The sequence below is a fragment of the Seriola aureovittata genome, chromosome 9 (genome assembly GCF_021018895.1).
Source record: "Seriola aureovittata isolate HTS-2021-v1 ecotype China chromosome 9, ASM2101889v1, whole genome shotgun sequence".
NCBI classification, from domain to species: domain Eukaryota; kingdom Metazoa; phylum Chordata; class Actinopteri; order Carangiformes; family Carangidae; genus Seriola; species Seriola aureovittata.
In genome coordinates, this window is record NC_079372.1 from 6,144,437 (window position 1) to 6,210,000 (window position 65,564).

A 65,564-nucleotide genomic window follows, 5' to 3' on the forward strand; every position below is an offset into this window, starting at 1 on the left:
AGGTTTTCCAGGTTTTTCCAGGACATCTAAATAACACATAGGAGCTGAAGCCAGCAGTCACTATTGGGCAGTTCCTTGTGATGTGAAATCATTTAATACTTCTAATAAAAAAGTTAACACATTGTTGTGAAAGCTTTATGTCCTAGTGGTTGAAAGAGAAATACACTCTGGAGATTGCTCTAAATGTAACAGCAACACACATCCTTATCTTGTAAGCTATTGTTGCCACCACAGACGCTCCACGCTAGGTGCATTCACTGAGACCTCAGTAAAAAAAAGAAAAACAAGGCTCTTTAGTGTTGCTTGAAACTGTTCGCAGCTCATACAGCCCAGTTTAACTGCCCGACTTACATCCAATTAAACTTATCTAGGCCATGAGGGGACAGTAATATGATTACACAGGCTTCCCACATTTAGCCTTGACTTCAGCTAACTGTGCAGTAGTGTCCTGCTGAACTGATTCCATTGTATGAGTGTTTCTATGTTTGTGTGTGTGGTGAGTGCTGTATTATTTGGCTCAACATTTCTCGACACAGAGCCAAAACACTCTGTAATATTTAAGTGCACCATTTTTGAACTGAGAGTTCTTCTTAACAAGAGGGTGACTCCTAGGTTAACCATTGTAATTATGGGGCTAGGTAGCAATACGTAGCTTAAATTCCTCAGACACAGTTGTAAAGTTAGTGCTCCAACAGTGATATTTAAGCAGAAAATGGCACATGTTTACAACCCCTTCGCTTTGGATCACCCAACAGAACAGAATAGAACGGAACATTAGAACCTGCATTTAAAATATTGTTTATCATTGTATGAGTTCACATAATATAGAATTAGCATGGGCTGATAACTCAACTCAGACCCTTTTGCGTGCAAACCCTGCATATGCTTAGCCTGCTCATTTGGTGCAACCAAATCAAACTTTCCTGGGTCCTATTGCTAGAGGAATATCAGCTGCTGTGAGTCGTCCATCCAGGGAAATAAACACATGGTAAACCTTATTCTTTGACTGTTGGTCTGAGCGCACCAAGGCGAGAATATTCAGTGTTTAAACTCTCGGAAGGCGGATATTGTGAAGAGATGGACGCTGACTGGTCATATTTTGCCACATTATGACAAATGCTGCGACTTAAACGTAGCCAGGAGGAGATACTATTTCCCATTCCTTTAAACGCATCAGTTCCTCTTGTGTGCTGTGTAGTCTTTTAAACTCATCTTTTGCATTTTCACTTGTCTTGATAAGCAGCCCTAACTTTTGAATTTTATTAGTGCATCACTTATTTCTTCCCTCACATTACTTATTTATGCCGTGCTAATACGCATCATTGAAATGATGAGGAAATGATTTGACAGTATTGTTTTGGACTGTCTGCCCTGGTTCTCTTATTGTCTGCTGAAAGAGATGTGTGTAGTTTTTATTTATTGCCATTTTTCTTTATTCTGCGGATAACATTATGATCAGAATTATGTTGACATACGGATAAATTTTAAATGTCGTAATTCAGAACCCGTATAAGACAATTAGTGTGGCGGCTTTTCAGTTTTTAGAAAATTCAACTTCATATCCAAGTCCTGCGTTTCATCTTTTAATTAGAGTGCACTATGTATATTTCATACTGTTAAAACAGACAATGACATTTTGATGTGCGAATTATTATTATTGTTATGCAACTGCGCAACACTAATGCTGCAAGCATGTGTCGAGCATGTGTCCATACAGGCCACAGGCCAATATGTTTACACAAATATCTCCATAGCTTCGGTCATCCGTCTGCCAAGAATTACATCTTTAGCTGCGCTTCACGAGGCACAAATAAACTATTACATTCTTGTTTTTTCGGGCTGTTCATCAGTCTCTGTTATTCTGATTCATTTGACTGAAATGTTTGGACTTGTAAAAATCAAACAAAACAGAATTTTTTGGCTTTTATTCCAGTATTAGTGGTACATTTTATTACGTGGACAGCTAAACCCAAATTGCAGAAAATACGTTATGGTGTTCAGTGTGAAAATCCAGCTCAGTGTGTTTTTTGTTTTTGTTTTTATTTTTGTTTGTTTTTTTAAGTTTCAGAATATCTAATTGCTGAAATCCAAATTCCTCTCATTCTCAACGTTTATGGTTTTCTATTGAACAAAGGAATTTAGCGTTACTACTGCCATTCTGGGTTTTATGGTGGACGTAGAGAGGATTTTAGTGGTCAAATTCAAGTGCTGTGTCTGGACAGCTGTCTGCTTTCTTTGTACTTGGATGCAGGATGCATCATGTGAGACAACCTTTTGTCTGTAGCGGTAATAAACAAGCTAATGCCATTGCCACCTTTTTCACGAATACGCCTGCAATGGACTCTCATTTCCAATGCTGAGTTCTGATGATGTTGCTTGCTCGTCCCCTTGCTTGGGAGCAGCAAAAACACTAAATTTGTTTTCCTTTTTTTTTTTTTTTTAAACAACACAGGTGTCCCATAAGTGGTTGTAGTAGAACGATAGTGTTATTGGAATATTGGATAATAATTGAAGAGTCTATTGCAACATTTAGGAAGTAGCCTATAATCATAAACAATGGGCCATCATATTAATTTCACCTTGTGATAGTATCAGTTAGTCTATAAAGAGTCAAAGATGGCTCTCAACAGTACAATTAAAAGTTTACAATGACGCAGGAAAGAACACGCAGGCGCATCTTTTCTCCAAACCATTCATTTTATTACATTTTATTTTATTTTTTTTTTTTAAAGTCCGGGCGACATGTCTCTCTTTTTAACAGTCACCCACAGATAAATGTCGACATTCTGGTGGAAAATAAAATGATCACAGCAGCTTGCAACATCAGCTGGGACTTATTTAATTTTAGAGGGAAACGTCGGATACAGTCATACTGCTTGGTCAATAGGCTCAGTCTGAGTGGCCTGAAAGTAGCCGTTTACAAGAAGACAAATTGTTGCTCTGTTTTGAAGCTTATAGACAAAAGCTGCAAACCAAAACATTTAATTTGATCGACTAGTGAGTCCAAGGAGACATCATACCCCAGCATATCAGTTGAATATTTTATAGAGAGGGATATTCTGGGCGGTGTTGTCAATAACTGGAATAATGCTGACTCCATCAGTTTGAGGGGAATAATTACATATTTCTGAGTTTGTGTTTATGTAGTTAGGGCACATTTTCCCACTGGAGGAGATGCACGGTCCCAGGGCTTCACTGGTAGTACTCCTGCAGGAACTCCAGCAACCTTGGGTCTTGAATTGCGCATCTGTCCTCCATGGACTCTGTCATGATCCAAAGTCAAAGGGAATAATGAGAGAGGGCCGATGGCTATAGCTTGCTCAGTCAACATGTATGCTGTGTATTCTCCATTGCCTAAACGTTGGCTCAGTTTCACTTCACACATGATCATACACTGATCCAGTGTAGCGAGGTTTTTCATGTGGTGAAAGAGAGAAAAAACTAAATAAAATGGATGACGAATTAATATGTTGCATAATTCTAAATAGATGACCCCGGCTCATCTACACCTCTGTTTAATAATGTGTGCCGCAGATTTATGCAGCCACTATTAAATAATGAAAAGGGGATCAAAAGAACTAATATAACCCTTATGAAAAGATCTCCTGTATATTCAAAGACCACAGTGTAAAATGTCCTGGGGAGCCTCAGAGATTTGTAGAAGAACAGGAGTCATTCACTCTGAAACTTTTTGTAAATAGTGAAGCGATGATTTAGGTCGTGGGGTTGCTTCTGAAAAGATTTATACCTTACTGTGCGAATCCTAATGCAGACTTGTACTGTATGCAACAGTGTCAGTGATTCCTCATTCTGTGATTAAAATATTAACATTAACCAGTAGCCCAATAGTATTTGTGGTGCTAATAATAATAATAATAATACTACTAATAATAATAACAATAATAATTATAATAATAATTATTATAATTATAATAATAATAATCTTACCTGTAACACTCCATAACACTATGAAATACATGCTACTGGGTGCGCTCTGCAGTTTGTGCTATGCCTGTTTAAGGAGCTGGAGCTGTTTAGCTAGCCTACCACCAGCCCATAAACATAAACACACACAGCACATATCGCTCTAATTGTCATAAGCCAGCAAACAGGAATCTGTTACTGGTTTTCTTAGTGCGCCTTTGGTGTTTGAAAATTATTCGTTTGAACCTCCTCGATCTTACCTAAAGCCAACCACTCCTACACATCCAACTCTTCCAAATTGATATATGACAATATCTACTTTCGATCACGTGTCTGCGGGGCGACTTAGACGGATTGCGCGTCATCTCGCCTTCCCAAATTTTTCCCTTCTGCTGCAGCTCGTATCCAAAACATCTATCTATAGTACGGAGTACGAGAGAGAGAAAGATGTTTAACTCGGTGAATCTGGGCAACTTCTGCTCCCAGACGCGCAAAGACCGGACATCCGAGTTTGGGGACAGGACTGGCTGCGCGTCCAACATCTACCTCCCCAGCTGCACCTACTACGTCCCCGAGTTTTCTGCCGTCTCCTCGTTTCTTCCACAGGCCCCGTCCCGGCAAATCAGCTACCCTTATTCCACAAATCTGTCTCAAGTACAGCCGGTACGGGAAGTTTCATACGGCTTAGACCCTGCTAGTAAATGGCACCACAGAAGCAATTATGCATCGTGCTACTCGGGAGAGGATCTGGTGCATAGAGACTGTCTTCCACCATCCACCATGACAGAAATGCTTATGAAGAACGAGAGTGTGTACAGCCACCACCATCACCATCACACCCATCCGGTCTCCAGTCACCCCTCCACAGGTTTTTATTCCGGCGTGGGGAAAAACAACGTCCTCCCGCAAGGCTTCGACCGCTTTTTTGAGACCGCATACTGCAGCAGCACGGACAATCAGTCAGACAATTGTTTACAAAAGGGCGAGGGGGGAAAGCTGGAAAGCGACTCCCAGCAGCAGCAGCAGCAGCAGCAACAACAACAGCAGCCTACAGCCTCCGTACCCGGAGCCCCGGAGCAGGAAAAAGATCCAGAAGATGAGGAGGAACATACAAATTCAGGCTCATGTACTTCTTCCTCCGCAACAACCAAGGACGGCAACGCCAGCAAGAGCAGCCACTCGAGTAGGTATACCGAAGCAGTAAAATGGGGGAAGGTTAAGGGGACTAGCCCGGTGTTTTGTCGGTCAGATTTTATGTGGAGTTTTATAAGCATTCAAAGGATTTTATTATAACCCTACAAAGCTCTTTCTTGCAACGAGAAGAATTTTTACGATGGGAAAGCGCTTTGAAAAAAGGGGGATGTTATACACAGACGCCTCTATGGTGAGAGTCTGTGAAATTTTTAAGAGAGAGCTATTGTGACAAATGTTAACTTTGATCATGAACTTGCGTTCGGCATTTTAAGGGATTTTCTCGTTGGGCTGTTGAGAGTAAAAACCAATTGAGCAGAACATTGCTTTTGGCGTCTTGTGAATTTTCTTTTAGCACTGGGTTTGCCCGCAAAAGACATGCTGCACATAGTATTACACACTTTACGGTTAAATGCATTCATATCTATCTATCTATCTATCTATCTATCTATCTATCTATCTATCTATCTATCTATCTATCTATCTATCTATCTATCTATCTATCTAGAAGCGTATCCTCCATTTACAAGCACACAGTAAACGAGTCAGTGGTAGAGAATCGAGTGTTTTGCTTCCTCCATATATGAGCAGAATGCATGGGTCTGCAAATTATGCTATTTCCTCAGTAGCCGCTGCAAAAAGCTCCAATCCTAATCCATAGCCAGCACGTTTCCTTTTACATTTCACCTGTCGACTGGTGGTTTGCATGCAAGCTGATATAATGCTAACTTGATTGACCAGCATGGAGTAAAAATAATGCTTTAAGTGCTGCTGTGATTGTTGCAGCAAACAGGTCCTATTAGTGTTTAGCCTCATGCACATTGTATTAGCCCAGCCTGGCTGTAGATACAAGCTAACTGAGTCTGATGTTTGTCCCTCTTCCACACAAAAAACAATAAAAAAAAAAAAATCTATTTCCCCAGTCACCTGTTTGATAGTAAGTTATAGGGCCACAGAGGTCTGCATAGGCCATTGCAAACATGGGCAATGCATTTCAACTCACTGCCAAAAGATTGTGTAAATTGTTAGTTTAGCTCCAGAGGAATGTGACGCACATAATGCGGTGAAATACTTTTGTTGTTGTATATTTATAACAGATAAACACGTACTTAGAAGCCGTAAGTTGATATTATTTGCTCCAAGCGAATCGGATATTTAACACTCTTTATGGCTGGTTTATCTGATAGCCTCAGTTACTCTGCTTGATGAATGTTGACTGAAATGTTATCATTACTAATGCCACTGAAACTGAATTCTTAGCATCTGGCAAGTCAATCGCCACCTCAGCTGTAAAGCCTTGTTTTGTCCATTTTTGTCTGAATTATTGTTGTTAATTCACCTGATGTCATTTCTGTTCCCCGTGAAACTCTGATTTTGATGATTTTATTTTACTTTGTCTTCAGGCACTCCTCGCACAAGGAAGAAGAGGTGTCCATATTCCAAGTTTCAGATTCGAGAGCTGGAGCGGGAATTCTTCTTTAACGTTTACATCAACAAAGAGAAAAGGCTTCAGCTATCCCGAATGTTAAACCTCACCGACCGCCAGGTTAAAATTTGGTTTCAGAATAGAAGAATGAAAGAGAAGAAGCTGAGCAGAGATCGCCTGCAGTACTTCTCTGGAAACCCCCTATTGTGAGCAGGAGCAGAATGTGTCACAGTCTTGGTCAGTGACATTAAGGCCTACTCTTATCTCATTGAATTGTAATCGTGGGCATAAGCATTTTCTAAAGGAGCCCAAATCACCAACAGTGCAATGTTAAAGTGGACAGTGGGAGTTACAGGCCTGCATGGGATAAAGTCGCCATTTTCTTATTGCCCTATACGGGCGGCGGTGAATTTCTAGCTGGTCACCAGAAAGGCCTACATGGTTAGAATAATCATTTATATGCTGTTCTTGAATATGTCCCTCTATTTATCACGATTCTCCATTGTGTTTATTCTATTGTTCATATAGACATATTTGTTAATAATATCAAATGTAACAAACAGTTTGAATCCTTATTGCGCAGACAACTTTTAGCTCTTCCCCTTCCCTCTGGTCTCTGTATATAGCATATCATTATCTAATTATTTCTCGACCAGAGTATGAACAAGTTATAGCAAATCTCCAGGCTGCATTGTTTTCGCCAGTGAGAACTGTGACGTCCAATCTGTGAAAGTATACCCCCCCTGTACAGAGTAGCCTATGCAATGTGCATTCGTGACTGTAAATAGGCGTATGTTGAATTTCCTTTCCCCCATCCCTGCTGCTATTTTTCAGTACAGTGCCCCTACAACTTCAACAGCTTTAACGCCAACACTCGTTAAATTATTTGCTTCAAACATTGGTGCTTTGGATTCCAGAGACGAGGAACAGATTGTCGGCCTGTGTATCATTAATATAATACCTATGAAATAAACAGAAACATATAGGCAAAACTCACCGACTTTGTGCTTTTTGTGCTGTCGTTGTCACAATTACCTTTACTGGTGACTATGTATTTAGTCTTGAACAAGCGCAATATTTACTGCTTGCGCTTTGTCATGACTCAGAGCCTTTTGGAAATAGCAACCTCTCATGAATGTGTGTATGACCTAAAACTGCTGGCCTACATACATAACGTGTGCACACTTCTAAATTGTGTTGATGGCGAGTTCATGATCATACACACATTTGCTGTGGTAGATTTGGTGGCGGTTGTGAAAGTGAGGAGTAGGCCAGTGTCGACGGGCCTACACTTGTTAGATTTTAGGGTAATTTGAGGTTACACCACTCCGAAAGATCATGTTTGAATTGTAGCAAGCCTGTTAACGAAGATAAAGCCCAGATCTTAGAAATGTAGAGAAGGAGAGTGGAATGATAACCTCTTTTAGTGCCCACTAAATGGAATCGCCACTCTTGTAGTCTAGACACTACCATAAAGACAGGGGCACTAAATGGCTATTTTTTTCTCTTAATTGCACCGTCTGTTCTTGGGAATGGCGTTCACTTCCGCAGTAAATAGTAAACAAGCAAGACTGGATGTCCGAAGGGGGGGAAAAAACCTGCCAAGAGGTTTCGACATGAACTCGGTCTATGTAGTCTGCAACGTCAAACCAAACCCCAACCCCTCCGCAAACAAATGTCATGTCCGCCATCTGAAAATTGGAAAATCCAGTCTTTTCCAGAGAAGTTATTTTTTTGCCTCATTTAAATGTAATTATCTATCTATATATATATTTATTTCTCTTTATTTATATATGTTTTTTTCCAAAAAAATTGGCCTATAAAAAATGTCGTGAAATTGTAATGTTTTCCCTCTCAGATAAAGCCAAGCTTTTAAAATAATATTCTATTTGTGTGTGCTGACCCCAAACTTGAGCCTATTTCAACACATCAGTTACGAATAAATAATTGTTGACTAATTGGTCCATATGTTAGAGATATATAGGGGAAAGGAGATCATTATTGGCATGCTTCTTTTTTTTCAAGTGTGTGTGTGTGTGTGTGTGTGTGTGTGTGTGTGTGTGTGTGTGTGTGTGTGTATGTGTATACCTTATGTGAGCGCATGTGTATTTCCTATGTGGTGCACTCAGCATATGTGCATGATGATTGCACGTGTGCATTAACTACAATTTATAATTAAATGTAGTCTTTGAACTTCAATAATGTCAAGGCCTTCACCTTTAACCCGCTGCAATAAAGTGGAATCAAGGAGCCCCTTTAGCCCGGAAATGTGTGCAGCGGCGGAATGGGCCAATGAGAGTGAGTGGGAACAGAAAATGGAATGTGTACAGAGACCAACTTTGACCCCTCGCATTAAACTACAGCAGGTAACTTTGCCAGCTTTAGCACGCCCAGTAAATACACTTTATTGTCCTTGTAAAATGTATACGTTTTCACGCATGAGGCGTTTTAAAACATGTTGGTATAAACTGTAGGCCTGTATTTGTATTCTCTAAAAAAAAAAAAAAATCATGTTGGTGTGTGGCTGTCGCAGTGTGCCTGTCGTTATGGGTGGTTCTTTAACTGCAAACTTGACGGTTTTGTGCGTGGGTGTGTGAGTCCGTGTGAGTCAGTCCATCCTTTGATTCCTGACTTTAGATGTGACTCCTGCTCAGCTTGCTCCGTGTGGATCAAAGAGGTTTTACAATGCAGTTTTGCATGGTTGTGTTTTTACTTCTGAGTGTTTAGTTAAGGTTAGGGTCATTTTGGCCGAGGTTGGGATAAAGGTTAAAGTTTTGTTTGAGGTTTGAATTATTTCAGTGCAACGAAAGAAAATGGAAAAAAGCAGATGGGACGCTACTCGATGCAGTTGTATCCACGTGAGGAACACTATACATTAACAGGAACCTGGCGTGTATTTTCTCTACAGGGACTGGGATCTCAAGATCTCCAAGGCTCAATTTGCATATGTCAGTGTATTATCAGGAAGGACAGGGGGCCGTTTTGACAAAAGAAAGACGATGCACATTGGCGGAGATCAAGGCTATAGGAGCCCCCCTCTTGCCACACCCACCAACCTTGGCCCTGGGACGGTGACGTGGGTAATTTGTAGGTTTCTCCGACACAGAACGTCACTAACGGAGAGCGCTGCAGAGGCTCTTGCAAATGTTGTCTATCAACCACACGGGGGCCAGGGGTCTCCCGGCCTCTGCACTGTTTTGTTTCCTCAACGAGATCTTGAAAACGCTTCCTGAGAGACGAAAGCTCCGGGGATTTCAGAGTAGTAGCCGCGTATTAGGCGCAGAGACATCCTCCTTCGTGATGTGTTGTGTGACAGAGGGACAGTCCACTCTGCTGGAATGCAGCTCCTGTCATGGCTCAGTCTGGGTTGTGCACTTGGGTGTTGTGGTGAGGGAAAATGGCGGTGTGTTTGATGTAGATGAGACGAATGAGGGAGCAGAAGATGCCATTGTGTCATTTAATTGTAATGGAAAATTCAATCATTTAGCTACATAAAAAAAATCAGAGGAATTACCTAGAGGTTTTCAGTTTTTTGAGCTGATGCTGTAAAATGATCTCTAATATTTGATTTTCTTTTATTTTGGAAATACCTAGGCTATAAACAATTAGCATTTTCTTTTTGGGTCCGAGGTAGAGTGTGTATTTATACTGAAAATTTTAAGATTATTCCCGTAGGCCTAAACCTTATTATTAAAATAGTGTGATAACATAAGCACTGACAGCTTACTTAGCCCTGCAGTTACCGAATAATATAGAACACAATATATTTTTTCTTTTTTATTGAAGTTAACATATTAGACAAATATGTAAAAGCTTTGAAAAATACAAAACTTAGTGTATATAGGCCTATGGAAAAATATTCCCACAGGTTAAGTGCTCTAGTCAATTAGGATTTTTTTCGACTGTTTTCATTTCCCAATATTTTGCTGCGCAATTCATCTCTTGGGAATTTATTAATTTTTAGTGTGTTTTGCCTTTAATTGCGAAGTAAACGTAGGAGTTTTCAATTTTTTGTCTACAAATACTAATCAAGGGGTTATGGGCTATTGAATGGTTTTTATACTACAGTGTACTACGCTCATCTCAGCACCTATCCTGTTCTACAGGGCAATAAAACAGCTCCACGCTGTAAAACGAGCTCCTGCCATCGCTGCAACCAAATAACTCTCAAAACGCTTCAATTTACATGAGTGCATGTGTGGACTGCTATTTATTTATTATTGCCACCAAGCCTAAGCCTTTCTGTCATTTAAAGAAGGTTTTCAGTCGGATAATGCGGCGGATGTGTGTATTTTGTGTTTGGTGTGGTCGTCAATGGTAATAATGTAATAGCCTAATACTGCTGTGCTTTGATGGCTGTTGCCACTTTGGGTTTTAATTAAGAACTTACATGATTCTGGCACCATAAATTCGCAGTTGCTCATGGAGTGGACAGCAGCATGAAAGAGGACACAAAGCAGAACCTCCTCACATCCAACTGGAAAGATATTTCAAAGTAGCTGCCAGGAGCAAATTAGTTGTGTCGCCCCAGTGGCTCCACATTAGTGCAATGAGGAAACCCGCTATCACGCCGCATTCAACACCTATACCTGTTTGCAATATAATAACGGCTTCCAGGTTTGGAATCAATTGGACGACAATTTAGAGGCGAAAGTGTGGGCTGTAGTTTAGACAAGTGTAAAGACTGGTAAAATACAGTCACATTCAACTCTGTGTGTGTGTGTGTGTGTGTGTGTGTGTGTGTGTGTGTGTTGTGTGTGTGTGTGTGTGTGTGTGTGTGTGTGTGTGTGTGTGTAGGCCAGGGTCAGTTACACATTAGCTAGGAGTGTACGTGTGTGAGAAAATGCTTTTAAGGTTTAATGCACACAGAAATATCCTACGGCGTGTATAAGCTACACATAGACTATAAATAAAATAATCAAACTTTCTTTTTTTATTCATTTGTAAAACTATGCTCACCTCAAGTGTGTTTCCGTGAAATTGTTTGACTTGACAACAAAGTAGGCTGTACGCATCTGCAGAGAGTAAATCACCAGATTTGTAGGAATGTTTTTTTATCGGGAAACAACGTTGCCTTCCACGTGTTTCCATGAGAGAAATAGACCTGGAGACCTGGACAGTAAACAGCAACAGAGAGTGCATTTGTTATGGAAGCAGAAAGGTATGCGTGCTCAGTGAAAGCTTCCCTTCTATGAATACGTATTACATACACGTGTAGGGACAATAAGCACAATATTCTCTATTATATCGAAAGCTTAAAGTTGATGCACTCGTTTGCTTCTTTCTACTGGCTCAGATCTACTGTCAACATGCGCAATGATAATGTCGATTCCACACTGACAGATGTGTCATATCACAGAAACTAATGCTACTAAGTCAAATCTGTGGCATCATTAAAAAAAAAAAAAAAATACACTTACACATTGTTCAGTCTGTGATGTCACCTGACCAACTTGTAATATTGTTACATTCCAATACACATTCTACTGTGATGTCACAACATTCTGTTATTCTGTAAAAGATGTGACGTTCCAACACCCCCCCCCCCCCACCCCCCACCCATCCACCCCCCCTAACCCCCTTCCAGGTCTATGACATCAGAATACATATTGTCCCGCACTGTCAGATCTATGAGACCACAATGTCAGGTCTGAGGCATCAGTGTTTCGGCATGTCTTGTAAAGTAGAAGCGTTATTTAGAGCTCGCTGCTGCTTGCGAAGTTGTACTTGTGTAATTTCTTTTTATGTGCATGACTTTTTGTGCTAGGCTGAGTTGGAGGTAGCCCGCAGGCTAAGTTTGAATGTGTCATAAAGCAGATTTTTTTCGTGTGTGTCAGTGGTGCGAGCTGGGCTATACATTAGGTGCGGTTATTAATATGTCCTTAGGCTGCATGAGACAGACTGTGCGTGTGGATTAAAGAGAGATGGAGTGTGAAAATAATACCCTTAATAATTCTTTATTTCAGCATTTTCATTGGGTGAAAAAAAAAAATCATTCTTCAAACTATATATTTTTCAGGAACTCCACATGACTTGTAAGTCGTTGGCCCATGCCAGTTTGTAGTTTATATTATGAGCTTTCTCAGGCTTTCATCAACCCAAAATGTTCTCCACACCAATGACCACGTTATCATTCAGTGCATCGTCAATAAATGCAAAAATCATCACAAAAACTGAATAGGCACGTTTTTCATTCCGCATCAAAGATCTGCAGCTATGTTCTGTTACGCATCCACGTTAGGCCACATTTTCTTCAAAATTGTGGGGAATGTTGGGGATGGAGAATGACCACAAAGACACTGATTGTCAATTATTTTGAATATTTATTTCACTTGCATTGAGTGTAAAACAGACGAGCGGAGGTTTAGATTTGTCTGGAAACATCGTTGGTCATATGCAAATGCGGACAGATATTCAAAGATATACACACACTGATGAAACATGTTGCCCTTGCCTTTGAAAATGATTCTGAACTAAACACACAGACAGACTGTCGCGCGTGCACGACATGCACAAACCAAACTACAGAACACGGATACGCCCGCATAACTGTGGGTAACGATTATAACAAACATGCTCAACTGGTTCAGTCTGCATTAGTATATTAAAGTTTGCTAGATCTTTTGGTTATGCGCTGAGCTGATAACAGGCCCAATTTATTTGCTACTAAAGACACTACCATTATTTAAAGACTAAAATGCTGATGCGACATTAAGACATTATTAAGCATGTTGCGTTACTGTAGCGTCAATGAAGATTTTGTGGCAATTTTAAAAAGGAAAATCATATAAATGACACATCTTAAACATATTAAATTACTCCTGCAAGCTGCATATTTTTTTTACTGGAAAAATTCAACCCACCAGTGTTTGACTTTATGCGATTTATTTAGCATCAAATCTCCTGCTGTTGATTCTGGACAAAGTAATTGTTTTTAAAACTGTAGCCTCAGCCAGACTCAGGATTTCATGAAGTTTCAGCAGCGGTGTTAGTATTTGTATTCTTTAGTGTAACTGTGGGACTACAGTAGCTTACAGATAGTACAGGCATAACACACAGCACACGAAAGGAAGACATCAGGGTTATTTTTTAAGTGAGAAAATAAATGCATCATGTGGATAGGAAGCTAACTTCATTGTATTAGCGTAATAAAATCACAAAAATCACAAAAAAACAGATTAACATCTGTTCAATTTTAATATTTGTCCATGTCCAGTAGTGTGGGATATTACAATAACGTTTGTGATGTAATGGTTTTTGATCGAGATATTTTAAAATGAACTGTATTTGTTAGTAACTATAACGGATGTAGCCTGCTCATTTGACCACATGCACTGTATTCATGGTTTACATTAAATACCACTGGCTGGTTTCGGCAGCAGCACAGTTTGTTTACGTTGTTGCTATGAACTGATATTTAAGAAACATAAGTTTTCAAGCTTTCCCCTGAGCTGCACAAATTTAAACCATTACGCAAATGTTTAGAACATCTGAATCGTTTTGATAAGAGGAAAAGAACTGGGACAAATCAACCGTTTCTGTAAAAAAAAATATATAATGAAATAATAAGGATAATAAAAAAATTGCATGAATATGTGCAAACCCGCACCCACACTGAGAATGATGGCATTAGGGAAAACAAACACGCCAGCAAGTTAATTTCACATATTGAATATAACATTGAAATCACATGTGAAGGAACAATAAATATCCTGAAAATAACTGCGTGTAACAATAGCTCAGGTATGCAGTGAATTATTTATACGACTGTAAAATGTTTTGTGTCAACAGTAAAACAAGAGAAAAAAAAAGAAAAACAGGAAAAAAACATTATGCTTGACGTAATCCTGTATGGGATTAGTTTCCTGTTACACCACAATAATAAATATCTTTGTGGGCCTGGCGAGCAGATTCCACCGGCTACTTAACATTTTGTAACAGTTCAAGGAAAGAATTAAACAGCCCAGAGCGACTTCATGAGTTAACCCAACGTAGTTAAAGTTAATGAATACGTCTAATGGGATCAGATATGTTTGATTTTTAACGAATTCCTGTGCAATTCAGTTGGCGTAAAGTAACATGAAGAGATATGCAAATAAATAATCTGCGGGTCAAAATAAAAGAATAGGCCGAGGGACATGGTTTTCGTAATTGTTCCATGAAATGCGTTACTGGAATTCTACATAGGGATGTCAGTGAGACGCATTTCACGACATCTCACAATGTTACATTCAGCAGGTCAAATGCAATAGCGAACATTTGAGTTTTAGACTACTTCACAGCGACAGAGCCTAAAGGTCGTCTGCACATGGACTCATTTTTTCAGTTTAAAATTCTCAATGAAATTGTCTTCTGTTGTGGTTTTCTTCTGAATAACACACCTGCGGACAGCTTACCTTGCTAGATTTGTGCCAACAACAAAGCATATCGATGAAAAGAAACAAAAAGAAGAATGCACCCTGGGTTTATGACAAATCCTCGATCACCATATCTCCACTGCTCTGGCTTCACGTCCAAAAGGGAAACCAGGCGTTGAAACAACTTATTTCCAAATCTAAAGTTTTCAACTTAAACAGAATTAAATTTCTCAAAAGCCACGTAGTGAGTGCCTTAAAAAAATCCCTCCTGCAGCAGTCGTCCTTTGTTCCTCCTGGTGTCGGCCTGCTGTCCTGACCAGCGGACGGTCGCTAGGTGGCGCTCTTGCTCCATCAAAAAACCCCAAGGTTTCCCAACTTGACCGCGCTGACGTCACGTCAGTCTGGAGCATCAAGGCCACTTCCACGCCGCTATTGGTCTGAAAATCACATGACATGTCTCCCAGCATCCATAATTATGTTACTGATATTTTTGCACCCCCCTCCAAAAGATGTCAGCATCCTACTGTCCTTGTTCTCCTGGAGAAATCCCGTAGTTCAGACCAGTGGAACATACCAAACGATCACTGTGTTGTCAAATGCAAAAATGTCATGTCCGAATAACATAGCGCCCGGTAACTTCCTGATGGATTCCTTAATGGGAGGATCATCTTCCTTCAGGGGTGAGGGTTATTCCAGCAACCCCGGAATGTACATCCACACAGCTGCAGAGTACGGATATTCAGTGATGAGAAACATTGGGAAGGTTGGACCATCTTCACTCTCCAAAAGAGACGAGGTTCCTGCGGGCGGTCTGCCGCTCAGCGGCTTCCAGGATGCGCCCTACCTGTCAACACAGCTGGCCACATGGACCCCAGGCTCCAAAACCAGTAGGGACGAACAACCTGTTGCCCAGTGTTTACAACCATGCTCGTTTCCAGCGGGTAACGTCAAAGAGGAGGCGTTTTGTTGCCTCTATCAGGATGACAGCAATAGGGGGAAACAGACAACAGAGTCGGCCACTTACATCCGGCTTGGGGACAATAGCTGCCGGCCGGAGCAAACTGCCGCCTCGTCCAGCGGCTGTTTCCAGGTGTACAACGGAGAGAGGCCGCAGCAGGATGGCCAGCAGTTCCCCTCCGGCTTCCCTCTGACCCACTTGGCGACATCTGTTGAATCAGCAGCAGAATCGACAATAAATTGCAGCAAATCAGCGCAAGAGACCGCGAGAGAGCTTCCAAAGACAGATGAGAGTCAGAGCAGGAAGGAAGAGAAGGCCAAGAGTGACAGCTGTTCAGATAACTCGGACGCAGAATTAAAAGGTAGACTACTACAAAACCCCTACACCCCCCCCCTCCGTAATACACATTCACACATGTACACACATACACACACACACACACACACACACACACACACACAAGCAGACACACGTTCATGCATATACGTGCATATTCACATACACACAGATAAATTGTGGACAGTTTCTGTAAAACATTCCACGTGTGTTGTGTTGTGTCATGACCCAATAATGCAGACTTGTGTTTGATATCAGTCATATGGGCTGTATGGGCATTTGACAGCGTCGCCTAGCAGGGGTTATGGTGCCCGTGGCATTTAACACCTTTCCATTAATGTGAGAATGTGAGATGGGCAGTTATCATTGAAATAAACACGCTCACACACACACACACACACACACACACACACACACACACACACACACACACACACACACACATTACTCTCTCACTTTCTCTTTTTCTCTCCCTCTCTTACATGGGTCATTTACATCGTGGGACGTAGCCATTTTCAACAGCACCATTTTACGCATTAAAATTCTGGTACTGAGCCAATGTAAAATTGTACGGTTTTGCTCCACAGTTGAAAACCTCTTGTCACAATTCCCTGCCTTATTAAAAACCTCAGGGAACATTTAGCAGTATTACATTTGAGAAAGCATTAACATAAATACATTAACACTTCTGTGCGTTCGACGCAACGGTAATTCAGGATAATTACAGTCTAGTTTTTACAGCATAATTATTTAAGGTGTAGAGTTCACGTTTCAACACATTTGTTCTTTCTTTTACTTTAAGCTAAAAGGAGCAGGTTGTATTTTTCCCTACAAATGTGTATTATAAATAAATCAATAGTTTAATTGTTTATGTTATTAAACGTTAACGGTTGGTTGATTTTTAAACACACACACTAACACACACACACACACACACACACACACACAAACACACACACACACACACATTATTATTACTTTTATTTTTATTATTATTATTATTATTATTATTATTATTATTACTATTATTAGTTATAATGCCCCTAATATATTGATGCTAGCTCCAAGTATGTTATTGCACATCCCATTTTCTTTAGTTTAAAATAGCCTCCAGTTTGTTGTGTTATTTATGGGTTTAGCTAATAGCGTCATACATGATGACCAACAAGCTGCTTTTACTTTATTTTAATTTAATTGAAAGATATAAGGCAAGAGGACCGTCTTTTTGTGGATTCGTGTGTGTGTGTGTGTGTGTGTGTGTGTGTGTGTGTGCGCGCGCAGTGCTTGTGTGTCCTGTTAATCCCATATTACTAAATTAAATGTTTTGGTAATGATTAAATGTGGGCCACACACTTAGCGTTCACATTAAGGTAATTATTACTGTAACCTGTGTGTGTGTGTGTGTGTGTGTGTGTGTGTGTGTGTGTGTGTGTGTGTGTGTGTATGTGTGTGTGTGTGTGTGTGTGTGTGTGTGTATGTGTGTGTGTCTTTGTTTGTAACAGGCGTTACTCCCTAGAGTGCATAACCTAATCAAGGAATTAAGTGAATGAGCAGCAGTGCGATTTCCCTGCTATCACCGACATGCCTTGTTTATTTGTCTTTATGTGTTTTTTTCTAAATCTGCTATTACGCTACAGAGACTTGCTTTTGTTTTGGGATGAACCTTCAAAAAATTCATTAGGCTCCGGTGTGCAAAGGTAATAAATTTTTATGGGAGTCTGAGGTCCAACATAGACAAAAGAAGTGCTTACACACCCTAATTTGATTTGATCTAATTATAGCTGTACATCATACAAAAGCAATTTTTCAAGCAGTTGGAGTTGTAGCAAAAGGTGGGATGTTTGGCATTGTTCATTTGTTCAAGTGAGAGTCACGGAGAGTCCACACCCAGGTAAATCTGTTCTTAGAAGATGCTCATTGTGATCTAGTTGAACGGTATTCAATGTGCATTCGAGAAATGGGCGTGTACATAGCATCCAGTGCTTATGGAGGTTATAAAGCTGCATATGATCTCTGCACAAAATGACTGCTCGGATTTGGCTGCAGTTGACCATTGTTGTATTTCTTTTGCTCCGGTAGATGATCTATCCGCGGAAAAGACAACGGGAAGCTGGTTAAAAGCCAAAAGTGGAAGGAAGAAGCGGTGTCCCTACACAAAGCACCAGACGCTGGAGCTGGAGAAGGAGTTCTTGTTCAACATGTATCTGTCTCGGGAGCGCCGCCTGGAGATCAGCCGGAGTATCAACCTGACCGACAGACAGGTCAAGATCTGGTTCCAAAACAGACGCATGAAGCTCAAGAAGCTCAACAGGGAGAACCGCGAAAGGGAGCAGAGTGTAGTTTACAACTACTCCTGAGATTTCTTTACTCACACACACACACACACACACACACACACACACACAACACACACACACACACACACACACACACACACACACACACACACGCACACACACGTGCATTTGCATAGACATGACAGACACACATAAATACATGCATGTGTCATCTTATAATGCATTCATTAATCATTTATACATTTTCTCTTTGTGCACACACCACAGACACACCACACACACCACACACCTCACGCACCACACACAGACACATATACACGCACACACGGCGTGCCTTCCTAAATCAACTATAATACGCTGCAACCTGCAGCCTAGACTTCTAGGTGAACACTTGCTGCAGCATTTGAACAATGAGGTTCTATTACCTGGCAGTGATAATTATACAATATGAACCAAACGAAAGGAGGAGGCAATCTCATGCAGTGTATAAATAACTCGTGGCATGTAAGCAGTTTCACTTTGCTGAGCTTTAATGAATGTTTGGCCACTTGTCCAGCTTCTTCCCTGGTGTCTGTTGCTGTGGCATATCCGCGCTGTGTAATGTGCATGCACAAGATGATATTAAGCTATGTCATGGCAAACGATTCCAAAACAATAAAAGGGGGGAAACGGAAAGGTATCACCAACTTTGTCCTTTCCCTGGCATAGTGGTGAAAATGAGAGGGTGGGAGAGACACTGCGGATGAGAGAAGGAGATCATGGCAGTTTTAATAGAAGTGAGAGACCATAACGTTGATTTAAATATTATCCAGGTGACCACAGTAAGTCAAGGTCATAAAATTCTAATGTCAGGTTCGCCCTGGAAAGCGTTGGGGGTGGATTTTATGATCTGCAAATATAATGTGCTGCAGCAGTAAAGATGCGTTTAAAGGTGTGTGTGGAGGAGGGCTAATCCACATAGTAGAGACTGCAATGTGCAGGCTCCAGCCGAGCCGCTGGGCTGCAAGCTGGAGCAGCCGCCTCCACCCGGGATAATGGAGCTTCATGGGAGCAGGAGATAAGAAAGATGGTGGATAAAGGGACAGCGACCGCGACGGCTGCAGGAACAATAATAACAACAAGCATCGCTGCAAACACGTGGATAACTAAACATGCCGGGAAGACGTCTGCGGAAGCCAAGTGAAGGTAGGACTCAGATTTACGTAATATTTTCACGTCCAGTTTTGGAAAGTATGCCACATCTGTCAGGGAAGCTTGCTTGACAGCTCCTGTGGCACGCATGGTGCATGCCTGCTCACGTCGATAAGTCATATCAAGTTGTTAATCAGCGTGCTGCTGATTTTTGTTTTGTTTTTTTTTCTCACTGGAATCAAAATGCTGGTTGCTGGTTATTTTTGGCATTGTGTTTCTGTAGACGCACTGTGACTGTGAATTTTTAAGTTTGCTTATTTGGAACAGCTGAGTACAAGCTGTGCTGTGCTGTGCTGTGCTGTGCTGCCACACATGGAATTAGAACAATAGCATATTAAGGCTGACACGGTTTTTTATTAGGTAACTAGTCAAGACATGCGTTGCCATAAGTAGTCTACAAACAATGTTAAGCAAGTAGCTTGACTGCAGCCTAGAAGACCATGCAGTGTGTTTTATTGTGATGGTACTCGCCTTTTTTCTCTTTGTGCTGGATAGTGTTAATCCTCACTTGGCTTTTGCATGCATTGTCCTTTCCATGGATTTTAACCCCTTTTTGCGCGAAGCTGAAGCGTGGTTTAGGTAGTTTCATGTTGTTGGGGTTGGCTTCCTGGCTCGGCAACAAGAAACTGCCTTGATTACGTCAGTTCGTCTTCATCAAGGGCACAATTTCCGCTGAATTACCCCCTATAGTCACCCAGGTCCCCGCAAATGGCATTGTAAATGAACTGAGCTGCAATACCTTGGGCAGAGACGTTTTCTTTCTTGCTGTTATTTTGTGGTGGGCTGTAAAACCTTCTGAGGCTCTTAGAAGGAGAATAGGTTGTAAACAACATGGGGTAAAGTTTTAGACTGCGTTGTATTGCATCTGTCATCAGCTGTCTGCCTAAGTTCAGTGGTTTCAGCTGCTCCATGATGATCTGAATAGATATATAGATGTCTCATATTAAACTCTGATTCATTTATCTAAATGAAGCTATGTGTGCAACAGAAAATTGATTTCCATGATCTTATGTGAGCAGTCTTCCTTCTTGTGACTGCTGATCACGACTGTCTGTAAATGTTTTATTTTCCAATATGTTGGAAAGTATTATACCGAAAAGAAACCTAACATTAAAATATATGACAGTATATGATCTAAAATAATGCTTTCTTTGGAAGTAAATGTTTCCCACCAGCCTCGTCACAGTTACGAACACTTACACTTTGTCTTTTATACCCGCAATCATTCACTTATAAATCACATTTTGCAAATTGAGGCCAATTTATTTTTTTGCAGTGAAATATCTGTAAATAGCCCATCGTTATGTGTGTTAAATAGCTTAACTCGTTTATGTCATACTTTAAGTCTTCTTTATCTTATTTTACCGCAACATTTGAAGTGAAACTTTAATTCAGTTTATTTCTCGGCCCGTTAACCAGGAAGATACGTCTATGTACACACACCCCTCTATTTTCAATCTTCTTTAAATTTAGCCTCCACTAGCTTCAGTTTTAAATTGTATTATCGTCCAATAACGCTGAAATGTTTGACTCATTTATTGCACATATGGGTACATTTATTTTTATTGGACAATTATAGCAGACACACTGACAGTCACATGTATAGGCCTAAATGTATTTATGTTTTGCCTTGAACAGTAATTCATTTGATTATTAATAATATTGATGAATAGGCTTATAATGTTTCAGCAATAGTAAAATGAGAGGAAAGGAATAAGGGAAAACAGAAACCTTCAGCAAAGCGTATCTAAAAGAAACATAACTTATTTATGGAATAGTCTGCTGTTGTGGCGCAGCCAGCATCTTTCCTAAGGGGAGTCCAGTGTTTGTACTGGTCACTATTTCCCCTTGTTTTCTCAGCCCCCCTCCCTTTGGCGGTAGTGCAACTGGAAGAGACAGTCTGGAATCCAAAGTCACTTTCATTCAGCTCAGTGAATGAGTGTCTCCCTTGGAATGCATCACTGACAAAGACTTTACAGCGCTGGAAACAGCCCCGAGAGCTGCACAGATTCACCCTAAAACCATATACACATAAAGCAATTTATTTCACTTTGTAGTGGCGCACAGGAACTGAAGCCTTTAGACAGCCACTTCCTTTGGACAGCTCAAGATGTTACTGCCACTGGCATGATCAGACATGAACAAACTATGCTAACGACTTTTCTTCTTCCTTTTTTTCTTCTTTTTTTTGACATAAATTGGGTTTTTCTTGTAAGATATAGGGAAAATGAGCATCACTGACTTTATTTGTAAATCTATTTTTTAAAAGCAGTTACCACACATCTAAATTCAGAAGACAAGGAGCATTTTCTTTCTTTCATTGGAAAATGTTCACATTTTTTATTATTATTTTGAGCATCGTTGGCGAAATGGAACTCCAAACGTGGCTTTTTAGAAAAATTATTTGAATGACAACTCGCCCGATAATTGGGAATAATTTCTATCCACACTGAATGATGTGGAATTCGCAGTCAAAGCTTGATAACGCAGTGACAAGATTCAGGCTAAAACAGTGAGACACAGACTCAGAATTTGTTTTATTTATTTTAAAGATCGTGATCATTGTCCCACGGAAATGACTCCGCCATTTTAATCACGAAGAACTGTATAGGAAGGGAGTGCCAAATATATAGGCTATATTATTGCGACAGGCCTTCTCGCCATGATGATATCGATACTGATCAGCAGTATGTCCTATTTGCTTTGCTGAAAAACAGAGGGATTTGATCAAGTAAAAAAAAGAAGTTGCCTTTGGAACAGTCTGGTATGGGGCTGTATGTAATGAAGATGGGTGTTTGGGTTTTGGATTCTATGACCGTGTAGCCTCATCTGCAGCGGGGATCTTGGACAGAGAGCACTGTACTAGAACAATGCGGATCATTTCGTGGTCTTTCAGCTGATCACACAGTCACTCTGGGATTTGCGGCACTGTCTGTTCAGCATATGGGCCATTATAAATAACTTTTGATTTCCCCTTTAATTTTCCATATGCAGAGATTAAGCGCGGATAACATGATCCAAATGTTGAGTAGATAACCCACTAATTGGTTAAACTGCACTGTGCGTGTGTATGTGTGTGTGTGTGTGTGAGAGAGAGAGAGAGAGCGAGAGACGTTTGATCTGGAGGTTCATGGGCAAATTGACTGTGTTTATATGTTGTGACTATTTCTTGGAGAAAATTGGGCTACATTTAATATCACTGTTATAAGAAGATAACTTGCTTCTCACCCTGTCATTACAGGCAAATGTCACCGTAAAAGAAAGACATGTTACGACACATCTTAAATCGTTCGCTTTTATTCATCCGCCCTGTAATGACACAAACCAGTTGTTCTGTTGGAAGAAAACACCAGCAAACTTCAAATTTTCTTGACAACGAAGATGAATCATATTTACTTTAACACACCCCAACAGCTAATCTGAGCTGCATGTTTATTCTCTCCGCTTTATGATTATAGGCCTAAGGATACAAATAGAGTCGTCTGCAGCGTGTCCAAATCTGCATTCATACATAGATGCTCTGCCTTTAGCCAGTCTGAAGATTTGCTCTTTTATTTCCATGCGGACTGACTCGTTGTCTTAATTGAAGCTGCTTGGTCAATAGTTTTTACTCTCTTGGCATTTTTACCCCAATAGCCGCTTTTAGACCAGCCATGGACTTTTTTCTTCCAAAGTTGTCTGTAGGTATTAGATTAAAGTCTATGTGTTTGAACAGCTGCTTCTGACAATAACTTCAAATTATCATGAAGCGTCAGTCAGTGCACTGCGGCGGCGATGATACACCCAAACTGTGACTCACTGTCAGGTTTTCGTCCATTAGCGCCCACAATAACGGCCAAGGGCTGTAAACAAGCGGCCTGGGTCTAAAACAAAAACAAACACTGTCTACTTTAGTAAAGGTGTTCACACGCGGCCGTTATAGGCCTATCTCTGCGTCATGTGGCACAAGTAGCCTACATCAGTCTAATGCGCATTTGTTCAGTTTTTATCAATGGAAAATATGTAATAGAGAAATGTCACATCCAGGATGTACTGTGGCGTACTGGTGTAGCATCAGCATCAAGCATTGTTGTTATGATCACTGATTACATAGGAATGACTTTGCATTGGAGGTGTAGGGCGTATCCAGTGTATCAATGATTTGTACTAAAATGGAAATGCAGAACAGGTTCTATGTAATCTCGGGCAGACTACGGACAGATGGTATCATATGTCGTACAGGCTGATAAACCTTCAGATGCTAATTTGAGATTTTGGACAATATTTTAAAAAATCAACTCGGTACTAGACGAACGCAGAGTCCTGAGCCAACAGTTTCTTATCATTTGTGTCCTTCTAAACCTTTAAGCATGTACTGTAGCTTTATCTAGGCTATCAGTTTCTAATCTTTATTTTCATATTTTGGTGATAGTGGAGCATATGTTCAATACGAAATAAACAAAGCACTAGCCTACTTGTTGTTTTTCTCACCATATCAGGCTGTTTGTAGGTAAAATGTGAAAGAAGAAGTGAAAGTACTAAAATAGGCTAAGAAAAGGTTTATCAATGCAACAAAGAACCATGGCTATTGCAGTATAATTTTAAATAGCCTCAGTTGCGATTCCAGTTGTGTGAAGACAGAGGTAAGAGAAGGAAACTGCAGAAAAAACAAGCAACAAAGGAATATTTAATGGTGTCTTTTTTTATTATAGCACATAAACATGGATAAACAAGTAGTAAAAAAAGGAATTTCACATTTCTCATTAATAGACACAGACATACACACACACACACACACACACACACACACACACACACACACAAACACGCAAACACTCACACACACACACAGACACACACACACACACACACACACACACACACACACACACACAAACACACACACACACACACACACTGGCGCACACGCCCAGAACAATATAAAGGATTTCACTGGATTACTCTGGACATGGACATAGACTATATAATGTATTTATATGACCATATGTTATTGTAATGAATGGTCACTGAGCACTTTTACATTCAGCTTTAATGGCAGCAGTGGAATTAACGGACTTAGACCTTCAACCTGCAGAAAACACACAAGTGAAAAAGCGATCTGATCTGATCTGAGGTAAACTTAGCAAACGGCTTTATTTCTCCAAACATGTGGCAGAATACTTGAGTCGCCACAGACTTGCGCACTCCAGGACACTGTTTGGCGTTATCCGGGTTAAGGTCTGGCGTCTGGCCTTTTAAATTTCATGGTTGAATCTGAACTCAGCAGCCATGACAAACATCGCACTTGTTAATTCGTCTACTGATTACATTTTCTTTTACGCCACGAAGTCCGAATATTGAATATCACACCAAATAATTCCACGGAGTGAGAAATTATTTTGAATAAAGTTGAATTTATTTTAGACAAATTAGTGACGTCATTTGATCCTTGTATACTGGCGTTGACAAAGACAGGATTTGTTTTCAAATCCCAAGACGTGACTGTAGATATTTTCCTACACGTGTAATCATCACTTGTAAATTGGTATTTATTTTTGAAATTTATATTTTTGGTCTCTCTGGTTAAACAGTCATTCTGCATTTGGCAATTTATGGCACAGTGTGCGCCTATGCAGTTTGAGTTAATATCACTATAGGGAAGTGTGGTCTGTTCGGCCGCACTACTATAATTTCACTTATACGCACGACTGTCAGATCTACACACATGTGCACATTAGTTCCCTCGTCTTAAAGTTCAATTCTCCATTTTTTACCCACCACGTATCCACAACAAACAAAAAAAGATAAAAATGTCAAACATCAAAACAGCAATTACGAACACCATCATACACAGGCGATAACCCCAAACAAACAGCCTGCAACACATCAAAACCACAGAAAAGACATGACTGCTTACACTTCCACACAGGCTAAGATTAAAACTCCAGACAATAACTCGTCAGCATCACCGTTTTGCAAAATGCACCAATGTCACATACATCACAGAAATATAACGTGTACTGCTTTTAGTAGGATTCACTAATGCATCCGCTGTGCTGTTGTCTAGCTCACCCAGTCTGCACTTATGCATTAAACTTTCAATATTTATGTTACAATTAGTCTAATTGTGCTCCCTATGACACCGGTGCCTTCTTCAGTTGCCCCCGCTTCGTCGTATATTAGTATTGTGTTATTTGCTGCGTCGCTGGAACCCTGCAGAAGAAGAGTTCACGGTTGTTTCACAGCCTGCTAACTGACAGGCTACACTAGTATATTGCAGGGCAAAACAATAAACTCCTGCCATTAGATAAAACAGTAGGCTAATGTTATCCCTGCCATCAAAGCTTTCATGTAGTTAGTCCTTTAACGAACCTTTTTACCTCCTTTGCTCTGCAGTCTCTTTCCTGTCCACGGCCTTTTCAGTTTGATATGAATTGTTTCACATGAATACAGTGGTGGTGGTTTTATGTTGAGCGAGGAACCCGGATGCAGTCTTATTAACGACACATTTATGAACAATCAAATGGTCCTCGTTAAAATTTATTGATGGGCATAAAAACATGAACGGTCACTAGCTGAATATAGCCCACTGTAGTGGGCTGCTTGTCAAGAATCTGAATCCCCTCCTCTCCTATCTCCGCAGATCCCATTTAGGAAATGTTTGGTCTGTTGCGCCCTCGTTAAAACCGCGCTAACTTTATTGTTGTAGTATCCTGTATGCCGTATTTTGATTCCCTCTGTCGTCTGTGTGTATGTAGCTACTGTGGAGGCTTCTCTCCCCGTTAAGAAATAAACAGCATTCCACGGGAAGTTATAAAGCCTTCACTTTATCAAATGTGCTGCGGGTTTGATAAAGATAAAACTCGTCAGCGATCCAATAAACACTTTAATGCTGTAATACTATTCCTTGCAGCAACACGGGGCTACGGTAGCTTTTGCCAGACAGAGATTGATTACACCATCAAATAGTGCCTCGCTCGGTTTTAGACGTAATGTGCGCAGGTCTGTTCTGCGACTGGAGAAAGATCCACTATTAGCGCTACAACGGCATCTTTTCTTCATAAAGAAACATGGTTGTTGAAGTTACCTCTAATAACGTCCAAGAAAAAGAGCAAAAGAGCAAATTCTTTAATCCGATTTATGTGCATTGGTATCCCAGGATAAGTGGCGCATTGATCCACTGTACAATTTTTGTGGGGGTAAATATAATCACGTGTCGTTGAGGCAGCCAATAGCAGGCAGGGAAGTGTTGAGAAATAATTACCTGCCTTGATTGTTCTATGGCTAGATAAAAAAAGTACACATACACTCCATATAATAATCGGATGCATGTAAAAGAGTCGGGGAAGCTTCGACATGTCGACCACGGGTCCCATAAGTAATTATTATGTGGACTCCTTGATCAACCATGAAAACGAGGATGTCCTTGCTGCAACTCGGTTTTCGGCGCCCGGTTCGCACTCAGCCGGCCCTCGTCCGACGTCCCTAGTACCGGAGTGTGCCGACTATCCTTCCTGCAGCTTCGCACCCAAGGCACCCGTCTTCTCCACCTCCTGGGCCCCTGTACACTCCCAGTCATCAGTGGTTTACCATCCATACAGTCACCAACCTCACTTAGGCACAGACTCGAGGTATATGCGGTCATGGCTGGAGCCGATTTCAGGCGCCGTGCCTTTCCATGGCTATCCGGGGAACAGCAGGCACTATGGGCTGAAGCCGGACGCATTTCAGGAGCACAGAGCCGGCGAGTGCCTCGGCTCCAGCGGACGGACCTACACGGATTATCTGTACTGCTCATCCACTGACATGCGAGACAAGACGCAGCAGAATGTCTCCTCTCCCGAGTCGGAGCTCCTGGCTCCAGGGAAACATAAAGACGAGAAGCCGGAGCTAGATCCGAGTAAGTTCAAGCTCCTACAGTCTTTTACAACCGGCTGGGAGTTTTGTTTTGGGATTGTGTAAAAGTGATTTTTGCTTAGAGGCATTTTAACGTCCCGCATAAAGTGAAATTATAAGCTGTTTCATCCTCCCTTTTCTGCTCTGCTCTGAATCGCCTCTGCTAGGGGGAAAGCTTTAGGAACTATAAAAGACAAACGCTACTAGGCTAATATTGGGGCTATAAAACCAGACGGGGTTGTAAACATGGACTCAAACCTACAGGAACACGTTGAATTTGGAAGGATTTTGCATGATGTGAAAACCATGCAAGGTGTTCTTTTTTTTACATGAACAACCTAATCCGACATATGAATCAATATTCATCAGCAAATGCCTTATGGTGCTTTTTTACGACCATATTTTGACCCCGTGCCATCACATACGGCACACCAAGCCCCATAAACCGGCTTTCAGTCCTGGCTTTTTTTATGTAGGCCCATCGTGTGAGGAAAAGCCACATTTTGGCTCAGTTTGATCCCCAGTGGTAAAATACACTATTCACCCACATAATAATGGGAAGATGATATGTATATAGTTGCATATGAAAATTTGCTCTCCTATCTGGGTCCAGGACAAATTCTCGACTCTTGCAGCCAACTTGAGGAATGTAGGGACATACTCGAGGACTTTCACCACGGACCTGTAACGGCTTGAACTACGGGCCATTTTTATGGGCCAATAAAGTGAATAAGCGCATTGAGTATTTTACGACGGTGTTACTCACAAGTTAAAGGGACAAGGAAGCAAATCAGTTTAGGCTTGGATAGTCTGGGGCTGAGGATCTTTCCTCTAAATGTTTACTATCACTTTAGCCTTAATTGTAAACACCAAACCTGTGTATGACTTGAAACTGTTTTTAATTGTAGCATCATCTCACGAGCCCAGAGAATTGCTGAAAACACTTAATCTGGTGGTTATTTGTCATTGATTCAGTGTTGATAATGTCACTGTGTTGGCCCTATTGCTATTCTGCCTTTATTATTATTATTATTATTATTATTTTGGTTTTTGTTTGCAGATAATCCTGTGGCAAATTGGATACATGCCCGCTCCACAAGGAAGAAGCGATGCCCTTACACAAAGTACCAGACTCTCGAACTGGAAAAGGAGTTTTTGTTCAATATGTACCTTACTAGAGACCGCCGATACGAGGTCGCGAGGGTCCTGAATCTGACCGAGAGGCAGGTCAAAATCTGGTTTCAGAACCGGCGAATGAAGATGAAGAAAATGAACAAAGAAAAGAACGACAGCAAAGAACAATAATATGGACTGCAGTTAGAAAACAACCATAATAACCACTAGTCACATGGACAGCACAGTTGTACCAAAACACACAATGACCCCCCCCCCCCCCCATCTCTTCATATTTATCACTTTGTTGGATTTTGTATTAACCCTAATTTGGAGACTGTTTGATGCTGATTATGTTTTTTCCAATGCACAATTATGTGTCAACCGTTAAAGAAAAAAAAAGAAAGAAAAAACTTCTAAGGAGAAATTACATTCTGCTTTCACTTCGAAATATATTTGTGTTTTTTTGTAAGAGGAATTATACAAGCGCTGTTTGGATACGTTAAAACTGTCCGAAGAAAGAGAATACTTGAATTCTTTTGAATTTCACAAACCCATAATTTATGATGTGAATGTTTTTTTCATGTTTACTTCCTTTGTACGTTGTTGTGCAGGTGTAGTATTTTGTACAGAAACAAAACATCTGCGATCGGACTTGTCTGTCTTGTATTTTTGTGATAGTTGTTGCTGTATTTGTGCATCTTTTTTTGGACTGTAGTCTACGAGTTTAATTATAGAGTGTAGATATAGACCTCTGCAAATATAAACATAATCACTAAGAGCTTGTATTCTGTATTTATTGTGACTCAGAGTGGGTGTCATGTTTAGTCATTACACGGCTGCACTGAGGGCCTAACAAACATAATCTCATCTATCCTCTCCAGTATTTTGTTGATTTAAAAACCGCAGGAGAGTGGAAGTCACTAAAACCAAGTCATCATTTTACTGGCGAAGCCACATATTGCAAATAGATGAATGATTTGTGAATAATCATGTCTCCACTATTCTTCGTCTCATATGTTTTGGTGGACGGGCAGTCCTCCAAGTACAGCCAAGGCCTAAAACGGGCTCTGCCACCTCAAAAACGGGCGAAGTCGAAAACTTAAACGTGTCAGCGCGGTTAAGACTTAAGCAAGAGAGGGTTGCTTTAATTCAGTGTTGTATTGCTGTAAACTGGGCTCTTAATTAGCCTTCTTTTCAGTCAACAATGTACATTTACAGTTGTGCTCATACTAAGGGACAATCTGTATATACACATCAAATGAACACACACACAGCCGTGTTTGCCTGTTAGAGAAAAAATACATTTCTCCAGAAAACATTAAGAACCGGTTCTGCGGTGGAAAATTCTCCTGCCGATGTGTGTACAGTTTTACTAATGTTGGGCAGCTACAGCAGTAGCCTATAGTTCAATTTAAACTGCACACAAAACATTATTACAGGAGAATATTTATTTATTTAGATATTTATTTAATAGCCAGGATCCATCCCCTATATATGAAAATGAAAGTATCCAAAAACATTTGTGCAAATGTCACATTTCCAAGAACGTAGCTACAACGTAGGCCTACTCGTTGCTAAATATTTCTAAATGAATTGCCTTCTACACAGGCTTGTAGTTCTTTTTTTTTTTTTTTTACGTTCACCGGGTCCATAGACGATCAGAAAATCCGAGTCTGAATTTGAGCAGCTGAGTTTTAAGTGAGAGACAATTTCCCATGTCTCGCGTTTGTTTCCTGGGATAGGTCTAAATTGCCTTTTTGTGGTGGCAAACAATACGGACAGGATGCAGTAATTTCAAAGCCCAATCCAGCGCGTTTCCGCTCGACTCGGACAAAAATGCCAGTTTTACAGCCCCTGTTGGAGCTCGGCTGTTTGTCTCAAATGCAGACGAACAAAGCAAACTCGACTAACTGGCTAGACGTCTGGGCTAAATTACTTTATGGTTTTAATGGACGGTGGTGGTGGACTCGTTCAAAGGAGAGTCATGCGCACTGTTCAGGGGACTTTTGCCTGATCGGCCATCCGCAGCCCCCCTGCACTTCATCACATGAGTGGTCTATTAGCCTACAATTAGATGGGAAAACATCAATAGTTATTGTTGATAAATATGCGTGCTGCAGAGCACTGTAAAGAGCAGGTAGCGGCCATGACAGGAAAACATGCAGCACAACAACTATTTAGAGGTTGTTGTAAAACAGCAGAGACCAAAAGCATGTAGTTACAGATGTGGTGCTAAACAACTGCTTTATTTAAAGAAAAAGACAAGAAACGTGGACGGTATGGATAGATGAGGAGAACCCTGTCTATCCACATCGCAGCTGTTTCTGATTGGTGGATTCATTCAGGTTTAGGGTCACATCTCAACACTAGATGACGCTGTTGATCCACGTTTTGAGCGGGGTCTGTGTGTTGAGGGGCTTTTTTTTCCTTTTTTTTTTACAGCTCTGTGGCTTGGCTGAAGAATGAAGAGTAACCTATCGATGACAAAATGACAGATATGGTCACCCACCGCATTTTGTGTAATAGGCCGCAGAGCAGCACTCCGGAATGCAGCGAGCTGGTTGTTGTGTTGGGCACAGAGTGTGTGCACAAACACGGTTTTTAAAAATGAATTTTTTGATTCATCATAATTTTTTTTTAGTCATTAGTTTCTGTTTTCTTCTGTCCTGTCATGTACATTTTTATTTCAGTTTCTTGTTTAAAAGTCTTATCCCATGTCCGTGAATTTATGAGTTAAATGGGATGTTGTGGTATTTTTTAATTGCCACCCGTTTTGTTCCCATTAAAAATCAGATAATTGGGCTCAGACAGATTCTAGTTTCAGAACAAAGGGCATCAATAGCTACATTTAGCCACGGCATTCTGGCTCTGGATTTTTTGTAGCCTGTTTTATGGTTTTATTTTTCATGGTGTTAATTCAAAAGAAAGAGTAAGTCAATTAAAAGACTTTACTGGAAAAACAAACCAACAAAAAAAGATAATTAATGAAGAGCCAGGAACCACGTTTAAATACAAAAATACTACTTTATTATCAGTCAGTTCATAAACAATTGCATCAGTGACATCACATCAATACAATAAGCAGGGACAACACAACACCAGCAACATTATAGACTTAAAAAAATCTTACATCATACCACAACAAAACGTAATAATAATAATAACAATAATAATAACAACAACAATAATAATAATAATAAAAGTAATAATAGTCAATAATAATAATAATAATGCCCTTATTGTCTCTGCACAGTTTGTTAAAAAAAGAGCTACCTGCTCATTTGTATCACTGATATTTGACGGTCTGCACGAGCAGTACAAAGTCCCCAAGAAGGGTGCAACAATGATTGGCAATCTGCATATTTATAGAGTGTGAAAGGTCTATAAATTCGCCCAGTGCGCCTTTCATATTTTACGATGATGTGTATAAAACGTCAGTAACCCCACAAAAACCACACTGGCATATTTGGAGAGAGAGCCCATACAAGTATTGAGCTGGGAATTGTGCGCGCGCTGATTGTAGCTAAACATCCAATGTAAAATTTTATGAACTCCTCCACGTGGGAGATTTACTGCTCATCCTCGCCGGTTTTACGGGGTCAGTAAGTGGCACCTAGTATTCATAGGTCGTGTTTATATTTGCGTGTGTCGGTGTTTTACAGCGCATGGTGCAAGTGTGTCGCTCTTTATTCGATTACACCGAGGAGGATGTTTTGTCTTAAACTCACACACTATTTCACTCGTCGGCCTGTGTGTCATAGCTTCAGTTTGAGTATTTTTTGTCTTGCTTTATGCCACATTTTGGTCTTTATGAACTCTCAAATGCTATGTTGACCTAGTGGAGCCCATAAAAGGTCACCTCTTTTCTAGAAATGACTGTATAACCTTCAATAGGGCCTGAGAGGGCAAACACCAACTCCTGCTACAACAGCTTTATCCGTTTATAAAGAGGAAACCCTTCCTGCTTTATACACCTCATAACCTCCATGCAAAGACAACAAGCCAAACTATAAATCCAGACTATAGTGGAAATAATGCATCACGTCTCGTAGTCTTTATATCTTGACCATTTCACAACTCCACGATCAGTTTATAACAAAAGCTTTTGTGATAAATATAACATTGATCACATTTAAAGCCTCTTGGGTTGTTGGTTATGATTAGTGCAGCTCCTCTCAAGGTGGATATACGTAGGGCCCACGTCTGACCGGTCGCAGAAAGATGAAGGGGTGGGGGGAGGTTGGAGGAGGGTGGGGGGCGCTTGTGGTGGGGGTGGTTGGGTGGGAAGCTAAAAAAAAAAAAAAAGGAAAAAGAAAGAAAAGAGCAGCGTCTGTGACTGTGCCGGTCGAGCAAGCCAGCTTTAAGCTTAGCTAACGCACATCCAAAGCACATGCCATGAGCCGGGTTTGAGCCCGCAAAACCTGGAAAAAACCACTCACGACTGCGAGAGAAATCCGATGAGAGGAACGGCTCAGAGAGAGTGAGCTGCCGTAGATTGTCCAAAGGGGCAGCGTTTCTCCTAGTTCCGGTTTGTCTGCCTGTGTGCGCTGTGCGAGTTGGGACCCTAAACAAAAGGCTGCCATCATCCTAAAGGAGATATTCAACTGCGAGAGAGCCCGTCTGCTTGATGCTAACTAAACATGAGCTCCTATTTTGTTAACCCTCTTTTTTCTAAGTACAAAGGCGGCGAGTCACTGGAGCCAACTTACTACGACTGCAGGTTTCCACAAAGCGTTGCCCGCAGCCACACGCTGGTTTACGGACCCGGAGCAGCCGCACCGGGCTTTCAGCACCCGTCCCATCATGTGCAGGACTTTTTCCACCACGGGACCACGGGGATCTCCAACCCCGGATACCAGCAAAACCCCTGCGCTTTGGCTTGCCACGGAGACGCAACGAAATTTTATGGATATGAAGCCCTTCCGAGGCAAACGCTTTATGGTACCCAGCAAGACGCAAGCCTAGCGCAATACCCAGACTGTAAATCGTCGAGCAGCTCTAACCCCGGAGAAGGACAAGGCCACTTAAATCAAAACTCCTCTCCCAGTCTTATGTTTCCTTGGATGAGACCCCACGGTCAGAATCATACAATTATTTCCTATTCTTTCTGTGTTACTCGGTGCGCGCGCGTGTGTGCGTCAGCGTGTGTCTGCCCGTGTGTTTGTGTGCATGTGTGCTAAATATGCCTGAGTATATATATGAGCGTGTCTCTAAACTATAAAATGAAATAAGTCAGGGAACATGATGGGGCACATACAACCTGTACTGCAGGCTGCTGTTGCTCTGCAGCACATGTCCATACAGGGCTGAACTGCTGCTTTCAAAAGTGCCTTTAAAACACTGAATTGCTGATCACAGCTCATGACACCAGCTCTTTGAAGTCAATTATCGTTCACATAAGATATTTCAAGAACTCTAAACGCACTAGGGGGAAGGATGAATAAGCCATAGTTTAAAATATGATCGCACCACACACACCAGTAAGCATGCAGAGTGACAGGAGGGGTTAGCTGAAACACAACATGCCCGATTATCCAGAATCCGGGTTTTAAGGGTTTGGGGGTAATTTGACCCACAGGCCCAATGTGGCTCAGGCTCATAGAGCCATAACCATAAGGGCTTTGTAGATATTAGCTCTTCCATTCATGGATCATCCTGTTGAGGCTATCAGGCTACATTAACTCCACACAGGTGTAAGCCTCATTTTTATCTGCTCAGAGAGATATCTATCATGAGCCTGTCCCCATATGTTGTTACAGTTAAGCTTTACCCCATCTCTCTCTTTTCCTACTTTTTCCTCCCTCCTTATTCTTACTCCTGTGTGTGTCACTCTGTGTGTGTGAGTGTGGGTCTGAAAATCTTAATCAGGCTTGTATAGGCCCTGTTGCTAGTGAGGAAAACCACACGAATTTCTGTAAACAAGCTCAAACTAAAATAGAATAGAATATGTGAGTTCTGTTTGTAGGAATTTGGCATTAATAATTTAAATTGATAAAAATATGAATTCATTATTGTTATCCATGCTTTTAAAAAACAGAAATACATTGTCTCCTCATACTCACCCAGTAACTCTTTAGTGGAGCGGGTGTAAAAGTTGCATCAGGCAGCTGATCACTCCTGCACAGAACTGTGAATGGCACAAACATGAGTGAAAATGATCATTACTTAGAAGACAATTATTTTGAAATCCCACACTGTGTGTCTGGGATATGTGCGGCCTAATAGATATTACTGTTGATGTACACAACTTACACTTTAAATAAACCCTCCCCCCGCTCTTTATGAGTGAATGTGAACTATGAGGGTGAACGCTAATGAAGGAGCTGAATGATTAGTGTTCATGCTGAAGGGGAAAAAAAGTAAATGCAGAATTAATGATCATCATCTGCATGTTTTTCTGGGGGACCGTGGTCAGTCCAGCTAACCTCTGGCTTTATTTCATTCAAGCCCCAGGAAGACGGAATGGGAGGCAAACCTACAGTCGCTACCAAACTCTTGAACTGGAGAAGGAGTTTCTCTTCAACCCTTACCTGACCCGCAAGAGAAGGATCGAGGTGTCCCACGCCCTGAGCCTCACCGAGCGGCAGGTGAAGATTTGGTTTCAGAACAGGAGGATGAAGTGGAAAAAAGAGAACAACAAAGACAAGTTTCCGGGTCAGAGAGGAGAGGCTGAAGCCGAGGCCGAGGAAGAGGGCAACGAGGACGGTGAAGGGGAAGAAGCAGAAGAGAAAGAAGCGGAAGAGAAAGAGGAGACCAAGGAGTGATTTTATGGTCCTTTTTATGGTTATATGGCTGAAAAAGAGAAAAAAAGAGAGGTCCCATAAACAGACGACGAGTCACAAGGAGGCAGAGAGCGTCAACTTTATGACCACCCTTTCATTTTGTCAAGAGGGGAACAGGAATCCCACCAATATTGCTGTCATAAATAGACAAAATTCTCCCCTCTCACGATTATAACATGATCCGCATTGCCATTTGGATTCTTCTGTAGAAGCTACACACGCCTGTAGCACATTTTCTTTGGTAGGACTGTCGCCCTTGCAAAAAAACAAAAGGGGGTAAATTAAAACGCATGTTAGATGGAAAATGGCTTAGCTATTTTTTACAAATTTGCTTTTAATAATAACTGTATCAAAAGCATAGCCAAACAAGATCAAAAATGACCAACGCCGACCTGTGTTGTAAATAGATTATAGCCTACATTTAAAAAGAACATCATTTCAGAGTAACCTTTGCGAAATTGTAAGTGAAATGTAGGCCTATAACTTAGTAGTGAGTGTTCAGACATCATCGCAGCAGTTACATTGGCTATCAGCCCATGTATAAAACACAAGTTTTATTATTCTAATTGTTACTGTTACTGTTTTACTTGTTTTCATGTGAATGGCCTAGACAAAGATAGCCATTAGCTCCTCAGACATCTTTTTCTAGGATTACCAGGGAAATGCAATCGTTTGAAATCCTTTGATGCTACCTAAACCTGGGGAAATTGCAATAGAGATTTCTGAATATAGAGATTTCATATGGTTTTAATTTTAAAGTGTTCTATATCAACCTTATATTATTAAGTTATGTATGTAGCATTTACCCAATATACAATATACACTTGTTGAAGACAATTTGTGAGTCTTGGGAAGACAATTAGCTCAAAGCCAAGCAAACAATGTTGAGATTGTACCACGGCACTACCTAAACTCAGAGCCTTGCCTTTGCAGAATTTCTATTCCATACTTATGGCATCGCTCTGATTTGATTGCAAGCTATTTCCCCAACAACTAAAACTGCCTATAACGCACATGTACTGTGTATGATAATACCTGCTACAATTACAACGATTTTAAAGTAAGGGAATTTTTATTTTAATGTGCTGGTGATATAGCGTAGTTGTTTTGCACTGAATATAATCTTTATGTACGTCTTGTTATATATTGATGTTAACAGTATGCTCGTTTCCTGGTGTTTCTCCTGTGAAAGACGGAATTGTGTGTCCCCGCCATTGTTGATGTAAAATCACAAATAAACAAGATGGCTCACAATCATTTCTGTTTATTTATTTTTTATTGATATTACAGCCTCGGTTACTGGAAGTATTGCCTCTTCCGCCCATACACACACACACACACACACACACAGACATAAAAAAAAGAAAACTGATGCGCATACATACGTGAACTGAAAAGCGAAGTCACAGTCCAATGTAATATGTAGTCTACACATTTATTTTATTGTTTTGCCACTTCGCTGCTTTTCTGTTTAACAAGTTATAAACTTTCAGACGCCGTAGAAACCCTCAGAGCTCAATACAGCACTCAGTTTTCGGGAACACTTCCAGCTGTAATTTAGTTCAAATAATATGAGCAATTCAACGAGGAAATGGCGGAACATGCAACAATGTTGATGTTTTGATGATGCTTTGATTTTCAGCCCATATGCGCTCAAATCATCTGCTGGCGGCGGCAGGAGGGAGGGGAGCTCTCTAGCATATTGAATCACCTCTTGTGTAAAGTTTGTCTAATTTAAACTTTGCAACTTATTCGATTAAAAAAAAAAAAAACCCGCCAGACCTGCATCTGCAGATGTATCCCTTTACCTTTTAAGGAAAGGCTGTGAATCCCATTCACAGCATGCGTACTCCCAAAAGCCTTAGTCGTATTTGATTCATCCTCTTAATAAGAAACTTCGTCTCTTCAGGGAGGACACGAAGCTTTTCTTAATGAATTTCGGGATGAATAATGGCTGTTTGAGGTGAGATTAACAAACATCTGTTTATGTGTTATCGTGCTATGTTAATAATCAGACTAAATAATGGCAAAGCATGAGGGAGGCTTTATCTGTCTATACCATGCAGGGTGTTGGTGTCCAGACAAACCGAGTGAGAGGCCAAGTGCAGGTAACACCTTGTGCTTCCTCTCCTGCAGCTGCTGCTCACTTTATGATGACCGTTTAGACTAAACTGAGAGGAGCAGTCACCATAAAATGTGAGGGGGCTAACATTATACGCATCCTAAACAGCACAACATGCCTCAAACACACATCAGTGTAGGTCACTTGAAGTGTTGTTACAGTTGCTAAAACACCAGTTCTCACTCTATTATAGCCTATTAATAGAAATGTGATCCCTCTTTTCCAAAACATGTAATTTGACCTCTTCCTCTTCCACCTAGTGTTTGAAGCAGAATTTCACTGAAATAGCCTTGGAGCTGTATCTTTCATTTGAAGGCCAAAAACACGCTGCTTTCCCTAAACCTTTTGCTCACTTTTTTATTTTCAAAATGTGGCTAAATGTATTCTGGGAGCTGCTTTTCAACTAATTAGCAGCGTCGTCTCTCCGTGTAGTTGTTTCAGTCTCAAGCATCTAAATTATTCAAAGATCCTGGTGCGTCTAGTCTGTCTGCTTTTGATCCGCTCAGTTATATTATTGTACTATAGGCTGCTGTTACAATAAGCCGAAGTGATCCATTCAATGTGTATATAAGACAGTGTGGATGCAAATACTTGACACTGGAGACTCATATGAGTGTTAGGAGACTGTTGGAATAGTGTTTATTTACTGGGCCCATGTTTAAATTTAATCATAAGTGTTTATTTATTTATTTGTTATTTAAAGGTAGAGTGTTGGATTTGGAAAATTAATAGAAAAATACAATTATACAATTTTTAGAAACAGAAAAAAAGAAAAGAGCAGTTAACTGTTTCATTTATATTTTAATTGATTATATTTTTTATTTATTTATATTTTTTCCCAGTAAAACTAACTCGTAAAGATAAACATAACATTTATTGTGTTTGATTGGTAAAGCTGCTGGTGTCCTCTAACGAATGAAATCGGATCGAAAGTACAGTGGTACAGGATTTTTGATTGAATTTTATCTCTGAAAATTGTAGAATATGCAACCTTTTTTTAATTCAGGATTTCTCCTTGATGTAAGAATATAATAGCAGGAAATAGAATTTGATATCACAAAAGCAAACAGGTCTTGCAGATGTTCTGTTTAGGGTTCTTTTCCCCTGAGTGAAGCAATGTTGCGTCAAAGCGCAGGCTTTTCACTCAGGGTGTTTATTTCTCTATTTGCCTGTAGTCTTTAGAAAATTCCGGATGTGTCCCCAAGTCACAGCTATTCTGCAGCCCGGATGGGCCCTTTGTGTGTGTGTGTGAGTTTGTGTGTGTGTGTGTGTGTGTGTTTGTACTTTTACCACAGGGTTGACATTACCAATAAAGTTTAGTGTACCTGCTGTAAACTTTATTGGCGGTGTAAAGGCACGGCTCGGATTGGGTTCTGCATCTTTTGTCTGTGTGTGCCGAGGCTCAGTGTGGAGATCACGGCCTGCAAGGACAAGATGCACCGCTCATCCAAGTATGTAACACACATTTCTTTGATCATTTATTTTATTCGTTGCTGATACGAGGCTCCATGTCATGTATTTCTCTTAAAAAGAAAGCAAGGGGTCTTGCGCTGTGGGATTTACTGATACAACCTTCGTGTTAGGCTCAAATGAAAAGATTTCTCCTCTTTTGTCCTCTTCATCCTCAATCCTCTTATTCTGGTATTTTTAAAACGTATTTCGATGCAGTATATTTGCTGAAAGTGAAGAAATTCTCTCACAAAGCCAGTGCTCGGCTCATGTTCTCCATATTTCTAAGATGGAAAATTTATGCCCGTGTTTTCAAAAGACATATTTTTTTCCTTCTTTTTGTGCAAAACATAGTATCTGGTTGGACGTCTGAACCTGATTTACAATGCGTGTTGATTCCCTGTCATGAGATTTGCTAGCAGATGTGGTGTGGTACTCCTTTGCAGCCTTAAACTCCACCTTACCTGCTTTTCCAGTTTTTTTTTAAACGGTACCTTGAAGCCACTTAGTTAAATCTATCATCATTTTGATGTTGCCTGGCACCTGGAGCTTGTATCTGACGCTGGATGTGTGGAGCAGTACAACCTGACATCTGATCACTGTCATGTAATCCACCCTGAGAGCCAGTGAGTGAGACACAGGCCCTAATATGGAAGTATAGTTTAGCCTAATTGAAGTTTAATTAGACATCTCTCTCTCTCGCTCTCTCCCTCTCTCTCTCTCGCTCCATGTCTCATATGCCTCTCTCTGTCTCTTTTCCTGTCTCTCCCCTCCCTCCCGCTCTTTCTCACACACACTTTTATTTCCCGTTGGCTTGGCTACATGATGGCATAAGCTTGTCTACCAAGGCAACTGTCATTTTTTTTGACGCACGTCTAATTTGTGACATATGGGAAATTTCAGCATCGCGCGTCATATCTTGTGGCCATTTTTAGGTTTGTGAAATCGAAAAAAAAAGAACGGGAAAGATGGGTGCAAACATTCCTGGTTGTTAAAGGGAGAAATTTACAGCTGAGTAATAAAAGTTTACGACTGAATCCTCTCTGCGATTGGCTGCAGCAAGCCACGTGGCACACGCTCTATGAACATGAACTTTATGCTGTTGTCTATTCTCTGGTCCTTCCCTTGTATCAGCAGCAGACTAAGCTGGGGCGTAGAAACGCCTTTTTTTCTTTACTCTAATATAAAAACACTACACTGTCATTTTGGCGCTGCTTCGTGTGATATTCATCCGATCTCCGACTTCCTGACAGAGGGATCTTCGGGACAGTCGCCGCCTCTACCAACCGCTGCCTGCGTCTATCCCCCCCCCCCCCGGAGGCAATAAAGCCTCGACTCGGTAGGGAAAAGGAGCAAGCAAGCAAACCTGCGAGAAAAAGACTTTTCCCGGCATCAGACACCCCGCCTCCATAAGCTCCTTATCGCCGGGGATGTGAGGACAGCCAGCAGCAACACGGGAGATGTGCGCGCTGTGTTGATATTTCCCACTCGCCATCGTGACCCCTCAGCTGCCTTGCTGGACAACAGAGAGGCTACAAACTACGGAGAGCCTGCTGGGGTAAGATTACACATTTCTCTGTTGCTCTCTCTCTGTGTTTTCGTGTTTTGTTTGACGATCAGCTGGTCATTTCTTGGCTGAGATGATGAATGATGCAGAGGCGTGAGTGTGTGAGCTCATGAGAAGGTGGAAGTGTCTGTTCCGTGTAGTGTTGACCTGACCTGTAGCCTGGGAAGCTGCTGTTGCCCAGAGCGACTGCCATTGTACCTCTGTGGCTGGTGTAGCAGCACCTGCGTGTGCACTAGCTCACGTTAGCTGAGCATTGTAGAGATGCTGTGCCAGTCTGTTGTAATAAATTGCCTGCTGATAGTAAACTTTCTCATCACTCATAGGCCCTTGTGACCAGGCAGTGACAAACTGCGTCCAGAGCTGCCTGATGTGCTCTAATTATTTCTTGTCCCCATGCTTGTTGTCACTTGTTCTATCCAGTCTGTGCCAAGAACCGGAATGAGATCTAAATGCAGCTTCACGCACGCGCGTGTCACACACACACACACACACACACACACACACACACACACACCACACACACACACACACAGGCTAGAGTATGTACACACTGACACACGCAGATAGCTCTCAGCAGTGCCCCCTAGCGACCAGAAGCGATAGCATGTGGAGGTGGGCGGGTGTTGGGGCTTGTTGTTTATGGCCGCTGGATTTCGGCGGCGGTTCACTGCGGATGTCAGCTGACCCAGCTGATACACACACTCCTCGGGTAACTGCACGAGCTGACAAGCACGAGTGTTTCCGAGTGTCTGCTTTTCTTGTTTGTTATGACTTTGGAAGGAGGAAGGAGGGATCTGTCTGCTTCATTGTTTTTGTTCTGATGCAATGAGATGCAGTGATCTGTGGCCAATGAGGCATCGGGCTCTGTGACATAATCACTGACGACAGTGTGAGGAGTTAGCATGTCATTTTATTTACATCATGAGCAGAAACCATCACAATTGTCCTCATTGTCAACAAAACCACCACCAATAATAAAAGGCATTTAACCCGAGCGAGCAGGGCGACAGAGCTGCGCTCAGTCTGTATGAATGGTGCCAACTAGTTGGGATCAAATAAACTTCAGTAACTGGGTTTCTTGCCAAGATTTGAGAAACAAACAATAAACAAAAATTCTAAATATCCTCAGCATGTGACAAACAGATAAGAGAGAGATAGATAGAGAGAGAGAGAGAGAGAGAGAGAGAGAGAGAGAGAGAGAGAGAGAAAGAGACTGTGAGTGTGTGTGTGTGTGTGTGTGTGTGTGTGTGTGTGTGTGTGTGTGTGTAAAGGCAAAAAATATGGTATGCAGGAGCGGCCTGCATTGTATCCCAAAATAAAGTTGGTGTGTGTGTGTGTGTGTGTGTGTGTGTGTGTGTGTGTGTGTGTGTGTGTGTGTGTGTGTGTGTGTGTGTGTGTGTGTGTGTGTGTGTGTGTGTGTGTGTGTGTGTGTGTGTGCATTTGAAGTTGAAAGTGTTTGTTTAATCGAGGCTCGGCTTGGTGAAACGCCCCCTCTGTGTTTTATTATTGTCTGTACAGAGACAAAATATAGTTTGTGTTGTAAAGTGGTTTCATGTGTTTCTGTCCCCTGCTGAAGCGCAGCGGTCCCGCGTCTCAGTCTTGTAAAACTATTGGCAAAGCCTCGTTCTGGAAGCCTTTAAAGTCTTATAACCTACTGTTACACACGTTGTTTGCTTTTCCCTTATGAAACATTGTTGTTGCAATGGATCGTGTCCGCTGCTGCCCAGTATCCATGCCTGCAGGGAGAGAAAGAGAGGGAGAGAGGGAGAGAGAGAGTCCATTTAATGCATGCCATTTGGGTTGTTAGGTAAATCTTGGTTTAAAATAAGAGGGGAAAACCACAGTCTATTGTTTTGCCCTGCAGTGTTTTAAAAACCAGAGATAGGTTCACATAAAACTCCATGAAGTCATGAATCTGTCCGCATCACCACATTTAGAACCTCACTTACAAATCCCGACAGGACCAAAATTTTGCCTACTAATGGTCATAATTTATGATGTGTGGATCAACATGCGCTCATTGGGCAACAGCTCTCTGAGTGCTTAACGAGCATAAAGTCGAACACTTCCGGACATTAATTGGGCTGGCCAGCGATGGTAAAGTGCTTATAGAGGGCTTTACATTGTTAGTATGTGAATTACTCCTTATTAGTAAGGTTAGAAGCGGGGGAGAGGAAAAAGCATCAGAGGCTGACCAGACGTTGCCTCCCTCGCTGTGTTTTTAATCATGGCTGATAATGTAGGAAATTTTACAGGTCCCATATAACTAATACTGAGTGATGTTGTGATGTTGGATATTGATGCACATCTGTAGGCATGCAGAGAAGCGGTATAGATTCATGGGAGTGGATGGGCCCTGTTGTGCTGCAGGGGAGAAGGCTGTAAAAGTCAGGCCTTCAGCAGAGAATCTAATTAAAGCGTAAATTTAAATCTGACCCAGCATGTTAATAAGGAACATTTAACACCAGCAAATGCAATAATAATAATGATAATAATAAATAATAACAATAATAATAATAACGATAATAATAATAATAATGATAATATAACAAAAACTTGCGTTACGCATGATCTTTTTCTTACGTTTCAATGCAAATTCACGTAGATAACTACAAATGAAGAGCACATACTGTTCATTAATGAATTATTAATGCTGATTATTAATTTTACTGGTTAGTACTTAGTACCAGGCTATTGTTAATAATTAATTATTTTCGTCTTAGACCCTCTTGGTTCTTGCGCTTATCGCCGGTCATAATATCCTGTGTAAGATCGTGGAAACGTGGACCAAACGGCCTCTTTCGCTCCTGCATCAAAAGCCGCGCATGTGATTTGCCTCACGGGCCGCAATAAAACAATAAAACACGAGGGAAAGAATGACCTTTCTAATTCTGCACACTGGCACAACCTCTGCTGCATTCCAGCCGCTCCAGTCTACACATTGGCTTCACTGTTCAGCCTTTATTTACAACCTGAACTTTATGGACCAGCGTGTTTTTTTGGGGGGGAGGTTGTGAATTACAATTAGCCTAAGGAAGATCAGTGTTTTGAAACCCAAATTTCATTTAATATATTTTTAGTTGGAATCCTCTATTAATTCTTAGAGCTTTTTTTCATAAACGATGGCCTGGTGATGACACAAAGAAACTGTTATAATGAAACAAAGACTTTCGCACATGTTGTTTCTGACATCGTGAGCATGACAAATTAAGAAACTAACACCGACTACAAAACACTACATTCATCACATTTTCTGCTTCATTTCTTTTGTTTGAATTAAATCCAAATTTCATGTCGCAGGTAGAGTGGTGAATTCACGTTTTAATGTCTTCAACACTTTGTGTTTGTCCCCCCTCTGGGCTGAAAATAGCCCAGTTGTATATAAATTGGGACTCCGAGTATTTTCATCCTGCTACATGTGTTTGTTTTTACCGCGTCATCAAAAGACTCGTCTCTTAATATCAAAAAGAAGAAGAGAAAATAATCCCAGGTCAGCTGTAGAGGGACAAGACAGCCTCCAACTTTTGCGCTTCATTTGCCTCAAATCTGTGCGGCGCGGATGTCACATATGGCCATGGATATGGTGAAGGGAAACTTTTATTGCACCAGCTACTTCCTCCTCTTTGTTCTTGTCTCTTTTATGGTCTATCCAGGATCCCAAACAACAGACCAAACAGTGTTGCACGTTTAGGTTGCAAGTATTCACCCCATTGAAGAAATCAATGAGGTGGACCAATAGGCTGTTGTAGCCAGAGCGACTGCGTTTTGAGCAGACATTTTCAATAACTGCATTGATTATTTTATTGATATCTATTATGACCTGTTGCGAAAAGCGAAGATATAACGTGAAATTTGTAGTTTCAAATGAACGTGTGTAGTTTATTTTCTATTTAGTTTTAACGCGTCTGACATTTGAAAATAAAATGCTTTAGAGGCGTAAAAATGTGCTCTGGTCCACTGGACAAAAAGTCATTTAATTACGTTGATTACAGAAAAGTGAGCGTGAGAGACGCTGTCGTCTATAATGTCATTCATGTGGGTTTTTACGCATTTAGAGGCAGCACATTTCGCTCAGACAAGCTGCTTAAGTTTTGCTAGATTTCTTTCCTCTTTTTTTTTAATTGCAAAACACCTCGAAAGTAATTTCCAAACCCATCATTTACTGCTGAGATAATTATCGGTTCCCCTTTCCTCTGTGTTGTGTGTGTCAGAGGAATGTCCAAGTATAATCAGAACAGGAGAAATAGACTAGAACATCTGCATAGGCATTTGAACACGTTGCGTTTTTACTGTAATTTCAACTCTTACTTGTGCGCGTAAAATTGAAAGTATACTCTTTATTGTTATGAGTTAAAGAGACTGTACCTGAGAGCCATCAGCTCATAGTGAACAGTTGACCTGTGGACGGTTTTGTCTGTCGCGTGCTGGACAGTCGCATAACTCACTAGATTTTTCAAGAGAGTGGCAGAAATGAGCTTCTCAGACGCAGTTCTGGACTAGTCGACTGGACCTATATACGCTTTCCCCCCTTTGCTTTATGCCTCCACATGCTGTGCGGGGCTTTCATTGCTGAGCTTGTTGAGATTGCTGCTCGTGTTGCAGGGCTTTGCTGCAGAGATAGTTGTTGGTGAGCTGGGGAACGTCACTTGTTTTATTGCCCTCACAGAAGAGACACCATAAACGCATTCTTACCACCTACACCCTCCCCCAGTCCACTGCAAAAACATGGAGATTGCTCACATGCCAGATAATTCATACACAATGGAAACATTAACAGTATGTTGGAAACTCGTCGACATGGCTGACATAAACAATAAATGGCCATTTTCATTTTAGTTCCCGTAGAAAAAGGCTGCGCGTCCTGCGGGATGAGACCACGTATAGATATTGTTGCTTATATATCTCTGCAGTGGGGTTGTGCAATTAAAAGTGAATTTTGGACAACACACACACACACACACACACACACACACACACACACACACACACACACACACACACACACACACAAAATACAACAACTCAATATCTCAGTTCAGGGTTTTGCATTAAATCTCAGTAAATGGTTTTAAAACTTAATTAGCCTTTAAGATACATGTAAACACGAGTTCCTGTGTATTTCAATGCAAATCCTCCGGCTTCCTTTGAATGTGATCACTGCACTGAGTGACACCGGCCACACTTTGCATCATACTTCCTCTTTAAACGCCACATCTCTTAAAGTCCAAAATCTCTCACACAGCCAGGCTGTATAGTGTGTCACTCCAACTCTACGTTGTGTTTATCGGCATTTAGCACTAATGTTCAAGCTCTGAGCTAAAAGCTACAGTTTCTCCTCAACTCCTGCCTCTCAATTGGTGGAGAATGGTCAGCTGACATTGTCATATTGTCTCTCACCGAGCCAAGCCTCGGCTATAACACTCGGGTTTGTGCGTCTTAACCGGAGATTGGAAATTAATAATATTGAATCCTCAAAGTAGCCCACGTCCAGTTAGAGAGACAGAAAGTCGAGAAAAAAAAGAAGACCTTGGAGAAAGGTGTGGTTGGTTGACACAGACGGGAAGGAGATTTACTGGGAAGGAGATTGAAAAGAGACCGATAAAGAAGTGGGGAGAGTTGGAGAGAGGGTTACAAGCAAGGTATGAATTCTTATTTCGCAAACCCGTCGCTCTCCTGCCATTTATCCGGTGGTCAAGATGTTTTGCCTAACGTACCCCTAAACTCCACCACCTATGACACAGTCAGACATTTTTCGTCGTACGGTGCTGCTGTGACCCAGAATCGGATATATACACCTTTCTACTCTCCTCAAGATAATGTCGTTTTTGGGTCTGGCAGGGCACAATATGAATATGGATCAAACGTGTTTCTTCAAGACAAGGACGTGCTCCCCAGCTGCAGACAAACAAACATGGGACTCAATACACAAAGCCACATTGCTCAAGAGTACAGTTTGGATCAAGGAAGAGCAGGAGCGCAGGAGCAGAAAAGCAACATCCCGATCTACCCGTGGATGCAGCGAATGAACTCACACAGCGGTGAGTTTTACTACGACAAATAAATTAAGGAAATGGGCCAGTTTTACGATATGTCTTACCAAGAGAGTAAGTTACTTTTTATGACCCCATAAAACATTACTGTATCCCCTCGACTTGTAGATGGGCCTTTACATGTGCAAACAAACAGCTTTCATTTTAAGAATGATATAGTAGCAACAATCAGCAGCGTGAGACAGGCGGAATACATTAGGATGTTTTCTTTATTTTAGATAATAAAGCAAAGATGCCCTTTGAGACAGGATTTGTCTTCTAGTTAAATGAGTTTATTTTTCTTTGTGGAATTAGATTACAGTTCTGATTGCAACAACCTGGCTAAACTTCTGCTCAAGTGTTATCAGACCACAGGCAGCAGCAAGCTTGTTTTTTTTTAATCTCACATGTGGAGAAATGTGAACGATGAAATGAGTGACATTACTTTGTATCTCAGCAGGAGTGGGCTACGGGACAGACAGACGCAGGGGACGTCAAATATACTCTCGTTACCAAACACTTGAGCTGGAGAAGGAGTTTCATTTCAACCGCTACCTGACCAGGCGCAGACGCATCGAAATCGCAAATGCGCTTTGTTTAACAGAGCGGCAGATCAAAATCTGGTTTCAGAACCGACGCATGAAATGGAAGAAGGAGAGCAACCTGACCTCCACGGTGACTGGAAGTGAACAGACAGGAGCCTCTCAAGAGGAGGAACGCAGTGGCGCAATAGAAGAAGGGAAGGACGAGGACAAGAAGACAGAATAGTAAAAAAAAAAAAAAAAGGAAAAAGAAAAAAAGAAGTGGGAATAAAAACACCTGATGACCATTAAAACCCAACATAACTACCTAAAAAAAATCTATATGGACTTGAGAGCGACTTCATTGCATGATGGCTTCCTCGCAGCTCTCCCACTTATATCTCGTGTTAACCACAGGAGTGTTGAGCCTTAGAAATCCAGATTATTTCAGCCACAGTATGGCCCCTGTGACATGTGGAACGCTGAAGGTTTTTTTATTGCAATGTCACACTTGTATTGTGAAAATAAAAAGAAGTATTAATTTCTGTGTTATTTCCCATGCCAGTAAAATCTGTGTATTTACCCCCCCACACACACACACACACTCACATGCACACACACCCCATCCATCACTGTGAACTCTTTGATCACCTCACAAAATACAGTGTTGGTCAGACTTTAAATCAGTATTGTACATGCACATTCCACGGAAGGGAAGGACCGAGCGGACACTTGGTCTGATCTCAGTACAATCTATACTTGAATCGTCCGCAGAAAACTGTCCAGCATAAACCTGAAAGTTGCACGGATAGTCAACAATCCACACACACACACACACACACACACTGTCCCACACAACTGAAATGCCTGTATATAATCCAAGTAACGGTATATTATGTAAATCCTGTGAGGACTTATGTGCATTTAGCCGCTTTGATAGACGCTGCATAACATAAAACTGCGCTTATCCCTCCTCTGTTTCTGATCATTTGACTCAATAGGATTTCCTTGTGAAATAGATTTGTACACTAGTAATTCTTCACTTTTGTTTGGAGGTTACAAATTCATGTTTTGTCATAATTGTGTATCATGGAATAAAATATTTGTAAAACTTTCACCCTCGTTTTGTGTTTTTGGGAACATTACACCACCTCACATCTGTCAGATGACGGCGTAAAGAAAGGCCTTTGGAAATACGCGCCAAGGTTTGATATTACATTTTAATTCCACCATGAGGCAAGTGGGGAACAAATAATATGATGAAGCGAGTTTTTAAGCAGATTTTGGCTTGTTAAATATTAAATATGGGACTTTCTGATTGGCATTATGGGAGCGCGGGGATGAGCTATTGTTCAATAGCCAAGTGAAACACTGTGAAACACTGACATTCCCGTAGCTGTATTACTATAACATCACTTTTAGCGACATTTAAGGTTCAAGTCCATGTGCGTAAATAGAGTTTAACCAAGTGTGCACTTAACATGATTATTATAATAATAATTATTGTTATTATTATTGTTATTGTTATTGTTATTATTATTATTATTATTATAATATGGGACTGATGGTGGACTCGCAGTGTGTCAGGGACAGGGAGCCGGTGGCCGGTCCCGACCGTCCTGCCCCATACCAGACACCAGATGACGCTCTTGTCTTACTGTCCTGCCCTTTTCGCGCTAAAGATCCCTGCCTGGTCCTCAACAACCAACAGCTCAAAGTTTACCGGACACGTTTCTCCTATTCATCAATATCCCCATTGAGTATCAAAGCCAATTTATGACTGGCCAACATGTGCACGTGATCCCATACAAATACCCCATATTTGGGCAGCGCGCGTCGGATCAAGAATTAAAAAAACAGATACCAAAGCCTACTCCACCTATAAATCCTGGATTATTTTTTTAGGGCAGACAGCTCTGAATTTTCCAAAAGCGGCTACAAAGAAAAGCAATGATCAACAAAAACAGGGAAATAAGCGCAACATACATCCCGCAACCCTCTCTAGTTTAAAAAGAAAGTATCGCTGGCAGCTCAAAATGAGCTCTTATGTTGACAGCTCCAATCTCAGGCAAACGAGCGAGACAACTTCTGCTAACACTATGTTTAGTTTCGATCTATCTGGGCGCAGGTCCAGCTGCTATGAGGATGTTAATGTGAACGGGATATTCACTTGTCCCGTCCCTACGACCTCTGTTGAACGGGAGGAGATGAAAACTAGCCTGCGTGGCAATACGGATACTCCTCTCCCGTCAGGACCACAGATAACCATGGTCTCCAGTAGCTCGTCCGTGGACGCAAGCGGGCTCAGCTACGGCAGCAGCCCGCTGCTGGGACGAGGGGCAGACAGGGACCCGGAGAGGAGCGCAAAATCCGGCGGCAACAAGAGCCAAGAGAGCGAAAGAAACGCGGAGAACACGCAATCGGTGAAACGAAACACAAATGTGAACCAGCGTCAGGACAGTGAGCAGCGGCCACAGATTTATCCATGGATGACAAAACTGCACATGAGCCACGGTAAAGTTTGCCTATTTTCTGAAGTGCGACTAAGATGCTTTCCCTTATTCACTCTTAACGCTGCAACACTTCTTTTCGCCCGTTCCACTTTCCCCCTTGAGTTTTATAGGCCAAACGCAGGAAATAATAAAAACTCGCGGTCATAAATTTTATGACAAAGGCATCCATTGCTCGTAAACCTGCTCTGTTACGGTGAAGAGGTGATCTGTGGGGTGATTTATGGTGGTATAATTGGATAAGAGAACCAAACTGTGATAAAACTATGAAATAATATTACAAATTCAACTCCAAGTATTAGTTTTTTGCCTTCCTTTGTTTGTAGTCTCAGTTAAACTACATGTTTTACATTATCAGCCTGTGTGTGTGGGAGAAGCTTTAGCCTTAAATTGAACTCTGGGAAACACCAATGCCCTGACCCAATCATGAACTTTTCACCTCTAAAAGATTTGAATAGGGCTGCTCCTTCTCCATGCCTTCAAACCACTGCTTGACTATTTAGGCTGCAGATGGACAGTGAGCACATTTACTGCTGCTGCTGCAAAAAGAAGCTGCTTTTGTTTTGTGTTTCTCCACATGCAAACATCCAGGAGCACACAGCAGGGGTGTTAAATATATTTACGTCCAATAGCACAGGCCTGTTGCTTTACTTAGCACGCCTGTGCACGACCAAGTCCACAAATATAGAACACATATCTGGAAGACGTCAGTTTCCATTTTCTAATCCCACTATTTTTGATTTTACACATCTGTTTTTCCTCCCACGACCCTCCACGCCTGTGCAGCGGCATTAGGCCGAGGCCAGTGTGTACAGGGAGGCCAGCACACTATTAGTTATCTCATTTTACGTATTACAATGAGATAGGATTTCTTAAGGAATAGTCTTGTATTTTTTTAATGTTTTAATGTGAAAGGGTGTAGAGGCCCCTCCTTTAAACTGAGTATATTTTATTGCATCTAGTTAACCATCCTTATCAGCCTGACATAAATTTTTATTGCACGAATCCACAGCACGTAATCTCAGGTTTAATTAGGTTATATAAAGATATTTGATCTTTTAAAGGAGGGTGGAAGAGGACATAAATTAACAGATTTTTGCTTGTAATGCTTATTTTTATGGATAACTAAGCTTTTTTTGAACGTAATAATATTATTATCATCCTATTATTATATTTATTTACGACTATAATACTGCTGAAAGCTAACTTATTTTAATACCACTTCAGAATCGGAGGGTAAGCGGTCCAGGACCAGTTACACCCGCTACCAGACTCTGGAGCTGGAGAAAGAGTTTCACTTCAACCGGTACCTGAGCCGCCGCAGGCGCATAGAGATCGCCCACACCCTGTGTCTAAACGAGAGGCAGATCAAAATCTGGTTCCAGAACAGGCGAATGAAGTGGAAGAAGGACTCAAAGATCAAAGTGAAGGAGTAACAGTGCTCCAGTGAACGGGGTGCATGCAGCACGTTTTCAGCCCCACACTGCACAGTGCTGGAGTGCCGCCTGACCTCCGGATGAACTGCTAGGAGCAATGACATCATGACACCGCTCTGTGTGCTTCATCACCAATTATGTGTCACTTGCTGCAGTTTGGGACCTAATGTATTGAATATCACTCACTTTGATCAATCGGTTTACATTTCTAAATTAATTTGCTGCCCATGCGATGATAACCTCACTTTACTGCACGAAGGGGACAAGAGGTTGAGGGGAGCTGGGTCCTTCACGCTGCAAGGCTTTGGTCTGCAGTGCACAGAAAAGGCTGCACAACGCTACTAATAATCTATGTTTTTAATTAGGATAAGAGTAGTGGAGGATGGGTGACAGCATGCATAATCATTTCCAACTCTATATCATCATGGTTCAGATCAACGAATCAAATAAAGACAAAAAAATAATCCTGGCTGCTTTGGAAACCATAAAGACCATGATCTGTCCTGTAACAGCTCAACTTCCCTCCAGTAAAAAGCTACGTTCCCACCTCTTCCCCTTCTCTTTTTTAAGATGACCCTCTAATATGTTGCAGTGCAAAGTTAGGAAGTGGTTGGATGTGTGATGTGTCTGTTAGTGAGTGGATTTTCTGTGAAGGCACCATCCATGTTGTCTGTCATAATCCTTGTGAATCGAAATCTTTCTGTATAATTCAGCGACTGTGTGTGATGATATCTGTGATGTGCAATGAAGCCATTCCTCCTCTCCTTTGTAAACTCACGGTGCCTGGTTTACACAAGGCCTAGAATAACTGATAGATGGCTCATGTGTTGATTGTAACCAATAAAGTCTCATAATTAAAAGTGGGAAAATTTCCTATTTGCACATTTCTATTTTTTTTCCTTCCTGATATTAGGAGTTAATGGTAAAATTGCGCAGCTGGCGTGGATTTAAATACATTTCTGCTACAAGTCCACTGAATGAAACTTTTAAAAAATTGTTAGAATTTTTTTGAAAGAGCACATTTTCATTTGTTCTGTCCTACTAATCACGTTTCCTTATAGTCTGACTCGGAATCCACAGAATTTCACTGCCTGACAAACGCGCTCTGAAGTTTAAGGCCCCCATAAAACTTTATTGCCCCCTTTTCCACCACAGACAGACTCCGTTTCCTGTTTTGTCAGGGAAGGAAGAGACACACTCGCCTGTGATAACACTTCGCCCACGACACAACATGGATGCAAAACTTTGGTTTCCTGTGGCCGCAGACTGACGCGCCATCATTGTTGAGGCCATATGGCCACTTTATGATGTCGCCCTGCTCTTTAATCCTGGCATCATTACACTGCGGTTAAAACAACACTATCTGGTAGTATAAAGGACATTAAACCATGCCAGTTGCTGGGTGTCTGTACTCAGCAGCAGCTTTAGTAGAAGCAGTACTATGACGCAGTATAGCCCAGGGTTATGAGGTAATTTCTCTCTAGCACTACTTAAAGAAAATAAAAATCAACTCACCTCTCAAACTAATAGCTTCCTATTCAACTTCCTTGACGGTTATGAGAACCGGTCAGCGCAGCGTCCACTTTCTCTGCGCTCTGTAAGGCCTAACCTATACGTGGACAATGTATTGAATCCCTTTTTCTATGTCTTTCTTTTAGGGTATTTTAAAGTTTACAAGGTTACATATGCCAATTGCCCCAAGCAGGGCCTGTGAATGGTGCATAGGAAGCACGTGGTGTCATTTAAGTGGGTTTTATGGCCTGGAAGAGCTGACAAACCTTCGATATATACACATCATATATAATCTTAACTGTCCGGAATCGCAGCTGCTGGCTTCCCCTTATCTGAGGAAGAAAGGGCTTTGTGGCAGTGAGGATGCAGTACCTTTCTCCGGACTGTGTAGTCGGGTGGTGCGGAGGACTGAGAGCTGCTGCAGTAAGTTGCTTTTAACTTTGCCTACAGGCCTGCGACTGTGCAGTTATTTCACCAGCTTGTTATATTGTTAAAATGTATATGACTGTGACTTTGAACGCGTGGTTGTTGAACTGATTAACTTCAATTTTAACGGTATTAACTAATAGTGAATAAGCGTTTTTTTTTTAATAATTATAAAACAATTATATATTTTTTTTAACAATCAGGGGAAATGTTCATTTTGAGATATTCTCTAAGACATTTGGTGTTGCCTGTTTAGTCCGCCAGAAATTGGATATTACGGAAAAATCGCTCATGGTTACTGTTGTCATGAGGTTTATTTTTACGCAGCGTCATCTTTATATGTTTATACCAGATTTTACTCTTAAGAAAAAACAATAAAAAGCTGTATGTGTGAGAGGCTCGTAGCAGATGCGTCACGCAGTGGCAGTCAACAGTTTGCTGTGTCAGTGAGAGAAAAGAAAAACATTTGAAAAAAGTCAGGTTTGGAAAATAATTAGTCAGACAGAGCTATAAAAAAACCCATCCAGCCCACCCTCTCTCTCTCTTTTAAACACACATACTGACTCTCTCTCTCTCTTCACTTATCTGTGTGTAAAAAAAAAAAGGTTCAATACAGCGTGTAACCGTGGAAGGTAAAATGTGGTTTATATTCTGTGTGAGATTAAATTGTTGTGTTATAGGTTAAAATATGGTGCGGGCTGTAAAATACAACAGGCCCTGATTAAAACGCTTCATCTCATTGTTTCACCTCGACGTGAGGTTAGAGTCTGCGCTCACGAGCTCCTGTTGTTTTAGGGTCATGTCTGGGCCAAAGGCACAGGTTTGATTCAAAGGCACTTTCCAGTGTAATTTTGTCAGGGTCCAGACTCAGCTCCTGTGATAAACAGTGGCTGTTTCACACAATGCACAGTTCACGAAAACGCACATTTCTTCCACTAGAGATTTGTTGCGTGTTTTCCTGTTTGTTTGTTTGTTTGTTTGTTTTTGTGCACTGAGTTAACAATCCCCTGCATGCCCATCTTTACCACAGATATTACTGCATTGATCAGTTGGAGACGGATGAGGCACTGTGCTATTATAAGCTTGATCATTTTCTGTTGCTGTATTGGGCGCATCATTTAATTGCCCATATGTCTCAGAAAGCAGTTCAGCATAGAAATAAGATTCTCCTCTTGGTCAATGTGTGGAATTGCAAATGGCTGATTTTGATATGAAGTCTTGTTTGGCTGAGTTTAGTGCAGCAGGGACTCACACACTGACTGTGATGCAGCATCTGATCCTCATGTGGGAATTAAATATGACAGAAAATGAAACATCTCTTGTCCAAACTTTGACTTTCCAGGCTTCAGGTTCAGGGCACAACTGCATCATTGCACCTTCACGTGTCTCACTGTCTGATGCCACACTTTGTTGTATCCACCTCTGTGAGTGTGTGTGTGTGTGTGTGTGTGTGTGTGTGTGTGTGTGTGTGTGTGTGTTTAACATTTTGTCAGGATAACACTCTCAGCCTGTAGCCTGCAGCCTTGCTCTCAGGTGTGCAGGAGGATCAATTATACACTTCCAATAGGGGGCACTGTGTAACACGCTCCCGTGTGGGTGACACACTGTGGGGGCAATGTGACCAAGCCTTGGCATCGAGTAGTGTTCTGTTCTTCCCCAGATAGTATTTTATTTTTACCTGTTTTTTGTTTTTTTATCTGTTGCACGCTCATGTCAGCTGTTCCCAGTCAGAGAAAATCATCATCATCAACTCCCAAACGAAAATAAAGAATAAAATAAAAAATTGAGAGATTTGTCCACCACCAAAAACATATAAAACACCGTGTCTTTTCCTACAAATTAGACAGAGAGTTTATGTCTGTTGACATCTTCATAGAGGTTGCGGAGCCCTTACTGTCATCGAAATCATTTTATTCCCACGGCTTTTGGGACGAAGCTCGAATCAAAGATGCTGTTTAATCTCAAATTCAAACACTGCAGCTCCAAACAGTCTCAGATCACTACAGTAAAAGTGAAACAGTCTAAACATCCGTTTTCACTGCCATGTTCTGTGCTCTTGTATCCCTTTCTCTGACCTGTGGAGCTGACACTGTCATCATTCAATCCGCAGAGGTCATTTCCGGGTGAGCACAGACTTCCCTTTGTCTGAGCCCAAATAAGAACCATAAAGTGCCATTACATCGTTATTGGATACAGACAGAATTTATTTACAATGTGAAGACAAAGTCGTGATTTTTTTTAAAATGGACTTTTCGCCATAATTCAGCCGGAGCTGAAGTCCAGGGATTTCTATTCATAGAACATTTGCCCAAGGAAATACCAAAATGCTTGTAAATATAGTTTTACTGTCTGAAAATGACCCGTCCTAAATTTCTGTCCTCGGTCCCAGCCAGAGCTTTTCTAGGGCAGCCTCCCTTCAACCGAGGCTGGACATCAGAGGAGATCAGAGGCAGAGGGACAGACTCCAGCATCATTAAGATGAAATAATAAGGCAACATATCAAAACTCTTCGTTTGGTGTGTTTGAAAAACGAGAGATTAACTGCAGTGCACTTGACAAAAATAGTTCAGTGTAATAAATAAGAATGTCTATTCGATTATTATTTATATCACATGCTGCTCATATTTTCATTTGATTCGTTGTATTTATTAATATTACTTTTAGCACATGGTGGAAATTTTTAAGGGGGAGCAAAAACGAAATATGTTGCACACATTGAATACATTCATTTTAACATGCTATCAAATTTGATGCTGGTAATTTCGTGGATAATTTATTGATTTCATATTTTTAAAATGTAAAAAATTGATTTAACAAATTATAGGAATTCCCGTCTTTTTCAAGAATTTTAATTTCCCAATTCTCAACGCAAAAGAAGAAACTGAAAGAAAGAAAGTAAAAAGAAAGAAAAAGAAAAAAAATTCTAAGATATTCTAAATAAACCTAAAGGAGTTTTTTAAATCGAAAACAACTGGACTAGGTTATTTGTCTGGGAAGACGTTTCACCTCTCATCCAAGAGGCTTCATCAGTTCGTGTACGCATCTGACCAGGCTAGGACTGATCCTCCTTTAGGATACTATGACCTGGACAAATGAGAATATACACAGGCCTATTCTAAATAAAGAATATTAGATTTGGACCATTCTTGATCTAATTTTCGTTTCTTCTTTCTATTTTTCAGACAGCTCATCGGGTCAGTGTGAGTGGGACCGTGGATTTATCAGTAAGTGTGATCCACCTTGCTTCAGTCAGGAGATATGACTTTACATGGTGGAGCTTGTTCTTTGGCTTTAGGCAAACAGCTGCTTCCACTGACATCACGACACTGATGCACTCTTAAAGAATCTGTTTAGTCTGGTGTTTATACAAGGACGGCACTTTAACAATCACTGTGTTAAATACAGCTTTTTTTGTTACAAACATGAGATGCTGCAACTGAACTCGCACTACTGTCTTCCTGCAGTCTACTTGGGTCTAGTTAACAGCCAGACAAGTTGCACTCCTGTTGCTCAGGTGAACTGGATTTAACACTGCAGTACTATGACTCTAATGAACCACAACATTGTTATAATGAACTGCAAACCAACCGATGGTTTCTGTGGGGCAGCTAGTATCTGAAACCACCTCTGCTCCCATGGCTGCTGCTTTTAGAGGGTATTCATATCCAACTAGTCTCCAGTCTGTCTGCACTTCATTAAAACTTTTTATTCTAACTGGACCATCCAGCCTAACGTTATTACACCTGGGGAGAGTAAACGTGTAGAGGCTATTAGGTTAAGGGTTTGATTAAAAGCGCATCGTAACCATTTTCATCAGGGAGCGGGATTATTGCTGCACTGTCTGCATCCAGGTCAGGTGGTGCTGAGCCACCAAATTAAAAACAGCCATGCGTGGACAGAACAACCACCTCCACATAGTTTTGCACAGATTTATTTTGTTTACATATGTACATGTGTGAACACGCTTGTACCGCTGTGTATTTTGCAGGGAAGGGGGAAAGCTCACCAATTTCTCAAATGAACAAATGAAACATCAAATTAGTCCGCCTGAGGGCCTCATTTTTTGTACTCCTACATTATAACTAGTTATTGAACTAGGTGCACGATCTGAAAGCCATTTGTGGGGAGAAAGAATTCATTCATGCTGTCTCTCCATCAATAATCCTTGGCAGTGAACTATTGGAACCAGTCAAACGCGAGGGGTGAAACGCGGGTCAGGCTGTCTAACTAATATTAAAATGCGTCCGCCAGAGCGCACGGAGCGAGAGGGAGTATGTGGTGTGCGTGCAGCTCTTTCACCCTGGTTGGGTGCACAACAAACATCGTGTGTTCAGATGAGCACGAGACAAACCCAAATGAACGTGAGTTAGATTTATTTTTAGCAGCATTTCCTCGTCGGTTCGCTCCTGGTTGGTTTAGGATGCTTTTGTTTTTCAATAATAATAATTTAAAAAAAAAAATCTATCCAGCTGATACACAGAGTGCACGCGGAGAAATATGGAGATTGAGATGTTCTTTGACAGAGTTTGAAGTCCCCTGTGCATTTCCACTGTAATCAATTCCATTGATTCACAATCTGAGCATGTTTGCTGTTTTTAATAACCCCGGAACAGGTCACATGTCTGATATTGCATTTTTCATCCGAGGCTTTTCTCATTAGCTTCCAGAGTGGCAGGAAGAAAGGTTACCGAGCGGTCAGTATGGTAATAGCAAGCAGAAGAAATGGTTGGGAACAATAGAAACTTATTTTTCATCTGTGCTGTCACGCCGTCCCTTTGTATCCGCCGTGTTTGTGAGCGAATATTCATATAGGAGCCACCTCAAAGGCTGAGATTGAATGTTGAGAAAAGACACCCTCTTGTCCTCTGCACACGACGTTTTGTGTCTGTCTGTGTGTGTGTGTGTGTGTGTGTGTGTGTGTGTGTGCGTGTGTGTGTGTGTGTGTGTGTGCGTGCGTGTGTGCAGGCATATTTGTGTATGCAAGGATATTTTCGTCAGGGGAAAAAGAAGTTAAATGAGTATTTTCTCTCGTTTGTAAACGTATTCTGAGCAGATCAGAAGTGATGTGTGTTTGAGTAACCCTGACGAACAGCATCCGCTTTGGCGCACGTTTTGCGCAATATTTCCTCTCTATTGGAGCCTTTCATATTTTGTTATGACACTACTCTGAAATGCATGCCAGTCCAGATACAGACACGATGACCTGCCTGCAGAGAGGTTTGCCTGAGAGATCACCGCTGCAGTTTCTAACCTAAAACACATTAGTTGTCTATATGTACCCTGTAGAACCGAATTTGTGTCACGTACAAACAATCGCAAATACGTCTCTACAGGAATACATGGGCAACTGAAATACCACGCCAACCAATGGATTCTCCTGCTCCTCTGCACGTCTCTCTGGCCCCCCACACCACCACCCCTCACCCCCCTGCTATTGAACACACCAGCATCAGTGCTATGCTCATACAGCCCACACCCAGACACTAGCGATGCAATAACATTGTCACAAATTGTATTCATAGTCCAGACAGCCATAGATTGAGTCGCGAGGCCACAGAGAGTAAACCCATGTGTGCAGTCTGCGGCTTCTACTGTGTCAGACCCTGTAAAACACGTTAGGAACCAGGGGTCGTTTAAAAGTGACTGATTTACGGCTTTTATTGCTCTATAAAACGCCTCTAACATCCTCGCTAGAGGTAATAGAAATGTCGTGCGCATTCTGCACAAACAGAACAGCCAGAAATATGTCACCTCTCGTCGTTTTTTAACCATATTATGTAATTATCGCTGTGAAAATAGATACACCCGTTTACAATGTGGCAATGTGCTGCCGTTTGCACTTTATCATTATCACTCTTGTTGTTATTATTACTATTATTATTATTATTATTATTATTATTTCTACTTTCTATGCATGGTGATCACCACACAACTGAAGACGTGTCTGTGAAAGAAAACAAAGTATTCTGTGGATGGTTTTTCTGGGAGGCTGCTGAACTATTAGGGAGTGAAGCTCGGTCTGTGTGACCACAGCTGACCCTGAGATAAGAATGAGGAGCCTACAGCTCATGACAAGTTTATACAACCAAGCAGTATCAGTTTACAATATCACAGCATACCTCCAGTAATGGGGCTGATGGTCAGAGCCTCAGCCAGGATTACAGCTGCAGCGGCAGCTGGGCTGATGTTTTTTTTTTTTAATAAGTGGGACTGTAGTTTAAAGCATACACATACAAGATCTTGTAAACACAACTGTAAACAAATCAGTTCTTTTAATTGCTGGACATATCTGTTGGATTCTCGAGACTTGTCCTCTCAGCATTTCCCTTCTTTAGATTTGGATTGTAGCTGCAGCTCTTTCAAGATGCTCTTCTCATCAGTTGTTCACAGAGCAGCTACAGTCCACACACACAGCTTCACCTTATTTAATTATTCCTACTCCTGTGCTTTTATTTAGGGCTGGAACAAACACAACAAGTTTTGCAAGAAAAAGTAAAGGACTTTTGAATGAGGAGATGGAAAGAATACAGCCTTCAAATGGGTGAAAGAATTTAAACACTGGTTTGATTTATTTATTTTAGTTGTTTTTTTTAACTAAGGCTGCTGCAACAGCCACATTTAACCTCACTTCATTGTTACACAGTCTTAGTCCACTGCAGCTCATGATGTTGTGCTGCTCTCAGGTCTGTAACACTATGATGGGGCTGCTCTGCACAGTTGTCAGATTAGTGACACCACAGTGGCACTGGTTAGTGTTCAGTGTTGGCTGGATGTCACATTGGTAGCATGGTGTTGGTCTGGTCTGTTTGCCGTCCCCCGCTTGTTTAGTCTGGGACATCAGTTGTTGTGTTTCACCACCTGACATTTCTCTGCTGGTTCTCCTATGTTTTGTTGGTGACATCACGATGCTCATAATGCTACTGACCTGTACATATGGAAGGCTGTTGATGTGTAATAGTTGTATCTCTCAGAATTAGAAGTTGTCATTATTAAAAGCATGTGTTACACTCACTGCATTTTCACTTCTTTACATTGTACCACCATGATGTTTCTTTATTCTGCTCATTCTGTTTATACTTTATACTTTACATCTTTGCTTTTTCTGTTGCTGCTGTGACATTCAAAACTACTTTACAAAGTATATGCATGTCAGATTAAGAGTCCTTAAATCATTTACAGTTATCCTTATCAATAGTCAATTAAAATGTGAAGGTGTGTTGAGAGAACAGACTGGAACAACCAGACAAATGTCTCATCAGTGAACGAAGGCTTTTGTTTAGGCAGTCTGACTCTTCCTGTCCACCTTTCTCCAGCATTATAAATTATCAGGCCTATTTTCAGAAATCAACCACACCTCAAGAGCATCTCAGCAGCCCGCTCCTCTCTGGCATTTAGAGTCACAATAAACCTATTAAATATTAGTGCTGAAGTGGTTTTTAGGATTATCATCTCACAGAAGTGATGCAGCTGTAATTCTTTAAGTGTATTAATGGAGCATAATCTGTGTCACAGCTGAAGTGCTGTTGGTAAAGTCTGTGCTTTCATTAATTAGCAGATAACCTTTATATAAGGCGTGCAGGCGAACAAAATGATGGCTTTGCTATTGTTGTACCTTATCCTTGGCGAATCACCTATTGTCCCTTTGAATAATTGAGACTAGCGGATTTTGCCTGTTTTATTTTTTCCTTGGTCAGCAACTAGCTACTAGTTTTGTCCCCAAGATCAATTGCCTTGGTAACACAACTAGAGAGAGAGAGAGAGAGGGAGACAGAGAATGGGAGAGAGAGGAAAAGAGAGAGAGGGAGAGATTTGTGCCCACAATGGCGACTGTAGGTATGCTAAATACCTCTGGTTCCTTATCCGGGAACTACCTCTTACTCTGCTATTGGGCCATTGGGTCACGTGGTAAAAGTAACTTTACAGGGCTGCTCGCAAGTAGGAGGGCTTTATGGAGCAGAAAAACGACAAAGCTAGAAAAATTATTTTCCACTCCAGAAATTAATGATCATGAGCTCGTATTTGATGGAGTCTAACTACATTGATCCGAAATTTCCTCCATGCGAGGAATATTCGCAAAATAACTACATCCCCGAGCATAGTCCAGAATATTACAGCCGCGCAAGGGACACTGGCTACCAGCATCACCACCAGGAGTTATATCCTCCGCGGGCGAGCTACCAAGAGCGCCAGTATAACTGTGCAAGCATCCCTGAACCTGACACGCCAAGGGGACATGGAATACCCCATTCTGCGCACCTGCTGACAGGGAAAGGGCAGCCTGCTTCATGTGAAACCCCACAGTTGTCTATGTCCCCCGCCACCCCACCGGCCGCAACCTCCGCCTGCAACCAAGCTACCCCGGAGCATCCAAACAGCACAGCCTCCTCCAAGCAGCCCGTGGTGTACCCATGGATGAAGAAAATTCACGTCAGCACTGGTAGGCAACTTGTGTGTTTATGTTCCCTGCACTCTCCGTGCTCCTCTCTCCCTTTCCCTCCCTTTATCAGTCCCTCTGACTCCCATCTCGTTGCCAGCCCCTGTTTCGATAGCAGGGAAGCCTTTGAAATGGCACAATTGAGGCGGATTTACGACTCGGCATTGGTAATTACACCCACCATAAATTTTATAGCCGAGGTATACTCAGGGCAGCCGTATCACCATGTGGCTTCTGCTGTTATGTATTGCGCGATAGAGAAAGGGGGAGAAATGAATAAGAAAAAAAATTGAGCTTTGTAATCTTGCATTAATAATTTAGTTCATAGTTGGATGTGAGTGTCCTCTCATTACGCTGAGAACTTCTTAACTTCCCATTTAAATTTCTCAAACAGCTAAACATTCATATCCAATAAATCTTTCTCGCCATATCTCAGTTGAGGCCATTCTTGTTTACCCCTCCTTTCCTCCCTTCTCTGTCTCCCTTTCTCTCCACTTCTCCTTTTTCCAGTGAACTCGGGTTACAATGGGACGGAGCCCAAGCGGTCTAGGACAGCATACACCCGGCAGCAAGTCTTAGAATTGGAGAAGGAATTCCACTATAACCGATATTTAACTCGGCGGAGGCGCATCGAGATCGCCCACACCCTGGTTCTCTCCGAGCGACAGATTAAAATCTGGTTTCAAAACCGCAGGATGAAATGGAAAAAAGACCACAGGCTCCCGAACACCAAAGTGAGATCCTCCTCCTCCTCCGGGTCCAACACAAGCTCAGCAGCCGGCGCTGTTGCCGCTGCGTCGGCCACTAACACTGGGGCCCCCGACGAACTCACCGGAGCACAGCATGGCGAGGATATTACCAGGTTATAAAACCACCAGCCACGGTTGTGGGTAGAAAAAGAACTGGTTATTTATAGAACAATTATATATTTTGTTTTCGTAGCTATCTTGTGCGGTTTCCTTTAAGTCCAAAGTTATATAAAATGCATGTTATATAGCATGGATTACTGCGAATACCGATGAATTATTTTTACGTGACACAGGGTTTAATTTATTTGAAGCTCAATTAAAATGATGTTTTTTATTAAAATGTTTTGAATGAAGGAAAAAAAAAAGTAGAAAAAATATACATTTTATCAAAATGTTATTGTGGGCCATTCTTTTGCCCTGCTGCCCAAGGTGAAATGCACAATCTATTTATTTCAAGCAACACTGGAAGGAAATCAATATAATAATAGTTATTTTTGGTATAAAAAAGCTGGAACACACCATTGATCTTGAACTTGTATGTTTAGGATAATAACAATGTGTGAATTACCTCGTGTATTTCAGAAACAGGATTTTGATTTACAATTTAGTTTTGTGGTGTTGATGTTGTGTTTAGACCGTTAAAAAGCAGATTATTGTGAAATGCAATAAACGGAGTTTAGTGTTCTTGTGCTAATCATATTGGTCAATAAAACAGTGAGTGTCTACTAGTTTTATATACGTTTGGTCGAACTTCATTTTTAGGCAAGACGAGGTCTAACTGTTGTTTGGGCTCTTTGGAGGAATCTCCTTAAAAGTGTACAGATGTTGGATATTTGAACATTTCATGAAGGAAACAAAATCACTGTGTTTTCAAACTGTTTATCAAACCTGCAGCTGATTTTTTGCGTCTTTGAATTAGCATCGTGTACAGACAGTGTGTGTGTGTGTGCGTGTGTATGTGTGTGTGTGTGTGTGTGTGTTTGTGTGTGTGTGTGTTTTTTTTTTTTAAAGCTTCACTCATAATGGACTGAAGTTATTTCTAAAATCTGAAAATGAAATAGTTTGCGCTGTGCATTATGTGCAACCTCATCAATCTGAAGGGCATTCAATTAACGCTAAAGACGAGCCACTGAGGCCCTCCACTCTCCTCTCCTCCACTCTTCTCCTTTCCTCTCCTCCTCTCCTCTCCTCTCCTCCACTCTTCTCCTCTCCTCTTCTCCTCTCCTCTCCTCTTCTCTCCTCTCCACACTGCACTGCCTCTGCCACGGCCACAACTGAAGCTCTCTGCTTCCTTCGTCCTCACTTGAACACAAAGCTGCATGCGAGTCATTTAGAGGACCTTTGCAATGTGTTAGAGATGATAGATTGTTGTGAAAATATTCTTATTCATTTTGTAACCTATAGTTGCCCTGCTTTTTCTATAATCCACTGCGCCATGCGACTGAGTTTTCAAATGTAAAAAAAAAATAAAATAAAATAAAATAAAGTCGTGAATTGCAGATAGATTCAGTATAATGCGTCATGTGGTCTTGGTTAAATCACACAGCCCGGATGGTGATGGAGTAGACCAGCTGACCTTTGTTATCAGGCTCTGGAGCAGTGCCTGCCTGTAAGAAGCGATGCTTATGTTTTCCTCTGTGCTCACTCTTTGGCTTTTGCTTGTATAAACACTTTTGCCACATTTACATGCGGTCTCTCCCCGGTGGGCAGCTTGCCTCCAGAGTGTGCAGCGGCTCGCGAGAATAGCCTGCAAAAAAAAAAAAAAAAGAAGAAGAAAAAAAAAAAAGAAAAGCTACAATTTCAAAAAACGGCGCTAAACGCATCCTCTGCCACGTCATCTGGCAGGAGGACCAACACACTACAGGGCTGTTCACGACTGCAGACCAGCTGTTAGACCAAATATAATCCAAACAGAACCTCCCAGCTCAAGAGCCTCAAGATTGTTTCTCTCTCTCACAGATGCATTCATTTTTTAAGTGTTTTTGGACAGAGGGATTTCAGTTTAAACACGAGTCAAACCCAAAGACGCGCAAGAATTTGATAGATTATTGAAATAGTGACATGAATAGGCCTTATAAAATGCCTTGCGTAGTGGGGGGCAAAGGAGCACAAAGGGAAGAGGTATTCTCCATCATCAATCTTTCACTACACAGCTTTGTGTTGTGTTCTGGAAAACAACTTCAACAGCCAGTTATGATCCAACCAAATATCATGTAGCAGGCCGCGTCCTTTGCCTTCATTCCCCAAAGTGTGAGAGGACTAAACTGGACTTTAAAATGAACCATTTTAACTGGAGCGTGGCGGCTGCAGTCTGCTCTCCGGACGGGGCTTTGGAAAGGCACTAGAATAGTGTTGAGACGGCCGCTGAAAAATGAATCCAGAAGCCTTTATGTTGCTGGACAGATTAGAGAAATTAATGTGCTCGCCACAGTCGCAGCATCCCTCCAGTCCCTTTCTCGGCCCTGTCGCCTCCATGTCGCGAGGCTGAAAAGGTACTTTATTGAAGTTTGGGGGCGAAGTGGGAGAAGGCCGAGTTCACCTCGAGGACACATTTTCTGTCCCATTAGGCTCATTTCAGTCTGGATGGCCGACCTCTCCAACCCCGTGACCCGACTCACGCTCTATGCGTGTACCTTCTGTGTGCGCCCTCGCTGGTCCTCCTTGGCCGCGGCTTTCTTTTGTGGATTTTTTTTTTTTTGTGTGTGGGACATCACTGAATGTGTTGCTCCCTTTGTCATCAGAGTGACCCAGGACAGTGCTGAACTCTCGGACAGGCCTCTTCTTTGCAGATCTGCAGGACGTCCAAACATGCGCCTTCTTTAACTGGAGCGTCTTGTGGTTGGATGTGAAGATGTGGCGACTCTTACAAGAGTTGATCCAGTGACAGCGGAAGTGCACATGGCTGAAATATTCTGAGTGATTATAGGAGACATGCATGAATGCGATTCTGTGTGTTTTAAGCTTTTTCAAGCCTGTCTGGCGGGAAAGGGAATATTGCACATGTATTTATTTATTTATTTAGTACTGATGAAACTAAAACACGATTAAAGTTAGAAACAAGATTTAAAACTCTCTCTCAAAAAAAAAATCCAGGCACTAGTTACATCATTCCCTAAAGTCTCCAAAAACAGGAGGCAGTAAAAATAGTTTGCGCGGTCACATGACTTGCGTGTGACTTCAGAGAATAACTGGTCTCAGGTCAGCACCTCCAGTCAAAAGTAAGCTGCCAATTATAGCTGGCTGTGTCTGACAGTACTGGGACAGCTGGTCATTGTGATTAGTTTATGGACAGGGACCTTCAAGTGTGTTGTCACAAAATCCTTGCAAACTTTCTACACAGACTCCAAAACGTTTAT

General features: G+C 41.4%; 7 protein-coding genes across 8 annotated transcripts; all 7 read left to right on the top strand.

Annotated features, from left to right (window-relative positions):
* Positions 1 to 4,371: 4,371 nt before the first annotated feature.
* On the top strand, positions 4,372 to 7,511 carry hoxc11a (homeobox C11a). Its single transcript, XM_056385267.1, has 2 exons — positions 4,372 to 5,107; positions 6,519 to 7,511. The coding sequence occupies exons 1-2, from the start codon at positions 4,372 to 4,374 to the stop codon at positions 6,749 to 6,751; spliced, it is 969 nt and encodes a 322-aa protein (XP_056241242.1). The 3' UTR covers positions 6,752 to 7,511.
* A 7,840-nt stretch (positions 7,512 to 15,351) lies between these two features.
* On the top strand, positions 15,352 to 18,555 carry hoxc10a (homeobox C10a). The gene is given in 3 exon segments (XM_056384193.1): positions 15,352 to 15,383; positions 15,385 to 16,217; positions 18,272 to 18,555. Coding segments are annotated over 3 exon segments (1,143 nt in total). The 3' UTR covers positions 18,550 to 18,555.
* An 8,317-nt stretch (positions 18,556 to 26,872) lies between these two features.
* On the top strand, positions 26,873 to 29,449 carry hoxc9a (homeobox C9a). Its single transcript, XM_056384196.1, has 2 exons — positions 26,873 to 27,559; positions 28,616 to 29,449. The coding sequence occupies exons 1-2, from the start codon at positions 27,016 to 27,018 to the stop codon at positions 28,858 to 28,860; spliced, it is 789 nt and encodes a 262-aa protein (XP_056240171.1). The 5' UTR covers positions 26,873 to 27,015; the 3' UTR covers positions 28,861 to 29,449.
* Positions 29,450 to 32,993: 3,544 nt separating this feature from the next.
* hoxc8a (homeobox C8a) lies at positions 32,994 to 36,710 on the top strand. Its single transcript, XM_056384198.1, has 2 exons — positions 32,994 to 33,747; positions 35,119 to 36,710. Exons 1-2 carry the CDS (start codon positions 33,312 to 33,314, stop codon positions 35,433 to 35,435), a joined length of 753 nt encoding a protein of 250 aa, XP_056240173.1. The 5' UTR covers positions 32,994 to 33,311; the 3' UTR covers positions 35,436 to 36,710.
* Positions 36,711 to 46,002: 9,292 nt separating this feature from the next.
* LOC130174411 (homeobox protein Hox-C6a) lies at positions 46,003 to 48,256 on the top strand. Of its 2 annotated transcripts, none has more exons than XM_056384199.1 (2): positions 46,003 to 46,629; positions 47,078 to 48,256. In XM_056384199.1, the coding sequence occupies exons 1-2, from the start codon at positions 46,233 to 46,235 to the stop codon at positions 47,386 to 47,388; spliced, it is 708 nt and encodes a 235-aa protein (XP_056240174.1). In that variant the 5' UTR covers positions 46,003 to 46,232; the 3' UTR covers positions 47,389 to 48,256. The 2 variants fall into 2 exon arrangements, with proteins under 2 accessions (XP_056240174.1, XP_056240175.1); XM_056384200.1 differs by having other exon boundaries at positions 47,081 to 48,256.
* A 587-nt stretch (positions 48,257 to 48,843) lies between these two features.
* On the top strand, positions 48,844 to 51,959 carry hoxc5a (homeobox C5a). Its single transcript, XM_056384201.1, has 2 exons — positions 48,844 to 49,655; positions 50,879 to 51,959. Exons 1-2 carry the CDS (start codon positions 49,178 to 49,180, stop codon positions 51,085 to 51,087), a joined length of 687 nt encoding a protein of 228 aa, XP_056240176.1. The 5' UTR covers positions 48,844 to 49,177; the 3' UTR covers positions 51,088 to 51,959.
* Positions 51,960 to 58,378: 6,419 nt separating this feature from the next.
* hoxc4a (homeobox C4a) lies at positions 58,379 to 63,690 on the top strand. Its single transcript, XM_056384195.1, has 2 exons — positions 58,379 to 61,462; positions 61,970 to 63,690. The coding sequence occupies exons 1-2, from the start codon at positions 61,027 to 61,029 to the stop codon at positions 62,326 to 62,328; spliced, it is 795 nt and encodes a 264-aa protein (XP_056240170.1). The 5' UTR covers positions 58,379 to 61,026; the 3' UTR covers positions 62,329 to 63,690.
* Positions 63,691 to 65,564: the final 1,874 nt, after the last annotated feature.

Bases quoted from the DNA above. Each gene is read 5' to 3' on its own strand.
- hoxc11a (XM_056385267.1), top strand. From the start codon at position 4,372: ATGTTTAACTCGGTGAATCTGGGCAACTTCTGCTCCCAGACGCGCAAA. The intron at 5,108-6,518 runs GTAGGTATACCG...CTTTGTCTTCAG, and splicing joins CAGCAAGAGCAGCCACTCGA to GCACTCCTCGCACAAGGAAG.
- hoxc9a (XM_056384196.1), top strand. From the start codon at position 27,016: ATGTCGACCACGGGTCCCATAAGTAATTATTATGTGGACTCCTTGATC. The intron at 27,560-28,615 runs GTAAGTTCAAGC...TTTTGTTTGCAG, and splicing joins GAAGCCGGAGCTAGATCCGA to ATAATCCTGTGGCAAATTGG.
- hoxc8a (XM_056384198.1), top strand. From the start codon at position 33,312: ATGAGCTCCTATTTTGTTAACCCTCTTTTTTCTAAGTACAAAGGCGGC. The intron at 33,748-35,118 runs GTCAGAATCATA...ATTTCATTCAAG, and splicing joins TCCTTGGATGAGACCCCACG to CCCCAGGAAGACGGAATGGG.
- LOC130174411 (XM_056384199.1), top strand. From the start codon at position 46,233: ATGAATTCTTATTTCGCAAACCCGTCGCTCTCCTGCCATTTATCCGGT. The intron at 46,630-47,077 runs GTGAGTTTTACT...TTTGTATCTCAG, and splicing joins GCGAATGAACTCACACAGCG to CAGGAGTGGGCTACGGGACA.
- hoxc5a (XM_056384201.1), top strand. From the start codon at position 49,178: ATGAGCTCTTATGTTGACAGCTCCAATCTCAGGCAAACGAGCGAGACA. The intron at 49,656-50,878 runs GTAAAGTTTGCC...ATACCACTTCAG, and splicing joins AAAACTGCACATGAGCCACG to AATCGGAGGGTAAGCGGTCC.
- hoxc4a (XM_056384195.1), top strand. From the start codon at position 61,027: ATGATCATGAGCTCGTATTTGATGGAGTCTAACTACATTGATCCGAAA. The intron at 61,463-61,969 runs GTAGGCAACTTG...TCCTTTTTCCAG, and splicing joins GAAAATTCACGTCAGCACTG to TGAACTCGGGTTACAATGGG.